General features: G+C 40.4%; 7 protein-coding genes across 8 annotated transcripts; 4 read left to right on the forward strand and 3 right to left on the reverse strand.

Moving 5' to 3' along the window:
• Positions 1-2620: 2620 nt before the first annotated feature.
• On the reverse strand, positions 2621-8308 carry LOC115805042 (solute carrier family 22 member 5-like). The gene is made up of 9 exons (XM_030765526.1): positions 7949-8308; positions 7116-7219; positions 6865-7019; positions 6418-6589; positions 5856-5997; positions 4537-4634; positions 4090-4304; positions 3217-3399; positions 2621-2760 (listed from the first exon to the last, which is right to left on the reverse strand). Exons 1-9 carry the CDS (start codon positions 8306-8308, stop codon positions 2621-2623), a joined length of 1569 nt encoding a protein of 522 aa, XP_030621386.1.
• Positions 8309-10386: 2078 nt separating this feature from the next.
• trappc11 (trafficking protein particle complex subunit 11) lies at positions 10387-22876 on the reverse strand. 2 transcript variants are annotated; one of them, XM_030764744.1, is made up of 30 exons: positions 22841-22876; positions 21620-21853; positions 21280-21449; positions 20927-20997; positions 20611-20725; positions 20251-20350; positions 19879-19952; positions 19674-19770; positions 19381-19514; positions 18629-18776; positions 18331-18421; positions 17916-17995; positions 17179-17257; positions 16976-17030; positions 16540-16685; positions 15996-16057; positions 15519-15651; positions 15101-15231; positions 14671-14826; positions 14356-14543; positions 14029-14177; positions 13775-13896; positions 13554-13673; positions 13332-13397; positions 13025-13181; positions 12750-12861; positions 12356-12447; positions 11938-12071; positions 11407-11574; positions 10387-10832 (listed from the first exon to the last, which is right to left on the reverse strand). In XM_030764744.1, exons 2-30 carry the CDS (start codon positions 21821-21823, stop codon positions 10791-10793), a joined length of 3396 nt encoding a protein of 1131 aa, XP_030620604.1. In that variant the 5' UTR covers positions 21824-21853; positions 22841-22876; the 3' UTR covers positions 10387-10790. The 2 variants fall into 2 exon arrangements, with proteins under 2 accessions (XP_030620604.1, XP_030620605.1); XM_030764745.1 differs by having other exon boundaries at positions 18331-18424.
• A 702-nt stretch (positions 22877-23578) lies between these two features.
• Positions 23579-30070, forward strand: abhd18 (abhydrolase domain containing 18). Its single transcript, XM_030765685.1, has 13 exons — positions 23579-23659; positions 24391-24499; positions 25207-25291; positions 25619-25719; positions 25966-26041; positions 26249-26333; positions 26587-26614; positions 26750-26888; positions 27391-27480; positions 27822-27923; positions 28225-28597; positions 28893-29055; positions 29395-30070. The coding sequence occupies exons 2-13, from the start codon at positions 24408-24410 to the stop codon at positions 29447-29449; spliced, it is 1389 nt and encodes a 462-aa protein (XP_030621545.1). The 5' UTR covers positions 23579-23659; positions 24391-24407; the 3' UTR covers positions 29450-30070.
• A 634-nt stretch (positions 30071-30704) lies between these two features.
• fam193b (family with sequence similarity 193 member B) lies at positions 30705-37592 on the forward strand. The gene is made up of 10 exons (XM_030766063.1): positions 30705-30956; positions 32219-32494; positions 33166-33349; positions 33517-33735; positions 33881-34286; positions 35019-35202; positions 35318-35551; positions 35765-36788; positions 37088-37163; positions 37303-37592. Exons 1-10 carry the CDS (start codon positions 30804-30806, stop codon positions 37397-37399), a joined length of 2853 nt encoding a protein of 950 aa, XP_030621923.1. The 5' UTR covers positions 30705-30803; the 3' UTR covers positions 37400-37592.
• A 2161-nt stretch (positions 37593-39753) lies between these two features.
• Positions 39754-45850, forward strand: ddx41 (DEAD (Asp-Glu-Ala-Asp) box polypeptide 41). Its single transcript, XM_030764615.1, has 17 exons — positions 39754-39817; positions 40359-40454; positions 40628-40781; positions 40956-41030; positions 41135-41195; positions 41300-41436; positions 41538-41610; positions 42538-42691; positions 43087-43223; positions 43437-43599; positions 43727-43858; positions 44090-44161; positions 44295-44391; positions 44543-44692; positions 44821-44892; positions 45084-45194; positions 45293-45850. Exons 1-17 carry the CDS (start codon positions 39791-39793, stop codon positions 45427-45429), a joined length of 1848 nt encoding a protein of 615 aa, XP_030620475.1. The 5' UTR covers positions 39754-39790; the 3' UTR covers positions 45430-45850.
• A 343-nt stretch (positions 45851-46193) lies between these two features.
• On the forward strand, positions 46194-49254 carry dok3 (docking protein 3). The gene is made up of 5 exons (XM_030765527.1): positions 46194-46247; positions 46876-47169; positions 47466-47556; positions 47968-48137; positions 48463-49254. The coding sequence occupies exons 1-5, from the start codon at positions 46194-46196 to the stop codon at positions 49252-49254; spliced, it is 1401 nt and encodes a 466-aa protein (XP_030621387.1).
• Positions 49255-49979: 725 nt separating this feature from the next.
• atoh1b (atonal bHLH transcription factor 1b) lies at positions 49980-50783 on the reverse strand. The gene is made up of 3 exons (XM_030765529.1): positions 50279-50783; positions 50153-50194; positions 49980-50071 (listed from the first exon to the last, which is right to left on the reverse strand). Exons 1-3 carry the CDS (start codon positions 50781-50783, stop codon positions 49980-49982), a joined length of 639 nt encoding a protein of 212 aa, XP_030621389.1.
• Positions 50784-69115: the final 18332 nt, after the last annotated feature.

Raw genomic sequence — 69115 nt, forward strand, 5'->3', positions numbered from 1 at the left:
CTTGGATGGATTACAATTCAAAAGGGTTCCGGTGAAGTCTGGAAATTCAATCTGTGTACCCCAAACATTTGCAAGACATTTTGTTTTGTGGAGCCCAGACTAAAATAAGACATAATCTCGATGTTCTCAGCCGAGAGGCAGAGAAGTGTACGGACAGACCCCCAGATATCCTGGGCTGTGTTCCTAGTGGAAGCACCACAACCTTATAACTGGTCACAAACCATTTACATGTAAATTATGGTCTGAATCCAGCCCATCAGCTGAAACATTTAAACTGATGGAGACAGAACACATACAACCCCACATTTACTACACAAAATTAGAAGGATTCCTTGCCCAACCTGGATACTTAGTAACTTTGGTGCAGTAGGCATATACATCCATATGCTCTGGGGATGCACATTGATGCACATCTCAGCATTCTGGAACAATATATCAATATGTCTTTATATCTGAAATCAGCGTTAAGAAACCATATTCTCTACCTGCTAAATGATGACTACCCTCTTCATCTTACCTTGAATCCAAGACAGATCTAATATACTCCTCTGTGTCTGCTTAAAAGAAAAAATAGTTTTGAGCCACCTTAATCTATGAAATCCAGCTGACCTCCTGATGTCTGAAATATTGTATTGTTGTTACAGTCCGTGGGAAGAATTAACAAAGCAAAACACAATACCATAAATACCTGGTAAAAAAAAAACCTGGTTTAGAAAACAACAAAATTTAAAAATAAGAAGTAAGGATCTTCTAGAACAGCATTAGTCCTCTCAAATAAGGTGCCATTTTACCTGGTGTGCAATTTAACCACATTTAACCATTGTCCTTAAAATTTAATACCAATGAAATTCGTGTTTTCTATACATATTCATTGTATAAGGAAGCAAAATGAATGAATGAAATATCACAAGATTTGTTTTGCAGCTTAGGTCATGTTGATGTTAAATTATATACATGTGTTAAGGAGGTAGACAAAAAAAAATATCTTTAGTTCAGTTGGCAGTTTTCCATTGGACAGTTTCTAAAGGGGTAGTGGATTTTCTCTTTAGAAAACAGTTTTTTCTTTTTTGGCAGCACACACATTATTCTAGTTCATTGCCTACTACCAATGTCACATAAAATGAACAATAAAGAGCATGAAAATATATTCAGTTTGAAAAACTTTGCTATATAACACTCGATAAATGGCTATAACTCTCATTGCTAACTTTTTTAACAGGAAAAAAAAGAACAAAAATCAAATTCATAGGTTATTTGATCCCTTTAGGACATTAAAAAACAGAGGATGGTTTGATGGGTTACATTTAGGGTGACCATGTGTCTTGCTTTGCGTAGTACTGCACAGCATTTTGACCCTTTGTCCTGCATCCCGCATACTGAGATATTGTCCCGCGCTTTCGTTGGCCATTGCGGCATAGTTTCTACTCTATTTAATAGCGCTACGTCAAAAGCAGCAACCTGTCTCATACAAATGCAACATAGTTAAGCTTTTCTAAAAGCCTGGCTGTCATCCAATGGCTGAGAGGAGAGCAGTGAAGGCAGTCATCAAGAGGCTGTGACGGCTGTCAATCGAACTGTGCAGTTGTGGGGCCGGTGAACTCCTCTGCTACATCGCAAAAACCAAACTTACACAAACGTTGCTGATATGAAGGTAAAAGCTACCAGGCGACATCATGGCCACAAAGAAAAGAAAATGTTCTTTTTTTCCCCCTCTGACCGTGCTGTTCGTCCAATAGATACATTGGTTTGATATAAAGATTTTCATCGAAATTGTTTTATCTTATATAATATTTTATTTTGTGCCTTATTTATGCTGTAGTTGGATTTGGTCAGCAGTACAACTTGAAAGACTTGAGCTGCATGATGCCTGCTGCTTTGCTTAAGGACAGTTGCCTTTGATGGGCCTGTAATGGCCAATGCATGTTGGATGTCTATGAATAAAGACATGTTATGTTGCAAAATTAGCATGCCTTTGGGATGACAAACAGCACTGTGCTCATCGTATCCTTCATATAGCAAAAGCTGCAGACTGCATCTTTTATAGCCTAACCGGTGTGCTGTGGAATCGGCTAGAGGACAAAGTATAGGCGTTTACGAGACGAAAGGCAGAAAATAAATGTTTCTTATTCAGTTAGATGGACATTATATCAAAGTTTTAGGTTACCTCTTAGCGGTGGTAACATGTCCCACATTGTCCCACACAAACTTGTCTACTGACGAACTTGAATAGTAGTCCCACATTTGGTCTGTTTCCAGCCGGTCAACCTTGTTACATTTAGTGACTCAATCCCTGTTAATCCCTTAGAGCCACAGCACTAATAGGTCTCAGCATGAAGTGGAAAGCTGCAGGTATTTGGTAAAACTGATCTGGGAAAAGCAAACTGGTCAGCAAATCAGATCATGCTGGCCTCAGTGTTGCTTTGAATAACAAATGAACAAGTTAATTTTGTGTCTCAACGTCTTCACTCTCAACTGGTGAGCATCCAGTCGGACTACAATCAACGGCTTCTTCCTTTTGGTTCCTGCAAATCCTATGAGGAAAAAATGAAATGCATGTATGTGAGAGCATATCTGTGACTCTGAGATAAAATATTAGAAATATACCATTGGATTTACTGCCTTACAATTTCAGTGGTTTGACTTGGCTGATCAATTCAGGCAGCTCTTCGTCTTTTGTTTCTGGCAGCAACAAGCTCAGAATTCCAGTAATAATAGTGATACCACCCATAAGGATATAGGGCAGTATCTTATTGTATGTTCCTTCAAATCGTTAAAAAAAAAAAAAGAAAAGAAAAAGAAAATCACATTAAATTTACAAATTTGTTCACAAAATGAGAAAAAGAGGTAAGTTGCATTAGTGCTTCAGATCAATGAAAGCAAATGAAAAAATGTCAGTTACATCATGAAAAAACACGAATATAATAATAATAATAATAATAATAATAATACCTTATTTATATACCAACAACAGCTGCCCTGGAGGGCTCAGTTTAACACTCGGCAGTTTAGATGACAGGCCAAACATTCCACAAAATGGAATACTGAGAGTAAACCATGAGCTAGCTGTTAGGCATGATGGATTTGTCTTGTGTTGTGTGTCTACACTGCTTTTTATACCCCAATAGTTTCCCTTGATTTGTTTGCTGCTTAGTGAAAATAGTGCCCATGGTCAAATAACTGATCCAGTGGATGTTCATGTGTTCAGCGGGTGCTTACCAATGTAGGCTATGTATGGAGAACAAAGGCTGCCAATGCGTGAAGCCATGGAGGTGGCTCCCAGGCCCATGTTCCTGACCACAGTGGGAAAAAGCTCAGTGGCATAAAGATACACAAATGCAAAGGCCCCTGTCACCCCTGATTTTCCTGTCATTATCAGAGTGAGAATCAGCACATTGAGCTCTGTGGGAAAGAAAATAAGAGGGCTGTTAAAGACATAGACACGTGTAGAACATTAATCAACAGCAGCCAGAACAAGTCCAACCTCAAGTAGACTTCATTGTCTTGTGAGGGAAGATTTTTTTTGTGGTTGTTGGTATTGTTTCTATGTCCACCTGTGCCATTTGTCCCCCCTGGCCCTGGCTTTGTTCTCTCATGCACTTTTCTATGGGCCTGCCATACCAGTTTCACCTGTATCTCCCCAAAATCCTCAGAGTCATCTCGTCTGACTGTGAGCCTACTAAACGATGCTTCTACTCCTATAGACATCCCAAGTCAGAGTGGGAATTCATTTCTTTCCCCTGTTATTTATATTGTTGTATGCATTTGTGTGACACATGAAATAAAATGGAGTCGGTTTTAGCTGTAGTGTGAATGTAGCCTATTCCATCCATAGCACCTGTGTGTCAGATGGTCACTTTTGCAAGTGATACAGAGTCCTGTTTTTTTAATACCCCATTTAGCATTATTTCAACTAAGGTACAACTGAAGTCACATTATCCTATGAGAATTCAGCATAGCTTATGAATTATTAGTATTTTTCTTTGGACTGTGTAGCTGTTCCGCTAGAGACAAAGAACACACAGTGTCTGTAGGGGAGGATATGTATAACTAATAAAAAGAGCATATAAATACATTCAGTTTGAGAAATACCTTCAGGAATAAATCTGATGAGGAGCAGCAGTGCCCCGCACAACAGAAGACTAAAGGACAATGTGAATCGGCGAGTCGTGTAGCGAACAAAGAACCACGTTAAGCTGTAGCCCACAACCTCTGACGCTGCAGCTATGAGACAGTTAAGGTAGGGATCACCATCCATGTTTGGAGTGTTGAGAGAGAGTCCGTAATAAGTCATGGAGATGACTATCCTGTTCAAGATAAAAGGGGGAGTGATCATGAGGTCTGTGCAAGGCAGTGAAGTCTAAATTTCACATTGTGGAGTTGTGTATTTCCTGAAGAACATCAGTGATAAGTGTAGGCTTCATGCCACAAAGCATATAATCCAGATATAAAACAAAACCGTGGATCCTGTGTAACTAAAATCAGGATAATAATAAAGGTTGCACCAAAACAAAATGACAATTCATTGTGACAATTTACCAAATGATGATGTTCAGGATGGTAATGTTTCTTATATTGGTTGTTTTGAGAAGATCGGTCCAAGAGTAGTGTACTTTCCTTGCCTGATCATTTTTTTCCTGGGAAAAGAAAAATAAAATTACAGTAACTGTAATGACATAACTTACACGTGTCCCAGTTCTCGGAGACCTGTGGCGTGGCAGTTGGAGGAGAGACTTTTTACTTTGTGATATGTGGGTTAATTAATGTTTCTCTAATAAGAGACAAAAATTGCAAAGACTCTCCCCTCCTAATATCCACCTTTTCTGTCAGGCTACAGACCCAGTCAAATTACTCCAGGGAGTAATTTTACTCCAGGGAGTAATTTACATCTGTCAAAAATCCCCCATCCTCATGCATAACAAAGATCATGTAAGACGAGTGATCACAGAAATTAAATCACACATCATTATAAAATTATTTCACACATTCACCTAGAACATGGCCTGTAACCATTAATGTGGGGGACAAGCAGTTACATAACGTTTTTTGAAGTTGTAAATTAATTCATAGCACAACAGTAACAGTATTTGGTATCTTCTAAAAGCAAAGAATGATATGGAAACAATGAGGCTCAGGTTATTAGTTGATTTCACAGTTAGAGAAAGCTACTTTGAACCTCACTTAGGCAGCCTCTCTTGGTTAAATGTGCCTATGTGGAAGTAATAGTTCATATATGTAGATGTTACATTCAGGTACACTGAAGGTAGCAAGAATATTGTCACTGTTCATCATGAGTTTATTGGTCCTCCTGCATGTATTCTAGAAGTTGTTCTGTGTGTGTGTGTGTGTGTGGGTGTGTGTTTGTGTGTGTGTAGCGAATGTGCCTTAGTTCCCTCTAAAGGACAATTTATTCAACAGTTCATTCTGTACTGTTTGAATTTGAGTGTTGTAATAAACAGTGACATTCAAGTTTCTGTTCTTGAGTACTTGACAAATAATTTCCTAGTTTACTGAATGTGGTGATCCAGGAACATACTCGTTTATGAGAATTAAATTAGAAGAGAATTAGTGTTCTAGCTACATTGATGCTATTATTTAATACATGTTTAGGCAGATGAAGAGTTTTGAATCATTTCTAGGTTCAGTGTTCATAAGAGATTTTCAGAATAACTGTAACTTAACTGAGTTCAGATTTTCAAATAAGGTTATGGTTATAGCAGTATGATATAACCATTCAGCCTAATCTATACTTTTGGCATGACAGACCTTATCAAAAGCCTGAACCTACTGCCAGATTTATTGATTAAACCTGAGGTGGATTGTCAATATTATAATTCAACACATTGAAACATAATTACCAGTAACTGGTCACAGTCACTTTGTTTGAATATGACTTCTGGAGGAATGACCCCATTCATCTTAGCTGCAGCTCGAATGATGGCTTCCGCCTCCTCCACCCTCCCCTGGGACAGGAGCCAGCGGGGTGATTCTGGGATGTACCTGACATATTCATACAACAGCACTTACAGGTCATCAGTGAGGCTTTCATTCTCAATCATTCAATTCATGTCTTACAGTTCACAGATCACTAAGCCTCTGTAATCACCATGCCAGATTTGTTTTTTTTGTTTGTATGAGTTCAATTACAGTCAGTAGGCGATTTGTAGGGGGGGAGGAGTTGGGATGCCATCCCCCTTGTAAGCAAAATGACAAAATTGCATCCCCCCTGTTAACCTGCCATCCTCCTGTATACTATATAGAGTAGTTTCAGTGACCATTGGGCCATCCCCCCCGTTAAAAAATAACACATCACCTTCTGATTACAGTTGCTGTAAAATGAATTTGACAGGATCATGACAGTACTGACAGTATGATGTGAAAATTAGTTACAAGTTGTCCGATCCTGTCAAATCCACTCACCACCACATGGGAATATAAAGGAATCCTGGGATGGCTAGGGCTATCAGAAGAATCCTCCAGTTCCGAATGTAGTAGGCAAAAAGTGGGAGAAAAATATAACCAATGGCATAGCATATGCACACACCAACAGTGGCAAAGGTGATTCGTGATGACTTGCTGAGAATTTCACAGCCTGACAGAGACGATAACAAAATTCATGATTAATTTTCAGTTTTGGCAAAAAAGTTACAGAAAAGAAACATAGCTATGAATATGTTTATTCAAGGGAATTAGGAGTTTCACAAACGAGTCATATTTCAAAGAGCATGAACACATCATTAAGTGACTTTCAAATCAGTTCCATACCAACCAATAAAAAACTTTTTTGATGGTAATTTCATGGTAGTTGATTAGACCTGCCCACTTAGAGCAGCAGTAAAAATTTATGAACCTAGATAGTTGACTCACCCAGGATGAAGGCACTACAATAGTTAGAAATCTGTCCCATTCCAACAATGAAGTAAAGCACACAGAATATTTCCCAGCTGTTGGAAGCAGCCTGAACCAGACTAAAAATGGTCTGGACTGCCATTGTGGTAAAGAAAATGACCTTTCTCCCATACCTGTGTGAGAGAAACATGTGATGAATTCTCAGGCCGATAAGAGTTTTAGGGAGATACACCAAAAGGAGAGGAGTAGAGGAAACACACAGTACTTGCCTGTCAGAAATGACTCCAGATATGAAAGATCCAGTCAGTACTCCAAAAAAGAACACTGTTACACTAAAAGGTGCTTTCCAAGCATCATCACACACCAGATTCCACTGAAGGTACATGAGGACAGAAAAATAGGTAACTCGTTACCTGCTGTGTTAAATGAAAATTTCTAAGAGGTATTGGTGGTTTAGATTTTGTGAACACACCTCTGAATGGTTGAGACAGAGTATTGCTGAGAACCTGCCCTGAATTTGAAGAACTGATCAAAAACTGAAGCACTACTCATGACACATGGCATATTCCTTTACTTTAGATGCATATGGGGCACAAGGGTGAGGTATCTACTATCTGTATATATACAGCATGATTTGTGACACTGTGTTATCATCTGGATGTTTCTTGGCATCTGCAAGTGTTACTCTTTAGTCAGCCTCTGGTAAAACTGTAACTTCATAATTGGAAGGGAAAGTTGGAGCAATATATTTTTGGGGAAAATATACAACTCCAGGTGTGGTTATTCTGTACAAAGTTACATAGAAATGTGACATACTTGGCATCTCATACTATTTACTGATCTTCAAAAGTGAAACGACAACATCCATAAAACTGGAACAAGTGAAGAAACTTATCGAACTATTGTAGCCATTGTGCATAACTCCAAGAGTTACACAAAGTAAAATAACAAAATAATCTACTGAGAATGTCTTAAAAAGAGGATCCTCCAATAACTATAAAGGTTCACTTTACCTCTACCTTATCTGGGGACACATTAAAAGAGAAAGTGCCAAAAGTAAGCTTCAGAAGAAAAGAAGCACACAACTTGATGTGGCCATCACCTCTGTAACAATTGTAGATATATATCTCTCCTTGCTGAAGTCCCATCCATCCAGGCAGCTCTCCGTCTCATTCCCAAATCCTCCATTAGAGACATTAACTTCCTTGTACCGATGACACCTACTCAAAATGATTTTTCCTTTCACCTCCTCAGGAGGAATAGACAGATTGAGGTTCAGACTACCATAGCTGGAATTCAGATGAGGTATCTTACAGTGGTGAGGTGGGATATCAGCAACAAAGACCATAGCCATGCCCACATAACCATTGGGCACACTGCTGAGGCTCAGTAGGATGAAAATTAGTAGTTGAAATGGTCCCCATTCACCTAGGAACGCTGTCAAGTCCTCATAGTCCCTCATGCTACGATTTAAATGAATTGAAATCAGCTCAAATATCAAAAAAAAGAAAAAAAAAATCAGTCAGTTGAAGTGACCAGAAACGTGTCTTTTTATCTATGTCGTGCTAAAATGATGACTTTTGGCTCTTTGCTGCTAGCAATACTTGTGAGATCACTGGTCCATATAATCTGGTAGGTAAACTGTGACTAGTAGTAAGACAGAAGCATGTGTTTTGGAAAAAGGTCATAGTCAAGTGTTCAGAAAAAGTCTACCAGATCATTTTATACAAACACCAGATGGGGATGTGGTCAGAGCACACCAGTTCAACCACTTCTACAACAGGTTTGATAGCCCTGCTCCTGCTTGTAGATCCAGCTCTCACCCCCTCATCTCCCCTATCAGCTACCCCTCCCCCAGGCTGCCATTACGGACGATGTAAACTTGACGTCACATATAATGAAGACCTTGGAACGGCTGCTGCTCCATCTCCTTAGATTCCAGGTCCACCATGCACTCGACCCACTGCAGTTTGCTTACCAGGAGAAGGTGGGTGTGGAAGATGCGATCCTCTGTTTGCTACTCTTTATCGGCTTACTCTCACCTGGACAAGGGGAACGGTGCTGTGAGGATCATGTTCTTTGATTTATCCAGTGCTTTCAATACCATCCAACCCCCCCTACTAAGAGACAAGCCAACAGAGATGAGGGTAGACTCACACCTGGTGACCTGGAACATGGACTACCTCACGGGGAGACCACGGTATGTCACGCTGAGGGACTGCTCCTCTGAGGCTGCGGTCAGCAGACTGTGCTTTCCCCTGTCTTCTTCACCCTTTACACTTCTGATTTCCAAGTACAACTCTGAGTCATGCCAAATGCAGAAGTTCTCAGATGACACTGCGATTGTGGGGTGTATTAGAGGTGGACAGAGGGGGAAGTCAGAAGCCTGGTGGAGGACCCTGTGACATGGTGCAGGTTGAACCATCTGCAGCTGACCACCTTCAAAACCAAAGAGATGGTAACGAACTTCTGGAGGCCCAGGCCCATCTGCAACCGGTCTCCATTGGGGGGGGGGGGGGGGGGGGGGTCGATGTGGAGGTGGTCAGGGCATACAAGTACCTGAGGCTGCAGCTGGTTGATAGACTGGACCAGTCAGCAAACACTGACACTCTTTACAGGCAGGGGCAGAGCCGGCTCTATTTCTTGAGGAGGCTGGGGTCCTTCAATATCTGTGGGAAACTCTTGCTGGTGTTTTACCAGTCGGTTGTCACCAGCATTCTCTTCAACGTTGTGGTATGCTGGGGAGGCACACGATGTGGCTAGACAGGCTGGTGAGGAAAGCTGGCTCAGAGGTTGACACAGAGCTGTACTTCCTTATGTCAGTGGGAGAGAGACCCTAAATAAACTGTTGTCCATCATGGACAATGCCCGCCACCCTCTACACAGCATAATCACCAGGCAGGGGAGTATGTTCAGTGGCAGACTGCTGTCTCAGTCCTGCTCAACAGACAGACTGAGGAAGTCTTTTGTCCCCTAGACCATTCAGCGATGGTGGGGCGAAATTGACTATTAGGCATGATGATGCCTCTCTGTTGTTACCCATGCTCACCTGAATTCTGTCATTAGGCTGCTGGACTGTCGGTTAGTGGGTACGTTAGCCTCACGCACAATTTTTTATTGCATTTGTTCATATATTTATCTCCAATTTGTATTTCATATTATTTACAGTAATGTCATTCTTGCACTGTTATCACCTTGCATTTGCACTACCTCTATTGGCACATAATCTATCATAGTGACAGCTCTCTGTAGTGGTTCTGGTGGCTAGACTATCACTTCACTGCTGTGTTTGTGTCATTCTTGCGTGTACTGGTGTTCTCTATGAGTCGTATAAGCCACTGGATACCTGAATTTCCCTCAGGATCAGTAAAGCATATCCATCCATCTATCCATCTGTCTATGTATCATCAACAAGCTGTGTTTATGTTCTGAGCAAGCATTTTCACATGAATGTGTCTGTGTGTAACTGACCAAATCAAACCAGGATGAAAAAAGAAAAAACTCTTATGCATCTTTCACAAGTTTAATCATTTTATATTCTTTGGTGATACAATAATTTAGTGATTATTTGATGTTGATATTTTAGGCTTAATAAATTTGACCATGTTAAAAAGTTTTAGTTTCAAGATGGATGAAAATAATGCTAGTTATGCAACTAAAGGCATCGGCTGAATGGTTAAAAAAAAAAAAGAAAAAAAAAAAATCAGATATCAGATTTGGAAACAATGGCTACACTTGGGGCAGTCACTCAAAACCATTAAATTTGAACAGGATGTATCAACTCCATATTACATCATTCTAAGTATGTGACATAACATCAATACATTGTAAACCTTTTTCACCTAGATTTCCAGTATACATAAAAAGACAACAGGAATGTTAGACTCCTTTCTTCAGGTGCAACAGACACAGCGTACTTGAGGTAAGCCAAAGCGTTTTTTTTTTTATGCTGCTGCGATTGAGGCGTCAGCTTGTCTTCCCTGGGGCTAAAAAGAACATGAAAGGCAAAATGAGTCTCCAGCACAAAAAAAACCTCCCACAATAACGAGCACTTCAAGATGAACCCACAGTGACTGGTTTAGTGAGAATTTATCAGGAAAAAAAAGGGGTTGTAGCTTCCTTACTCATTTTGCTGCATTCAGCAGCAATGGAAAAGAACAGAAATTACACTGAACAGATATTTCTTGCTCCAGCTATGCAAATCACGTGGCAATATTCTCCGCCACTCAGTAATCCCTTTTTCTCTGGGTGGCTGCGCTGTCATATGATGCGATACTGAAGGAACTCTGGGCAAACATCCAGGTACATCTGTGCAAGCTTTTTAGATATCACTGGCAAAGAATTTAAATTGAACATCTTGTTTTTTTTGCCATTTGGTTAAGTGAGTGGAAATGGCAACTCTTCACTGGAATGTTCGTCGCACACCGCACTTCAGATTCTAGCCCAAACTTTGTTGCACAAACAAGCTCAAAGAAAAACGTTAATTTTCGTAAATCGTAGTTTTTCCCTTGTGCGCCCGGTGCACGTGAGCCTATGTGAAACCCCGTGGAAAATGGTTACCTTGACGAAAATGCGTGCGGGTAGAAAACGCCTCAGCAGCTGACTGGAGACATTCGGGAAGCGTAGCAGGTTGATGTTCAGCTGTGGCAGCGTCTGATAGCCAGCCATGAGCGGGTAAAAGTTGTACAGCATCTCCTGTTCCGTCCCCGGTAATATCCTCAGCCTTACCTACACAGAAAATTGCCAGAGAGGTACACAAGAGCACGTTCAGTCACTGAATGTTTGTTTTGATTTTTTTTTTTCATGTCCTGTAGAAACACAGTGCCATTCTGAAAAGTTCTGAAGAAAGAAGTGGCAGGTTTATGAGCTAGCATCAACACGTCTGGTAATGAGCTAGCATCAACACGTCTGGTAATAAACTGAAACATGACATGCGCTCGGCTAAAGAACTTCCTCGAGAGTTGAGTCGTAACAAATACTGTATGTCTTAGCTCTTGAGGAAATTCAGTGCAAGATGTTGGCTAATATGCATAACTGAGTCGTAAGACGTGCTTTTATAATTCTGCCCGACTGAGACAGGTCTTGGCTCACCTGTTTAAGACCAGAGAACATGAAGGCATCGCTGGGTTCCACAGACATCTCAACTTCTTGAACGAGCCCTGTGCGGTTCTCTATGTGGTACCGCACAGGCAGTGACTCACGAACACGGCCATATGAGGGCAACTCTGGAAGAACACATGAAGAGACAACGTCACTGGAGGCATTCAGTCACACACAGTACACACAGACACTGATACACAATGTTTTTGCAGTTGCATACAGTTTTTCAATTATGAAATATTTTTAAATAAACCTAATTGGTCTCAGGCGGAGAGCATTTTACGATTTCTGTCCCTTTTTAAAAATTAATAACAAAAACGTGTTAAATATCACTGATTTATCGTTAAGAAGTTCTGAAAGGTTCAGAGTGAATGTTCAAAGTAGCGGACATTCTGAATGGTGGACTCACCAGCGTGAACATACAGAGGAATGGCCTCAACAACAACATGAGGCAGAATGATGACCGAGTTAACCACTGGTGTTTCAGCATGTGCAGATTTCCTGCCAAAAAGCCCCAAAGAAACAGAGAGGATCACTTCACAAAGCAGATAACAATCCTAATTTAAAATTCACGTCCAACTTTATCATCCCTGGCCTACGTTAAATGAGAACTTGATGGACCCATAGGTTATTGACTTATGCGCCCATTTTAACAATTACACCCATGTAATTAAACGGTTGATGGAATTTTTTCCTATATTATTTTTTTTTGCAATGCTTTTGTTGTTCATATTTTCACATTTGCAGACATGAGTAAAAATGCTGTAAAAAAGGAAAAAAAGCAGAGCGGTGTGTTCTCTGACCTCTTCCAGGAGATGATGTACTGTCCAGAGGCTACTGTGCTGGTCCCATTGAGGACAGGAGGACATTTGAGACAGAAGCATTCACTAGCACATTCACTAGTCTGAAGGACCACTGTAAAACAAAACAAAACAAAACAAAACAAAAACAAACACAAACACAAACAAACAAAAAAAAGAGCAGCATCATTACCACTGCGCTCATACCGATACACTTTTCAATGAAATTTTAAATCTTCTCAAAACAAAACAAAACAAAACAAAAAAAGCCTCCTAACCTCCTTCCACCTGGGACTGCGGCCGGTCAATGGCAGTCATTGTAGGAGCCAGTTGCAGTTGACTGGACACCAGGTGCAGTGGCCATGGAGACATACTCAGGATGTCCATCATCAACAGGAAAGGGATGTCTACATACACTCTGTCCAGATTCTCAAACTAAAAAAAAATATACACATATACTCTCAACGGTTTTCATTTGTGCTGTCGTTTGTACAACGCAATGTACAACTTTTATATAGTGCCAAACACACCGCACAGATTTACCATCTATGGCAACACTGTGAATCAGGAGGGGACATATCTCACCTTTATGGAGACAAACTTGAAAGCAACTTCAAATGGAGTAACTGTTTCTATGGTAACTGTCTCATCCTGGGGAAAAAAAAAAAAAATCATGTCAATTTGCATTGCGCAACGACAAAGTTTGCAAATAGTTTACTCGCTTACAGTGTAAACCAGAGTCTATTACAGGTGGAAAAAATTTAACCCACATAGTAACTTTAACCACAGACCGGGAGTGAGGCTTACTTTATGACACTTGCAGGTAATTTCTTTTCCTTCGACTGTGGTGCTCATGGCGTAAGAGACATGGAAGAGGAATATTCGTGACCCAGTGCTGACACATCGAACATAAAACGACCTCTCGATCTGTCAAAGAGAAGAACACACAGAAAAACATTGTATGAGAAAGAGAGTGAGAGGCTGGCAGACCATTACACAGGAGAGGGCAACAGTGACATGGCTCGTACCTTCTCTCTAGGCTGCAAATCCCCTATGGGAATATCTGTAAGCAGGGCGGGATGGGTGTCGTCACACACCTCCGTGCTGCTCAGGGTGACGTGGGTCGTCTGTGTGAGGTTTGCATCTTGACCTGTGATGCGAAGGAGACACAACCACATGATAGAGTGTAAAATCCCTTTGGTTACCATATGACCAGGAGCAAGATCATCGCAGCGTATGAGAATCGCAACCCCAGTGGGGTGGTCCGAACGCTGGCCCGTACCCGGTTTGAGTCCGGCTGTCACCTTCACGTCTCTGGCGACTGTGTCCTCTTCTGATTGGATGGTGACGGTAATGCAGTACATTTCGTTAGTGAGCGCCGGAGGATCGTGATGCAGCTGCACAGAGATTCTGGGAACTCGAGAGATTATCCTACAGATCAATGGAAAATTTCAGTAAAAGTGTCCCGTGACTGAACTCAATGACTTCTCCTTGATATATCCCACGCAGTCGGCCCCTCTATGCTGTTTATAAGCGGTAACATATGGAAAACATGGTAGTGGCAACATATGGAATGCCCAGGTATGCTGTGCATGTGGGCTGGACTCACATAGTGCTGGTTTGAATAGACACTGTGTCCCAGTCCACTTGTTGCTCTGGGAGACGGGTTCTCCTCTTAAAGGAGCGCGCCGCCTGCACAGCCTCATGGGCGGAGGCTGCATCTCCTCCACCTCCTCGCCAGTTGAGGTAGACACAGCGTCCACTCTCGCTGCCCAGCATCAGGTCGACAGCCGTGATCTGAGACGAATGCAGACGTACGAGAGGCAGCGACATACTACAACTCAGATCAACTTCTAAAGCGGTGACTTTTTCATTTGTCAAATGAATAATGATTTGTTGTGCGTGTTGTGCTACGCAATGATACCTCTATCTTTTTTCCAACGTCTTCTGTCTTGGCCACAAACGTGAAGCAGTATTTACGCGTCTTTCCTGGGATTAAGCACATGTTTGCCTGACTGGAGGGCTCAAGGATGTCTTTTGCCTTGCATGGTTCCTCCACATGGCAGTACTGATTATATTCCTATAAACAGAGCGTTAGTTAGACTCCTCTAAAACTCACAGCTGTGAGTACACTCCTACCACACAGCTCATCAGACTCCCCTGATTAAGTCAATGCTTGTAAACCTGTGTAAATCCTGCGATTACAGGTCTCTTGTTTGAGTGTTACACAATGTTTAAACTACTAGTCTGGTAGTGTGGTAGAGGGTGGATCTATCAGTGTACTGGGAGAGGTAGGCTTTACTTGTCCTAAAGCAGAGATGGTGCATGTAAACATGTCTGTGTATTAGGTATACCTGGTTACTGAGGCTGACACACAGCTTAGAGAAGCGAACGGGATGGGGACAGTCAGCCTTTAGATAGACATGCAGCTGAACAGGGTCGTCCACATGAAAACTGGGTGACAGAAACTTAGCCTTGCACTGAACTGTTACACAGAGAAAAAAACAAACAAACGTTAGAGAAAACACAAAGCGATTCATTAAAGGCACTCAAGATGCTCTCACTTATGACACGAACCGCTGACATAATCACACAGACCACTAACACATGTGAGACAATAAAGAACCGAAAAAAAAAAACCCACGAGGATAATCAATTCACAAGGAATCGAAAAAGAATTGTTCTCTTTCTCTTTAGCCCGTTGATGTAGCCCATCAGCGATGGACGGTTTCATCTCGTAAGTGTTTCTCGTCTCTCTTCTGCTGTGCTCACCAAAGGGAATGTAGTCCTGAACCTCGATGGTGAACAGGTTGTCTTTATCCAGAGAGCCACGGTCGATCCAATGGGCCTGTGCAGCTTTGACTGAGGCTGGGTCACAGTCCGGCTCCGGCTCCGGCGCTTCGTTCTGCACAGGGACAGAGACATCCGCCGTTTCAATAAATGCGTGCAGTTCATATCTATCCAGGGAGGTACTCTTATTGCTGGTGGTAGTTTAGAGCAGTTCAGGCTTGTCAATTACTTTGATAATTACGTGTCTATGCATTTTTAGGATTATGTTTTGGTGGATTCAGAACACTGGTCGGCACACATAAATATGTTTGCCTCTGTACCAGGTGTGAAAAACGTAACGCATAGTAGGATTCTTAGTTGGAGTTCCTTTGGAAAGCCAGAAGGCTGGAGGGCTGAAAAGCCTCTTCAGCATTTTTTCAGCACCTGATTTTTTCAGTGTCTTGGTCTCAGCTGACTCACCATAAGCACTTTAATTAAATTCTTCTCAATCCTGGACTTCTGTTCCTCACGAAGTGTAGATGCTGGTGGTAGAAAAACAAATCGGGTCAGGTCAGGATGTCAGTAATTATATAGCAATCGTATATGACTAACAAATTCTAAAAAATGATATTATCACCTCATAATCTGATCCTAAAATTCTTTTTGAGTAATGGACCTTTATCTTATTAACTGGAGAGGAATGTCACTCTAGGGACAGAGGAGAACATACTTTGCTTTGTAAACTAAGCTGAACTAAGCTTTTGAATTTTATTTGGTCATCCTAAAAGATTTTTAACTCTTATACGATGACTTGTTGTACAATTATTATGATTATCATAAAAAAATCTGACATGAAATACTATGACTTACATGAACGCTATAGCCTACCATCATGACAAGAAAAGAGCATAAACAATTCTGTGGATCAATGTGTCGCACAGAGGAGTCAGAGTTTGTGCCCTACAGGAAGAGAAAGTGGAGGAATAGTTAAACACGAGGAACAGAGGGAGGAATAGAGTACTACCTCTGCCCACCAGCTCCATGGAGTAGGTGATGTAGTCTTTGATGTAGCCCATCAGGTAGGAGCACTTCAGAGCAGTGCTCAGAATAGAGGTGAGCAGGGTCCACCAGCGTTCTGTGCGGTACTCACACATCACATAGTCTAGCAATCTGCAGTCAAACACAAACACACACACACACACACACACACACACACACACACGACCTGGGTTAGGTTGATTTAAAAACAGCAACTAACAGCAAATGTATCTTTTAATTGTGACAATTACACTGTTGTTTCTAAAAAAAAAAAAAAAGGGCAACCACACACTGGCCCCTTTCAAATCTCCTTAAACTAATCTGTGATTGGTTGGAGAGACACAAAGGACTGAAGCAGGTCTCTTCAATGAACACTGTCACAACACAATCTCTCTCTTTCTTTAGGTGTGTGAGAGACTCACTTCAAAGCTTTATTGTAGTCCTTGGCATGGTAGTACTCCTCTCCCATCTGAACCACTGTATAAAGAGCATATCAGAAGATTTGGAAGATTGGGTAAAAGAAATAAAGCACTTCCAGAATAAGTTTTTGTACGGAGCTGTTTACTGTAATTCATTCATCACTTTATCTGTCATGGTGAGATGAGACATGCAGGCCAACACTTACTCAGATGGCTTTTCATGCGAGGACACTTGTACTTCTTAAACTGGGCCACAGCGTTGCTAAGCAAGGCAATGATTAGCTCCTGAAGAAACATAAAGGTCAGCTGAACAAAGTATGCATATTCCCTTCTCAACATCAGTTAAAAACATATTGTTCTACATTTTCTTTCCCTCAAAGGTGAGGCCTCTTTCTTTAAAAGGGTTAAAACTGTAGGATAGAGCAGAGTAACGTCAGTACAGTCTGGACTTTAAAAAGAAAAAGGCCTCTTCTAAGAGGTTAACTGTGTTTTGCTCACAATATTTGTTCATAAACATTAAATGTTTGTAGTTCATGGTCCGGGTCCATGACTTGCAACTTGGCTATAACTGTATTAGCTTTTCCAGGTTTAAAAAGGTGACAGTACAGCATTATTGTTAATGATTGTTTCGGTACTTAATGTCTTTGAGTAAAAGGACGGTATCCATAGTTAAAGTTCTGGATGTTGCTGATGATCATGATCCATCTCCCCTTACATATCTTAACTATATTCTGGGTGCACATTAACAATTTTCTTTACAAATTGACAACACAGCACATTGTACCGGTTCACTCTGGAATATAGTCTGCAGTGTAATTGTAAGTAGCTGAGGTCAAAACACTCTGTTTACAATTCACAGTGAATTGTTCACTTTACAATGTCTCAGAGGATCATAGGTGGAAATATCGACGTGAAAACAGATTTAGAATAGAGGAAACCTAACCGAATGCAACACGCCTTTCTCCTTCACTTGGAGAGCGAGAATGCCTGCTTTCTCCCTCTCTGGGTCAGGGGGGTCAATACCTGCAAGGCAAGAGTCCATCAAGTGAATCAGATTAGAACTTAGGCTAACTCTATTGATGACATACACATGTACATAAGAATACATTTGTCCCTCGGCTTACTCAAAACACACTGCTCCACGCAACTGCACTAACTTCAGCAGTATGGTGTCAAAAAAAATTCAGGAGCTTTTAAAGTTCGGTGGTATTCCTTATACATATATGTGGCGTTTTTTTATGAATGTACACTTCAGCATATATTAAAACATATATTGCTTCATTAATAAACATGAGACACAAATCTGCAGCTGTGTAGTCTTCGGACACTGTAATGCACATGGGAGTGAAGACACTCACTCTGATGTCCCTGCCTCCACGCTCTCTGACCATAGAAGTCTAGAGCTCCAGACGGGGTCTCCAGAGGATCAGGGGAGGGGTAGCTCGTACTCTGCTCAAAAAAAAGTGCATCAAAGTCCACAAAAAATTAGCATAATGCTGAAAAATTAACACTGTAAAACTAAAACATAACGCTTCAAAATAAGCCAGTTAAAAGTCAGTTAGTTATTACTAGTAAATCTCTTTACACGGTTGTGTCGACTGACCTATCACAAATAAGGTCCCTGTGTACAAAGTATTTGTAACACGGTGTGATTACCTCGTGGTTGCACAGGTGGGCTGCCTGTTGCTTTCGTTCCTGGGCGTAGTACGCCGCCTGCTGGTAGTAGAAGCCAGGGTTCTGTGTCTGAATGGCAGTGAGACCCAGTTTAATGGCTTCATCAAACAGATCACCGAACGACTGGAACCTGGTGGAGGTGCAATCAGCAACAGTTACATTGACAGCATTATGCTGGATATACTTAACTAATGTCAATTCGAGTCAGACAACCAATCAAATTATGTTAATATCCTAAGTAATTGCATACGTAAGTGATTAGAATAAGTAAGTATTTCACAAGTACTGTGTTAAAAAAAAAAAGCATACATGCTGAAAATTGGCTTAATATTATTTCCATAATCTTGTAATAATCTTCTTTTATCAACACTAACTGGTTATAATTTTAGTTTCTAAGAACTGGTCATATTTTTTTACTTAAGTGTATTTTACATATTTTTAGCAAAATGTACACGAAAAACAGTTTATAGTAACAACAAAAACACAGTCAGTTCAGTCAATCATGCACAAAACTTCACTCAAGTAATCAAACAAAAGAATCCAATTTGAGCTCTTATGACCATATTTCATTTAGAGATCGGTCATCATACACTTCCTTTAAAGTTGAAACTGGTCCGTTTCATCTTCAACTGGTGCTATTTTTCTGATCTCACGCAATCATACAACACACCCAAAACAGCAAGCCAAAGTCAGCCGCACAACAAGACAGCAGGGCACGGTAAGCTGTCTCTTACTGCTTAGACATCCAGGCTGTGTGTTCGAAAGCCAGCTCAGCACTGCCGATCTTCTTCTTACACAGGTCGATGTGTTTCCTAAACTGGGCAATGGCGTCCAGTGGAGTGTTGTGCTGGAAGCAAAGCCTGCAGACCTGTAACAGGTTGATCAAATGATAACGTTTTTTTTTCACTGCCCAATGACATGCAACACGCGGTGACTTTGCACTTTGGTAAGTGAGAACAGGAAACGTCATTATTATAGTTCCTGTGTTTCAACATGATGTCTACACGCTGACAAAAAACAGACAGACCTTGTAGTTGATGAATCCTGCCATGGTCTTGATCTCTAACATATTGGTCTCATGGGCTCTGAGCTCGTGTACCAGACTGTAGGCTGTTCTGTAATGTCTGTGTGTCACAAAAAAAGAGCAACAGAACATCAGTCATTCTGCATTTTTTTCATATTAAAAGTGTTTCTACCACATTAGAAGTGCAAAAAATCTTAAAGAAACTTACTTCAGTGCATTCTGCGTGTCCTGCTTTAACTCACTGAAGAAGGCAATCTTAAACTGGTGTCTTACAAACAGCAACTGTGAAAGATATGAATATGTGCAACAGATAGACATGTAATTCCAAAAGAAACAGACATACTTAAGACAAACATACTTCTGGAATATTTGCTTAAATACTCCTCATTAAAGTTGGTCACTAATAATCAATCCCCCTTAAATCAAACTTCTAACCAAGAGATGAATATGGATAAAAATGAGTAATGTGGGGAATCTGAAAACAAATTTGACACGTCAGTTTTCACTCTGAGAATGCACCAAAGATTAATGCAGTGAATGGCGACATAGCCATCACAATTAAACGGCAGTGATAACACACCTGGTGAGTGGTTTTGTTGAGAAACTCTTTGTGAGATTTTACTCTCCGTATCTCATTGTAGTAATATGTCTGGGCATGCTCATAAAATGCATTCTCCAGCCTGTACAGAGATAAAAAAAAAAAATTATACTGAATATGGATTTTAACAGCTCAACTAAAGAAACTAAAATATAACAAATAGCAGAATATCAATTACAACGTGTCACATAATTGTTCTAATTCAAACAACACAGTTATTGTTAAAGTATTGCAGACTCTGCAACACAAAAAACATTCACAGCTCTATTGGCATCTACCACAAACTAGCCAGCTCGGTGCTTGTCACGGGAACATTACAGACAAGTGCTCAGTAGAGCTGACCTGATGATGTAGCCCACTAAGTGATCAGTGTGTGGGAGGACAAACAGAGACTTTCCAGAGAGGTCACAGGCATTACACAGGGCTGAAGCTCTCTCTGAGGCTACAAGATCCTCACCTGAATGTACAAACAAACACATTTGTGACATGGTTATCAATTCAAGTTTCAAGTTTCAAGTTTAAGTTTATTTAAAGCCCAATATCACTGTTTACAGTCTCAAAGGGCTACAACGGTCTCCTAAACAGTCTCAAAAAACTACCAATATAAACAGTAATATGAGAGTCTTAACAGAATCAGAGACTTAACAGAATCAGTCACCTGGAGGAAGAGGTGTTTTCTTCTGAATTAAGACAACAGCGACCTTAGTGTTTCTTCCTTGCAAACTGGTCCTGTTCACAAATCAAACATATTATCTTACCTCATGGATTCTTCTAAAACACACAGTTACAGTTTAGAGCAAATAGGAGAAAAATGTCTTGTGATCTTAGACAAGTGCTCAGAGACCCCTCTGAAATTTGATTTAGATGTTTCAACTTAAACATTTCCTCCCATAGGTATATGTTATACGTCCTACTTAAACTGAGACACACCTGAATCAGGTGGAACACTGTCCAAACAATCCTTGGGGAAACACTGCAAAATGTATTACAAAAGACAGAAAATGTAGATACCTGACTATCTCCACTTTAGTGGCACATTCAGATTGCTTCTCCTTCCACTGGGGATCATCCCAGTCAAGTTCATAGAACAACACGACTAGAGCTGGCACCAGGTTGAGATGTTTATTCATCCAGCCAGTCTTCAGAATGCCTTTAGGAATGTACCACTCATAGGATGTTCTCTGAAAAAAAACAAGGAAAGATTTAGAGTAAATATTGAAAGGTTATGTGTAGTCAAACATTTCACTTTAGCTTGTGACATCTTCAAGTATTTTATGCCAGCAACAGCTGCACTAAGAACAGTTTAATATATATATTTATTTTTATCAATTTGAGCTCTGCAATTACTTACCTTTGTTCTGCATTTTGGATATTCATGGTCTCCAGGTAAAACCTTGAAGGAGATGGGGACTCTGTCTGCCCGCCGGTTGGCACAGAAGGCATCCCAAATTGCCCTATGGATGGCATTATAGACCACATCCAGGCCTGTCAGTGCCACGAAAGCCATTGGTCGGCAACACAGCTCTGGGGGCAGGTCCCACTGTGTTGGACTCATCTTTGCAGGAAATAGGCCAACAGAGGCTACCTGAAACAATGTGCCATTTATTGTCAGTCAGCTAATAAGGGTCCTGGCTAAGGTCAAAAACACTGAATTATGCGCGAGATTCTATCCGTATCGTCTATGAACAAAAGCGAGAAGACAAGGAGGGCTGCCTGCTCTGACGAAGCAAAGACAAACACCGCTATCACCTAGGGTTAGCCCTTCCCCAGCCAAAATACGACAGCTCAATTAGCAGGACCAGAAAACGAAAACACGAAACACTTTTTGGACAGTTACTGTCAATAACAATCCACGAACGTAGAAACGCAGCGACATTAAAAGTGTAAAATTAACGTAAGTAGGGAACATTATAACGCATTTCTGGATTGGCTCGTTTGGGCTATTTATTTGCATGGCATTTGTATTCTTTTACAAGTCGCTATGTGGGCCGCCATGTATGCTAAGCTGTCAAGTCTGCTTACAGTGCCCGACAAATCTGTCCCAGTGAAGATACACTGACTTGTGAAGCCAATTGTAACCAACCAGCTAGCAGCTAGTCCCCGCTCTGCAGTTCAGATCAATGTAACTGTTCTGTCATCGTTGTCCCTATTTACATCTTCAACACGCTCAATCAAACAATGCTGAAACTAAAAGTGTTTCAGAAGGTGATAATTAGCCAATCTTATGGGATGACTGACAGAGTAGGACGGATACAAAGCTAACAAATAAACAAACTAACATTAGCGATCTGAACAAAAATCTAGCAAAAATAAGCAAATATCTAATAATCTTGGAATCATTTAACAACGTTAGTGATGTGGGTTACAGTTTTGATATCTGCAGCTTGGTAGGTAACTCAGAAAAGGCAGCATCATTGGGCTAACTATAAAGCAGCCTCGCTAAGGTTTGCAAAGATTGCTAGTTGGAAGCATATATGTGCCTTGTAGGTTATAACGACGTGAAACTTTCCACGCTATCAGTGTAAAGTTCCAATATATTCCACATGCGTTTGTAGGGTAAACTGATATTCACCTCGTGGTTTGGGTTGTGTTGAAAATAAATCCTCTGTTCTTTTCAGCTTTCGGACTACTAGCTAGCCATATACATTTAGCTGAAGGGGTTCCTAAACCAGCTGATCTCTTCTTCGGTTTTTTTTCACGTTTCGCCTTTCGAACTGATAACGAAATGTTGACATCTGCTGGTCAGACCTGAAAAAGCGCGTCTTCTCTGTCTCAAACAGTCAGTAAAGTCCACCCCTGATAGACACACACAACGCATGTACTGAACTACATCTATTATTTCCAATAGTCTGATATTATCATATCATTCAGTAACAATAACTTTTAACAAAAAAAAAAGAAAAATGTTTATATGTATGTAACATACACTCTCTTTCAATGTAGAAATTTTATCTGTAGAGCCATTGAAAACTCACTAAAGTTTTTAGTTTACTTTAATGTCAGTTTCCACCTCCGACAAAACACTGGTCAAGTAACACTTCCAGTTGACCAGTACTAAGCATTTGTAGATCATTGTCAAAATACGTCGAATGTGAGCTTATGGCTATCCATAAAATACTGAACGTTCTCTCTCTCTCTCTCTCTCTCTCTCTCTCTCTCACACACACATACACACACAAAATGTACGTCTTTTGTCCTGTTTTGTGTGATTTCTGATTTAAAATCGTTTGCACGTCCTTTATTTTGAAAAATCGGGAGCCATCTTGGGCCTCTCGTCACTCTTGCTCACTGGAGTAGGGGTGAACTGGCGACAGTTCGAAATTTGTCCTTTACGATGAATGGTGAACTATTTCGAACTCAGTAGGACGGCAGATCTCCTCTTTGGTTTAAGGTAGAGATATTGTAGACTTGGTATTCTCTCCTGTGTTACTGCCTTTTTGTTTGGTCGCAGAAACATGCTGCTGACATAACGTTACACAACAATACACTGAAAGTATGTGCAATGTTCCCATCCCTTACAGATGTCAATGACTTGAAGTCAGTTAACTCGATTGTGACAGTTCGGCTACAGTTATCCTTATGTCCATGTTTGGAAACAACATAGGAGACAGGGAATCAAACATTACTATGAACATATGACCATGAAAGTTGTAAAACATCCACTTATATACCGTAACAGTATGGCAGTGTGCTGCATTAATGCAGCTGAGGGTATTAAACTGGTTGAATTGCTGATTATCGTATTTCTTTTCGGGAAACCCGGTCAACCCCTGAAATGGAAAAGAGTATAAATGTGAGGTCAAAGCTCCAGAAGAATGAATGGACTGAATCGTGGTCAAGTTGTCAAAGTCAAAGGTGCCCTCTGGATAGTTCTAGTAATGTTAATTGTGCAAGAGACGGAAGGTGTACCGTCAGTGCACGTTCTGTCGTAAGTGGTGGATTTACACGAGTAAGTTCTTGTTTATGTAGTTTAACGGAACGTAACTGGCAATCGAATAGAGCACAAAAGTTTGGGGTTAAAACATTGTTCGTAGTCTAGGCTAAATGAGACATGCAGGTGCTGACTGTTTTGTCGGTTTGCCACTCGCTCTAGAGTTTGACAAAGAGATTGTTCCTTTCTAGATAATGGGTCCTCTCTAATGGGGGTGAGTCGACTCGATGTTCTCTACAGAAGGCTTCTCCTCACCAAAATGTTCATCCAAGGATGGGGAAAGCCCGAGGATCTGAAAAGGTATGACACAAACTCACAAACCATGGCCCATTCTCACAGATGTGAAATGAGGAAGATTTCTGATTTGGACACCAAGAGAGGTACCTGTAGCAGCCACTCAAAACAGTTATGACTTCCTTTGTCTAATGGCAGTTTGAAAAACAGTAACAAAGAAAAAGCTAACAATTTCTGCCCCCGACATACCCCTAGATACCACACTACACCGGGGACATAACAAACTTGAACAAAAATACAAAAAGAGACTTGTACTGTTGTTAAATATTGCTTCAGTGAGCTGATGTAGGCACGGTCAGAGAGTGCTTGATGTGAGACATGACATTAATTTGGAATCTCAAACTTCAAATAAGAAAATATGTATGATATGATATACTACTCTTTTACAATATGGAGTTTTTCCATTAAGCTTGAAAGAGTCTGCAGATATGTATGTCTTATTCTTTCCTCTTTTTGTGTGTAATAGGTTGTGTGTGTATGTTACAAGCATAATATGTTGGTTCAAAGCTTATGTGCTATGTTGGGAATGTGGTCAAAGCTTAGTTGATGACTCTTGCTCAGTACTGAATCCCCAGCTGCAAACCCTTTTTATATGACTAACATTTTACTTTCTCTAAGCATTTTTTGTTTGTGTAAATGGCCTCTGTAGACTCTGTAACTATTTATTTGCTTGTCTGAACTTTTAAGTCACCTATGTCTCTATATTTCTACAGGATATTTGAGTTCAGGAAGATCATTGGTGACAGGGAAAAGTGCAAGAATTTGGTGCCAAGGGACTATCCAGTTTTTATTGACAAGGCAACGTACACCATTTATAATATTATCCAAACAGAAAAAAAATTCAATTTTGAATGTACTGCATGATATCCAATATCGACTACAGTTATTTATAATGAGTTTCAGAATGCAGATTCGTTCTTTACCTGAAAAAGGAAAGTAGAGAAAAAAACTTGAGTTCTCGTTTTTGGGTTTGGTTATGTGGAAGGCTCTAGTTCTAGTGTACGAAAAAAATTACAACTGGGTCCACACACCTCAATACATTTAACTGACCCTTTGAAAGAATATGATGATATAGGTGTGGGAAAGTTATATTTATTGGATTTTTTATTCTCTTATTGTTCCCAGGTAGAGGAACAAACAGACTGCAAAGTTCTCAATGGATATTTCATATCACCCCTGGAGCACCTTGTCCCTGGTGTCTTGCCCACTGAGTCCATCAAGGCCAGGTACGTTTTTGTAACCATATAAACATACCAGCTGGAGCAGTCCCATGATGACTGGGGAAATCATGTGTGTAAAAGGCAGAGGAATTGTGGGAATGCAAAACATAAAAAATGATTGTAGAATACGGTCAGCCAGAAGCCCTTTTTTAATTTTAATTTTTTTTGTGTGTGTGTGTGTGTGTGTGTGAATTCATTTTGCAAATTCAGAACACAGCAAACAAATCAAGTTTTTGTTGTCCTTCCCCTTAGATTCCAGTTTTTAGTGCCCAAGAAATGGAGAAAACATAGGCCAGTTTGCATTCATTTGGCTGGGACAGGAGACCATGTAAGTCACTCCCTTTCTCAAATTCCCTTAAATATATTTTCATCAAGTATTTGGTCAGCTTCATTTGTTATTTTAGTGCTTCCTCCGTCCTGCCACGTACTGGTTGTCTACTCTGCATTTAGCAGACCATCTACTTTGATTTCATACCACTTACACATACAACTGCATAAGTTTTTTTTTTTTTTTTTTCATCATTATTTTTTGCAGTTTTTCTGGAGGAGGCGGACCCTTATGGCCAGGCCTATGATAAAAGAATCAGCAATGGCATCACTTTTGCTGGAAAACCCTTACTATATCCTTTAGTATGCATTAGCCTCTCATCAGGCTGATGTACTGGTACAGCATGTGATCACTCACTGATTTGTTTTGACTATTTACCACAACTGCTCAACTAATCAAAGGCCAAGCGCAATGCAGTTACAACACTTACTTGTGATACAAGCTTCACACCATTAAACATACATTTAAATTAATCATAAAGATGGATGTTTATGAGGAATTACATTGTAATGCATTTGTGACATTTCCTTAACAATCAGCTGTACATGGATACCGAAAACCAAAGGACCAACTGTGAGTACTTTCAAAGTCTGCTAGAATTCAATTAAAAATCATTACATCTGCTATCTTTACCCTGGCTGACTTTATTCATGGATGGATAAAATGGGTCGAAAGAGAAGTTTATGGTGCGTTCTTTGTTTTCTGAAGTCGATCTAGTTTGAAGAATGTGTCGGACCTGTTTGTGATGGGGGGTGCACTAATTCTGGAGTCTGCTGTGCTGTTACATTGGTTGGAGAGGGAAGGCTATTGGCCCTTGGGCATGACTGGCATCTCTATGGGTGGGCATGTAGGTTTCCATTACTCTACTGCTGTACAGAAAAGCTTCTGCTGCCTTAATCTATAAGATGCGTTGGGGTGAATCAAATGAAAACAGAAAAAGCTATCAGTACTTATTTATACAACTGGCAAAATACTGAAATATTTTCCAATTGAGTCCTCTTCACTCTCTGTTAATGTTTATCATTATACAACTTTGAATTTCGGTCTTGCCCATTCTTGCATTAAAAATCTGGCCTTCAACTTCACCAACTGACATTTCACTTGAAGAGCAAATAAATAGTAGAATCAAACAACAGCCACCCATGGTGACAACATTCCAAGGACACGATGATTCCCCATTTAAAAAAAATAGGAAAATTTCACACCACTTTTTTTTGGTATTATTTGAATCACCCTTGTATGTCCACATAAGATGCATATTTTGTCAAGGATGATAACTCACTCTGTTGATCCTCTCTTCAGGAAGAAACAGCAATGGGTTTACTATCTCTCTGATTCTGTCATTACAGATGGCATCTCTGGCGGTGACAAACTGGCCAAAGCCTATTCCTCTGATCCCTTGTCTTTCCTGGACTACGGCGTCGAGCGTTTTCACCACTGTAAGATTTTCACTATAAATCACGATCAACTGTAAACAGTATGTGTCTTGCCAGTCTTCTAGATTTGTATTAGTTTGTGACAATATTCAAAGCCATAGTTGTGGTGTTGTTTTCATGAGGTGCATTTGATCTTTTGTCAGTTCCTCAAAACTTAGTTGATTTACACTCGAAGCTGTCAGTGCATTTTGATGGGATTGCCACTAGATGTAGCTGCTTTCCATGAGTACCAGTTAATAATTATCTCAAATTTAGTGCCTTATATTGTTTGTGATATGCAGGCAATCATTCAGTAGAAGAACAGGGTGTTCTACATTTTCTTCTCTCTTTTTTTTCCATCTCAGGGTGTTTTAAGTAAAGCTGTAAATTGGAGGGAACTTGAAAAGCAGTATGCTGCTTCAACGGTGTATGAAGAGGAAATCATCCAGATGTTGGAGTACTGTGGGGTATGTACAACACTGATACTTACCATGTAAAGATCTTATACACTCTTCTAACAGCAAGAACAGTACTTACATATGCTTTTCTTTACTGGTAATAAAACAAAATGAAGAATTGATACTCAACATAAGCATAGCATACTCAAAAGTCAGATCAGTTTTCAAAATACTTTTGGTCTGCTTTGCAGCCCGTGTCTTATGGTGAAGGCTAAGTGGATATATCAGTAGGTACTGTATCAGTATGTGCTTTAATCAATATGTACACCCCACATATGAACTTTGATTTTATTGTGATTCTTAATTTCAGACTGATTCTTTCCGCATGGGACAGGAGTTTGTGAAAAACGCACCATATAGCCTTGACAGTCTCTCTAGATTGGACCTTCATCCAGGCCTTCTGAATCTGAACACCCGTCAAAAGCACAGTGCGGGACCTGGCTCCTCGAAGACGCCTTGCTCACAACCCGGGGGTGCTACAGACTCCCGCTTGCTGCTGAGGCGAGAGAGAGATGGGCTAGACCAGATGCTGTCGGCTGTTAGCAGCAGCAGGCCACACATGGACATGCTTCATGCGAAGAACATCACACAGGGCAGAGGGCAACGGCAGTCCCTGCAGCGTGAGTCTCTGTGCTTCATGAAGGGAGTGATGGACGAGTGCACGCATATTGCCAACTTCTCAGGTGAGATTTACGGCGTTTGTAATGTGTCTGACATTGTCTGATCTCGTGATTTGCCAATTATGGAAAATGTTTTTCAAACAGAAAGTAGAGCACTTGCTTAAAATATGTGCTCAAGTATTTCTGTGAAGGTGTCTTTCAGAGTCCTCTTTTCTTTTATAGGCAGCTTAATGGGCTGAGTTACGAGAACTAATCTGTGCTGTTATGTTACTTGTGACGGATCGTTACCTCTGACTTTCACGTGTTCTGATGGGCAGTGTTAAGCTTTTGACTTGTGCCTATTTTCTTGACTCTCCAGTGCCTGTGGACCCAAGTCTCATAATAGTGGTACAAGCAAAGGAAGATGCATATATTCCCCGCACAGGGGTACGTAGCTTAAAGGAGATCTGGCCTGGATGTGAGGTACGTTACCTCAATGGGGGCCACATCAGCGCCTATCTCTTCAAACAAGGACTATTTAGGTGAGTGCTTTTTGCAGAAACGATTCCTTTTCATGTATTGCTACAATAGCTGTTTCCTATAGATTTGTTTGAAAAGCACAAGTAAGTTGTTATAAGACTCAAATGGAATCAATAATTACTCTGTTACTATACATAAATTCTTAACAGGAGTACATTATAATCGTGAAACATTTCTACATTATTTAAAATAATAATTATTATTTTTGTATTATTTATGTTTCAACTAAATGTTAATTATATTTTAATTAATTATATTTTTAATTGTCGCAATGCTAACTGTTGCACTTAGAAGATCTGTCCACCAGTTGTTAACTTTGTTTTATGGTGGTTGTCTTGCAGGCAAGCTATTTATGATGCCTTTGATCGATTTCTACAGAAGTATTCCTCATTTTAGCCATGGATGCACTACAACTCAACAAAATGGAAAATGTGCCATTTGCTGAAATGAGCAGATGTATATAATATTAAGTGGAGATGGAACACACTGAATGACATTGGTCTGATATCTAGGGATTCTATTGGATGGATGAAACTAACCTTGTGGAGTTATTAGAGAGAGACACTGAGTCCAGAACTTGTGAAAAGGAGAATCTATTGTTTGTAGTAATGAAAGAACCGTGTCTACATCAACTTACATATTCGTAAAGCCTACTCACATTGTTCTAACCTCACTCCACACTAAGTCTCCTCACTCAGATGCCTTTTATCATATACTGTGATTAATTCAAGATTACTGAGCAAACCTGTCAAATAGTGCCTCCAAATGACATTTGCTTCTCTCACCTAAAAGTATTCTGTATTCCCTCTGTTCCCTTTCATCTTGTCCTCACCAAAATACGATGCCCTTGGAGTAACTAATCACTGCCAAACCTTGAAATATCTACTGTAAATCATACTGGTAGTAATATTTTCCAAATGAAATATAAATAAATATGCATTAGTAATAAAGCAATTCCCTTTTTTTAAAATGAAAATAACTGAGTCCAAAATAAATATACTCTTCCTTAGATTGCATGTGTCATTTACATCATGTCATTGAACTGATTCTCCACTCTAAAATAAAAAGAAAATCTTAAAGATTTGACAGCTGGAGTGTTTATTCTTACAACAGTATCAAGCATGCTTTTCCATTAGCTATTCTATACGTACTGTTTATGGATATCAATCAGTGCATCTATGGTCTGAACAAATGCAGTGTTTTGGATTTTATCAAAATGCACAATGGAAGTTTTCCTCTTTGGTATTCTTATAATTGTCATTTTTCCAGAGGCATTTTCATATGCTTATAGGTTTTTAATTTATTTATTTATTTGAATTTTCATAGAAATGTATTTTTTGCCCCCCCAAAAAGTTCTTGCTCCACTTGAAACTGCAGTCTATGGGATACCAAAGTGATTCATTTGCAGGACACTTCTTATTTTCCACTGGTCTCCGTTCTTTTGCACAACCTTGTTGCCTCGCCTCCGCTTGCACGTAAGTGTATTTACATGTGAATCGGTGCCCTTCTTTAATATGGTGGTAGTTTGCTTCACAGAGCTTCGTCGCCTTCACACACACTGTAGCCATTTTGCCAGCAGTATCTTTGACCCCTGAACTCGAGAGTGTGCCAGCCCTCCGCCATATTGACTGTTGTCTTGCCTTGAGAAGGTAGAGGGAACATTTGTGGTGCTAGAAGAATCGAAAGTGTGTTTTGCTGAACCTGTAAACTGGTGCAAACTGGGCCAAGGGGTTTTACTCAGTACTGCGTGATGGCAAGGAAAAAAAGCAAACAACAAGGAGTCGGACATAAGGATGGGGTAGCTGGTCAGCAAAGCATATCGAAGAGCCCCGTCTCTCCCGGCGATGCAGCTGGCGGTGGTGGCGGAGATGCTGGGTTGGATAGACTGGCTAGGGCGAATCAGGTAACTAGCGTTAGCTCAAATATTTAATACAGAGCTCCCTCGCACAGTAATGTACTAAACTAATACAAGGATTGGAAGTTTACGTCTGTCCATTTAATGGTGTTTTTTCACACGGTTAGAGAGACAACAGAGTGTTAAGTTCTATCATTTTCGATTTGATCAGTTTACACTATGCACGGGTGGAGCGCATAGCTTTCCAGTTAGCCTCAATAAATAAATAAATTAATGAAATATTAACGTGCAGTGTCGGCTTTTGAGGCTTATCCTCGCTGTGCAATATCTAAACATTTGTGTAATTGACAAAGAAACCAGCATATTAGGTTCTCTTGCAAGGTGGTGCATTCAGTACGTGTCTTACTCAAATTCTCCTTCTGTAATGCCTAGCTAACTTATGCTAATGTAGCTAGCCAGTCTGGCTAAGCTTAAACGGTCAAGTATACAGCTAAACTGTGCTAGCTAGCTGAGTTAATGCGTCTACCTAGCCAACTTTAGCAAGGGTATCCAATTTCCACCCATCTGTTTACAGTCGAGCACTTACCAATTAGTGTTACAGTCCAAGTAATGTAAAGATGACGGGCATGATGTAGTTGAGTAGTTGTAGCTGAACGAAATAAGTGAAACTGAATTAATCGGCAACCCTTCTTCAGTTCAGGCACTTTTTTGTCTGACGGTAACGAAGCCCGACTAAGAGAGATTGTCAAGGCTGAAACGAACGCTTATGCTGTGAATGGAAGCATCAATGGGACTGTAAATGTGATGTCTGGTTGTTATGAACGCATGTATGGTGCACGTGCAAGTCGGAACGTTGTGCGCTTGCAAAGTTCACCTGCACTGCAATGCTTTGCTGAACTGTTGTCTGGTGTTCTGTTGGTGCTCAAGTTTATTGACGTTGCCTTTGGCTTTAAATAACAGGCTGTCAGTGGGCAATCTTAAACTAGCTACTGCAGAGTAATCTTCAAATTGTACAGTACTAATTAAGTAACATAATAGTTTGCGGTTTTAAGAATGCCGTCTTGTGAAGTGGTCAATGATCACCTTATATTTATGCACACGATTAAGTGAAAGAATCTCTTGATAATAATTTTGGTAATGTTGTGCTTATGCAGACCACTTATAATCAACACTTAGCTACATTAATAAATATGGGTTGGAAAGTACTGCCTGTAAAAAGTTTGCAGGTTATAGTAACATCTTTTACAGTCTCTATTAAGTCAGTCATTTATTATCTGTCCTTATTTGTGCATGCTTTCCCCAATATCTAGTCCATGCATACCTGCTGTTTGCTGTGTCATCGGGAGTTTAAGGACTGGGGAGCAGGTCAGGTCAATGGGCTTCCCAGCCACGGGTCCAAACTGGTGGATGCAGTGCCTGCCCTGTCCCAGGCTCTGCTGAGAGAGGTGCCAGGTCGTAAGCTAGCAGACGCCGTGCCCTCGCTCTCACAGTCACTGCTGGGCGAGGTGCCGCTGTGGATCTGTCAGAGCTGTAAGAAAAGTATGGAGGAGGAGGACAGGAGGACAGCGCAGGAGCAGAACACACAGGTGAGGAGGACTGGGCACGCCTCAGACGGCACGCACCGATAGGTCAGAGCGTAGTATCATCCTGAAACCAGTTATTTGTTGTCTCAAAAATAACATGTCGTCTGCTCCGACCTCATTGCAGCACAACAGAGTTTGCTATAAATAGATAATTATTACACTTAGTTATATAAATACTCATACTGTGAAGTGTATCTACATAATGGGACAAACAGGACCTTCTGAGCTGCTTCCTTTGCATGCTGTATGGTGAATAATCTGATGGGAAATATTGTTTAAGGTGATTTTACTGTTTATGCGTGCTTATGTGTTGATATACATTCCTTTTGCAAAACTGGTTTGGAAACGCTGTCCTTCCTTTATATTGCAGTTCACTGTGTCATTTAAGGGAAAAAAGCTTACCCATTTCCTTGTATTGTTCATCTAAAGTTAAAGGATAAATACCTGACTTGCTACCCACTTGTATGCTGAGAATGCAAGACAATGCTTTTGTTTTTCAAAAGGACATTTGCTAAGAATGTCTTAAATTGCTTGAACACTGAACTCTGTAACCTCAGATCTCAGTACAATGGAGATGGTACATGTAAGTTACTTTTCCATTAATTTTTTTTTGTTGGTGTTAAGTTTGAATTATTTCTTGTCTGAATGTAGGTGTATTTTTTTTTTTTTGGCAGGTACCCTTGTCACACTCCTCATGTAAATCACAGAACTGTGGGAATGGTTACCCTGAACAGAGTTCGGTGGACTGGGACCCCAGCTCTTTCTTGTCCGCACGCAAGCTTTCCGGCTTGTGGAACTCGGCCCACACCAATGGGAGTGCACATTGTGCTCACAGTGCTGCCTCCCACTCACAACAAGGTCTTTAACTCTTTGCTTTCATCCCTAGAACCATCTCCATAAACTGTCCCTGTCAATGGTTATTCATTAAAAATGCATGTATTTGTGTTATTGTATGTTTCGTGTTGATGATAATGCTTTAAAAACAACAGCGCCAGAAATTGACAGAAGGTCATTTACTGTAGCAGGTGGAACAGTGGGACCAATGTGTCATGAGAAGAGACCCTCTCATGAGGCACCTGGGAAGGCTGCTAAGACATCTGCAAGCAAGGTCTGTCCCTACAGTCATCCAGCATCCCAGAATTCCAGCGCGACATCTCCAGGGACTCCACTGTCTACCTCCTCAGATCATTGTAAGACCACCCCAAAGCACTTCAAGACAATGTGCAGGCGACCAACACCGCCAGGTAAATATTTAAAAGTTTGTATGATAGAGCGCTTGATTTAAGTCTTCGCTCACACACACATGTATACCTTATGTTATGACTATGTAGTGTAATATTGGAATGCATCAGTAAATCTTTGTGTGTTTTTTTTTTTTTTCCTCTCCAGGTGAAGCTTTCCACCCAAATGACCACCACCAACACTCAGATCTATCAGTGCCACCAAACAGTCCCACTGGTCTGTCCTCCCAGCATTCCTCTCTGCTGCCACCTAAACAAACCTCCAGTCAGCACGTTCATGGCAACTCACCTAACTCTGGGCTGGCAACGCATACCCCTTTTTCCCCACTGGTACCAAACCTCCATGTTCCTGGGTCCAAACACCAGAGTGGACCAGACAGTCCTGCTGCTCTTCACAAACCCAGCGCGTGCAAGAACAACCACATTCCTGCTGTCAATACACAACACAGTAAACTGAGTGCATCGCTCATGGCCTGTAACCACCCCTGCAATGGACACAATAGTGGGACTGTTACCTCCTCTAATTCTGGGCACTTAACATCTGGTGCATGCAGGTTTGTGTGACTTCAGATATTCTGTAGGGTTGTATGTTTATGAGATAAAAAAAAAAGCAAAAACATTTGCAGTTGTCCTCACTGACATTGCCATTGTCAAATTTTTCTGGTTCTGTATACCTCAAAGAAAAAGAGAGCAGAGAAATTTATTCCAAAATTATGTTGTTGTGCTGTTGCGCTTAAATCACCAAAATCTTTCTCCTTTGAAAGCAAAATGGCTCTAATTCACAGAGGACACCCCTTTTTGGTTTTAACTATTTTTGGAAGTCAGGAAAGCTCATTATTTTCTATTTTAGTTTTTTTATTTAACACAGGCCATAAAACAACTGCACTATATTTGGAAAGAGACACTGAACATTGATTCACGAGCCGGCTGCTCACAGTACGCTCGCGGCAGACTGTGTGAACTTGTGATTGATCAGACGACTCAAGGATCACTCAGCGTAAACAGCGGTGATTGGTCAGTGCGCTTACAGTGCACTAAGTGTAGATTTATGTGATTCGACTTTGTGCACATGTGCTGAGAAGCTATGAAGGGGGCTGAATTACTGGTGATAATTGCGAAACCAAAACTGCGATTACAATGAATTGAGCAGCCATAATTTTAAATTTTACGTTGTCTATCTATTTGCAAATAGTGTGGGGAAACATGAAGGTACATGTATGATACTTCAGATGTTCATTGAGTATGACATTTTTTGCTTTGGTTGAGACTTGTTTGTTTTTATTTAGGGACCAGGCTTGTAAAGGGCACAAACTAGCCAATGGGACGTTGTGTCACGCTTCAAGTGAGCTGGAGGAGGGGGAAGATGAGGACAGCAGCTCAGAACGCAGTTCTTGCGCTTCCTCATCCACCAATCAGAAAGATGGAAAATACTGCGATTGCTGCTACTGCGAGTTCTTCGGCCATAATGCGGTAATTTGAGCAAAAAAAAAAAGCGGTCGCTGTACACTTTTTGAGTATATGTGAAATATTTCCACGTTGGCTTTTAGTTTTATTAAGACTTAAGTCTTCATGTGGTTCTCTCTAGCCCCCAGCAGCCCCCACCAGTCGGAATTACGCTGAGATCCGAGAGAAGCTGCGTTCCAGGCTGACCCGGCGTAAAGAGGAGCTCCCACAGCGTCAGGACTTGGACCCAGCCATGCCCAGCACCATCGACCACAGGGATGTGGATGAGCTTCTGGACTTCATCAATAGCACAGAACCCAAACCCGTTAACAGTGCCAAGGCTGCTAAACGTGCACGCCACAAGCAGAAGAAAAAGGTATTACAGTCATACTAAAAACTCTCAGAACTGTAGTAATATGTACTGGTAATTCTGCTAAAGCAAAAGTTCAATATGAATCATCACTTCAGTTGAAATCATGACGGTCAGTTAACAGAGCACAATATTTACTTTCATCCACTCAGTCGAGACGTCTCAGTATAGTACCCCAGTTTAGAGGTTATCGTAATTCTGGATGTTTGCGCTCCTTAGGAGAAGGAGAGGGCCCAGCAGAACAATGTAGAACCTGCCACCAGTGATCCCAGAGCTTCACCTCCAGAGCCCATGGAGGAGTCGACTACAGAGGGAGAGGCCAGTCGACTTCTGGAGTGGCCACAGCTGGAGCTGGAGCGGGTCAACAGCTTCCTCACCAGTCGACTGGAAGAGATAAAGAACACCATCAAAGACTCCATCCGTGCCTCTTTCAGCATGTACGACCTCAACCTGGATGTAAATGACTTCCCCAAAAAGGCTGCCACCCTCGAGGGGAACCACCTACTGTCACACCTCAATGGCTCCTCAGACTTTCAGCAAATCGACCTGGACCTAGCTCCTCTGTCCTTGAGGAACTTCAAGAGAGACCTGGAACTGGTCAACGGTTGGGAGGATTCCACAGCTGCAGCTAAGGATATCCAACGTCTCCATTCCACGCCCAGCCTCTCTAAACTCATTCGCGTGCGTTCGCCTGAAAGGTGCCCTGCTCCTTGCACTGAGACCACCCAGCCAACCACAACCCCAGCAGCAAAATCCAAGGATGAGGCTCCTGATGCTAAGAACGCCACTGGAGCTGGTGCCAAGACAAAGAAAGGCAAGAAGCAACAACGGCAGCAGGACCAACAGATCCAGGAGCAGACGTCAGCAAAGTCTGGCAAAACTGTACCTGGAAATGAAACACAGAAATCCCTGGAAACCAGGGTAGCTGATTCAGACAAAGGCCTCAAAGGAGGATCTAAACAGCCTCCGCAGGGACAGCATCCGACAGAACCTCAAAGGACGGGGAATAAGAAAACTGACGAGTCCAAGGCACCCAAACAGGCCAACGGAGCAACAGGCAATGCCTCTAATTCTGGGACTGCTACACAGAAAGGTAAAACTGACGCTGACACACGGGGGAACAGGCCTGAGCATGAGGTGGAGTCTAAGGCCATTTCCAGCACTCCAGCAAACTCACAGCAACAGCCTAAGGGGAAGAATAAGAAGAACAAAAATAAAGCGGATAAATCTAGCAATACAATAGGTAATTTATCGTCTTGCTCTTATCAGTAAGATTATTTCGCTTGCACGTGTTTGATGCAGATTTTACTATGAAGGGAAACGCGTATTGAACAAATATTATGTAAAGTAACAGGAGAAAGTCGGCATTGATCGTTTGAGACCTTTTTTTTTCTGAACTGTCACTCGATGTTCGAAAAGGTACTCCAGTTTCCCTCCTCTCTTTCCTCTAATTTTGAACAATTGCGGAGTCTCTCTTTATTTGAAGACTGTTTCCCACTTTAAATCTTCGCCAATAGTTATTTGTTTTCCTTAACCCAACAGATGACGTGTTCCTCCCCAAAGACTTGGACCCTACGGAAATGGATGAGATCGATCGTGAGGTTGAGTATTTCAAGAGGTAATGATCCATTACTTCTGTTTGCTTGTAGCTGTCTCTAGTCTGGGTTGTGTTTTGAGTTCATTTATAACAGCGCCTTTTCATTTCTTCTTGTTCCATTTTTGTGATTGATGATTTCGTTTTTTCCCCCTTTTCCTAGGTTCTGCCTTGATTCTGCAAAACAAACCCGTCAGAAAGTGGCTGTTAACTGGTCTAATTTCAGCCTCAAAAAGATGCCCTCAAATGCCGCTCAGTAACAGATGGACGGATCGATGATTTTAAACTGACTCCCCAATTTCCCAACATGACTGTACTAAAGACACCAGATTGGCCTGAGCTCTGTTTCCGTTCCCTCTTTTTCCGTGTCTAAACCGAGGACCACACAGATCTGATGTATCTTCTATCGACAAAATTGTAATTGTTGCAAAGGACCTTACACAAGCCCAACTCTGTCCCACTGCTCTCTGTCTTCATTCTTTGTTTGTTCTGACAATTCTTGTACACGTTTTACTGGTCCCATGCATCTCTTTGCTTTATGTGTACTGTCTTAAAACAGTTATTTTACAATAAAATGTTTTTACTCTAAAGATGGCACAATTAAAACTGTTAACCCGTGGGTTTTTACCAGTTCACTTGTGTGATTCAAAGGTACTGCTGCGTTTTAAATATCCAATCACAGTTACATGTTCATCCTGCCGTCAATTTGTTTCCTTGACAGCATTTGCTCCAATTAGATACTGTAGACTGGGGTGCTTAGGTTTGGTCCTTAAGGGCTGAAGTCCCGCTGCTTTTCAACCTCGCCCCGTAATCGGACACTGATTTCCACTTGGCAAACTGGTGTGAGCAGTTCACAGCCAATTAGAGATATGTGGTGGTTCATTTACACCATAATTAGCATAAACGTCTGGACCAGAGGGACTGAGTTGTGCACTCCTATTGTAGATGATCAAGTCTTTGGCAAAATATCACTGATCTGAGCACAATCACCATATGGCAGTTATTTGCGTCGTTGTCAAATAAAGAGTAATGGATAGGTTTGTGCCATACATGTCATTTCTTTTTATCGCATCTGTTGTGAGGCAGAACGCTGTGCATCAGCAAAACTTGTGATTTTCTTTTAATATGAAAGAGAGACATGACACAAGCAAAAAAAAAAAAAAAATTAATGAAATGATTGTTAAACTCTTATGAAATACTGACATTAGGCTGATGACATTACGAGAGGATCTGTGCCCTTGCTTCATGCATTTTTTTTTTTTAATGTGAAATGTCATGAAATGGTTTTGAGTTTTAAGAAAAACTTTTTAATGGAGAAAAAAAAATACTACACTAATATAAACTGATTTGAAAAAAAAAAAAAAGGCGGTGCAATCCTGTGACTGTGTTTAGCACTTATTTGTATGTCTTCAGTGATGCAAGAAATTGGATCTCCCCTTGCATGATACATGAAACTAACAAGCATATTACAAAGTTCCTAGTCCCTAGTTTCTCACTGTCATTCTGAATGGAGTTCAGTAGTGACTGTTATAATTCTTTCACTATTGGTCCAAATCTTCTGTTGGTAGCTCCTACACATGGTGGTTTGGGTCAAACTCCTGTACTGTGATCGTATTATCAGTGCTGTTTTGAATTCCTGTTTTGGATATTCTCCAGTCGGGGACCTGTGTGTCATTAGTCAGACAGTATCATGTTTTTTTTTTTTTTTTTTAATCAATTCTGTGACAGTTGAGTGGCCATTTTAAATTTTGTTTTGCTCGCTCCATGATCTGACTTTTTATTTGGTTTTGTTCTTTCACCTGTCTTACAGTGTTGGTATGTTAATTTGAGTTTTCAAGGACTTGCTTTGCGTCAGTTGAACCAGGGGGAGAACATTGTTTTACAGCATTGGTACAGCACTTACAACTCTTTGACCTGGGTCTCGCCCTTTTTGTCCTTGTTGTCACATTACACATGCAGGTTTGAAGACAAGCCCATGCTCTAATAATCAAAAGAAGTATTTCACATTGTGTTGGGAATTGGGGTCCAACATTAAGATACACAGCTTTTTTTTTTTTTTTTTTTTTTTTTTTTTTGAAGGATTGACATGAATAAGATGGTTTTTAGATCGGTTTGAACTCTTGCTTTCATATTCTACAACATCTCTGATGCTATCCAGGTTATATTAAACTAGAAGATATGTTAAGCGTTTGGAATGTAGATTTATACTATACCATTAATGGCCAAGTGTATGTTGGCTTTCTGGTTGTTTTTTTTTATTGTTATTATTATTATTATTATTATTATTATTATTCACTTTTGATACTGTGAAAAATCTTTCGGTCAGAAAGATTAAAAAATTACAGTTTTGAAAAAAAAAAAACGTCTCGTGTGTTCTCTATCATAATACTCCTATTTTGTTGAATGAATTTTTAGGCGAAGTAACGTTGTTTCACTTAGATTTAATGCGGTATTAAATATAGCTCCAAGCTGAAGTGCTCGTCCCCTACCTCGGCCCTTTGCGGCCACCGTAACATACGTTTCATGACGTCATGTAAGCGACAGTCAGTTTACTGAAAACAGTAGGACTAGCGCATTTGCAACGCAGTTGATTGATAAACTACGTTCAAAGGACATTACTAAGTATATTCTCTGTGTATCAGTTACACATAATGGAAGCAGAAACACGACCGCGAAAGGTATGTTTTCAGGGATGTCAAAAACGTCTAATCAAGCTCGACAAAGCATCGTCTAGAGTAATAGCGTAGCATTTTATCTCGTATGCTTATATGACGTTGTTGTGGTCACATTATGAAGGTAGTTACATGTGGAAATCACACCTCAACAAAAACATCTTCTGATGCGTTGTTAGCTTAGTTTAGGTCGTTTTGTTAGCGTAGTTCTTGCCTGATGTTTTGCTAACTTGTTAACTTGACTTTGTTTGTAGTTGCTGAATATTACATAAATAACGAAGTGATTGTCGTAGTTCGCGTAGTCGCAAGCAGACCTTCTTTGCTAGTGAGTTAGATGTGTTCACAGTAAAAATTACGGTACCTAGAACACTGCATTGATTGTTAAAATTCACCGACCGTTTGTGGACCGCGGCTCAGACTTCAGGAATCGTGAATTCATCTCTATAGCAGTCGTGAATGTCCATTGCCTTCATGAACGTCCATTGCTAATGCAGGAAATAAGTTTCCTTGATCTTAGTAAGTAACAGACATTATTCTTATTCTTCAGAGGTATTACGCGGAGGAGGAGAAGTCAATGTCAGAAGGCTCAGATGATGACGACTATGTCCCGTATGTCCCCGTGAAAATGAGGAAAAAGCAAATGGTAAGTATTAAGATTTGGGGAAATTATCCTTCATAAAAATCCTTATCAAAAAATGTCAGTTATTTGCTTCACCATCTATGAGCTTTAATTCACCAAGTAAAAGAATCCTACTCCCTTATGGATGTGTGTGTGTGTGTGTGTGTGTGTGTGTGTGTGTGTGTGTGTGTGTTCAGCTACAGAAAATTCAGCGTGTGCGAGGGAAAGGCTTGACGGAGGAAGAACAAAAAGACAGTGGAGGAGAACAGAGGGATGATGATGAAGGACTGGGCCCACGATCTAATATCAGTCTTTTGGACCAACACCAGCATCTCAAAGAGAAAGCTGAAGGTACTTTTGCGTGTTTTTAAGACAATTCATCCTTTACCATTTGTTGCTCTTTGCTTTTCACTTTTCAACATAAATGATTAATGCTAAAGGTTAATTTCTTTGTTCTTTGAATAGATTATTTTAAGATAATAAAGATAGAAACTAATTAATTCATTGTCTAATTTATATTTGAAGCTCGTAAGGAATCGGCAAAAGAGAAACAACTGAAAGAAGAGGAGAAAATTTTGGAGAGTGTGGCTGAAGGAAGAGGTAAGAAGAAGGGTGTAGCATTCAACAGGAGCCCTCACCTTCAAATGCTGAAAGTCCCCGTTACTGTATATTGAGGATCATAATCAGTGTATCTGTGTTTTCAGCTCTAATGTCTGTGAAAGAAATGGCCAAAGGCATCACATATGACGATCCAATAAAGACAAGGTTAGTACATTGTCCCAAACCATCAAATATGTGAGGTTCATGCATGTCTGAATGAGACACATTTACATTTCTGCACACTTAAAAACTGTATGCATCTTCTTAAGTTGGAAGGCTCCTAGGTACATACTGAACATGCCAGCAGCACGACATGAGCGGGTACGAAAGAAGTACCACATCTTGGTGGAAGGGGAAGGTATTCCTCCGCCTATCAAGAGCTTCAGAGAGATGAAGTTCCCTCAAGGTACCATATCCGTAGAGCATTTTCTCCTGTGAACTGTTAATGCTTTTTATTTTTTTCATTTGAGGATTCCTCATTGGCTTTTTTTTTGTCTGTTATTGCAGCAATACTCAAAGGACTGAAAAAGAAAGGTATTGTTCATCCAACACCAATTCAGATCCAGGGAATCCCAACTATGTGAGTACATATATACGAATATGGCTTTTAACAAAAATGCTTGAGACTTGGCCCTGAATTAGATCGCAACTGGCATCTTTACATTGTTGAGGTGTAATGGCTTTGTACCAGAGCTGGGAACTGTGATTCTGTAGTCCCCGGTTCAGTTCACAGTACATGTGTAGGGAATTTTAAATAGCATGAAAACACATGGGGTCTTTACTCAGGCCATGAATATTATAGTTATGTTGAAATGTATTAATCCACATAAATAAGTGCAGTAGATCTAATCTGTAGGCTTCTCTAAGCAGGAACTTGTTTTTCTCATGTCAAGATATCTGTGCATTGATCTGAAAAAGGTCAGAGCAGTCAGCCATTGTTTAGTGGTTTACGTGTGTTTTCAGTCATTTTCTTGATAACATAAAAGATACCAGTGTTTAGATTTCTTCCAGTCATTGCCATGAAGATGAGCCATAAATGAACTGTTGCTCAGGTTTAGTGTCTCACTCATTCTCCAAAAGAAGAACATTGAAATAACAGGTACTGAAGATTAGTTTTCTTTGAAGAGCGGTTTGTATATTTGTAGTTTGGCAGGAGTAGTAGTAGTTTGCAGTTTGTTTGTTTCCCTGAAAGAAGGACAATAAAGAATTTGTCTATCTATAAAATTTGTTCTTTTTGTCTTAAATTCCAAATATGTGTAAATTAAAAGGAAAGAAAAACTTCAGTTCTGAGTTGGTTCAATTTTCTTGCAAGCCAAACCGTCATACAAACCAAACTGTGGTCAAAAACTGAGGTACAAACTGAACTGTGAATGGGGTGAAACATAACACATCTGTTACATTGTCATATTCTAATTGGTATATTACAATTTTAGTGTATTCATTAAATATGTTATGCCATCATGTAATGACATGACATTTTTTCTTAACCTTGTGGCACATGTTCTAGTCTTTCAGGGAGAGACATGATCGGCATTGCCTTCACTGGCTCTGGCAAGACCCTGGTGTTCACTCTGCCCATCATCATGTTCTGTCTGGAGCAAGAGAAACGGCTGCCTTTTGCCAAGAGAGAGGGACCATATGGCTTGATCATCTGCCCATCTGTAAGTCTGTCAGTGAACACTTTTAAAAACTTGAGCTATCCTTCCTGAAAAAGGGCCCACGCAAGCTCTCAGGCACTTACTGGAGTGCTCATAATTCATCCAGTATCTGTCAATCCAAGACTGACTCAGTGTAAATTACACTATTTGTCATGTCGCTTTATTTAGTATCTTAGATGCTTATCCGCGGTCATGTTTTTGTCATGTAGAAGTCTTTTGAATGCATTGAATATACCTAAAGCTCTGTTTTGAATTTACCATTTATCAGTTGTCCATCGTTTGGTCATTTTATTTAGTTCTGTACAGCAAATCTCATGTACTTGATATGCTCATTGATGAAAAAGAGGATTTAGATTTTATGGTGTTGAATTACATAAATGTCCTTATTCTCTTCACAGAGGGAGTTAGCGAGGCAGACCCATGGTATCATTGAGTACTACTGTAAACTGCTGGAGGATGAAGGAGCTCCACAGTTGCGCACTGCCTTGTGCATAGGTGGTATGTCTGTCAAAGAGCAGCTGGAAGTGGTCAAACAGTAAGTCACTCACATTTACAGGACAGAAATTCTTTAGCTTACGCAAGTAGGTAACGGACAACATCGAGAGAATATTTTAATATTCAAGAAATGTTTCGATAACACTAATTAACAGATGGATGGATTATACTTCAAGATACTACACTGTAAAGTACAGTCTTTGCATTTCAAGTCTGTTCTCCACTTTTACACTCTGCTATGCTGTGATTTTAGTGGAGTGCACATGATGGTAGCTACTCCGGGCAGACTCATGGATCTCCTCCAGAAGAAGATGGTAAGTCTGGACATTTGCCGCTACCTGGCTCTGGACGAGGCTGACAGGATGATTGACATGGGCTTTGAGGAGGACATCAGGACCATCTTCTCCTACTTCAAAGTAAGCTTTTTGTTTATTCGAAATATGTGTGTTTGTTTTGAAACATTTTGAAGGATTTGTTTTGTTCGAAATACTTGAATTTTTTTGCCCTTTCATCGGTCACTGGAGGATGTTTATTCTCATGTAGGGCCAGCGACAAACACTGCTGTTCAGTGCTACCATGCCTAAGAAGATTCAGAACTTCGCTAAAAGTGCTCTGGTCAAGCCTATCACCATTAATGTTGGTCGTGCAGGCGCTGCAAGTTTGGATGTAATCCAGGTAAAGCGTTCTGGTGCAGAGAAAGCGCTATGCGCTCCATGTTTGTATGCAATGCTAGTGGGGTCACCTCACTTCTTTTTGGGAAAGGTCACAAAATTCTAAATCATGAGCGTTGATGAGGGAAAAACAAACAATGGTGTATATCGCGTTCGTTCGTTGTCAATAAAAGCCACACGGTGCTGTGATCTGGCTACTTGATATTCATGTTCTTATTTTGTGTATCTGTTTTAGGAAGTGGAATATGTCAAAGAAGAGGCAAAAATGGTGTACCTTCTGGAGTGTTTACAGAAGACCCCACCTCCAGTATGTCATTTTCCCCCTCTGATGAACTTATTTGCTAGCTAAAATGCATTAACACATATCGTAATGACCTTTGAAGGAGTGAACTGTGAGGCCTCTCATTGTTTACGTGTTTTGAAACATTTTCCCCCCCTAGGTACTAATATTCGCTGAGAAGAAAGCAGATGTGGATGCCATTCATGAATATCTTCTGCTTAAGGGAGTAGAGGCTGTGGCTATTCATGGAGGGAAAGGTGCGTCATTTTTAACCCGCTAAGTGGAACTTTTAAAGTTCGCACCTTGGCCGCCCTCTGCAGTTACCTGGAGTTTCCATCTGATATCATTTTCTGCCAGCGCGTTATATCTCATGACGGGTAACGCGACAACATCTTGTATTGTTTTCAGACCAAGAGGAGAGAACAAAAGCCATCGAGGCTTTTAAGGAAGGGAAGAAGGATGTTTTGGTTGCCACAGATGTGGCCTCAAAGGGTCTGGATTTCCCGGCCATCCAGCATGTAGTAAACTATGATATGCCGGAGGAGATTGAGAATTACGGTATGAACTGTAATCACAGCATTATAAACAGTTAAATAGATGTCTACATCTTGCATTTTATGGGTTCACACTACTTCTCTCTCAAGGTTGATGATCTGTGTGTAAACGTCTGTATTTATGCCCATCAGTCCACAGAATCGGAAGAACAGGCCGATCAGGGAAGACAGGCATAGCCACGACTTTCATTAATAAAGGATGTGGTAAGACTGATTTGACATTTGATATTAGAGAGCAAAAACACAAGCACAGCTCTCACCACAGCTAGAGAATGTTTAACAGCTTTCTTGCATCAAATGACATGTTCACATAAGCAGAACTTTAGTGTCTTGGCTTTAGTAGTCTGTGCAATACGGCAGAATTCCAAGTGACTAAATCCTTGATTTGTCCACAGACGAATCGGTGTTGATGGATTTGAAAGCTCTTCTGATTGAAGCCAAGCAGAAAGTTCCTCCCGTTCTTCAGGTCCTCCAGACAGGAGACGAGACTATGTTGGACATTGGAGGTCAGAGTCATACACCTCAAGATTTCTGTTTATTCGCAACATGTATAAATGACTTATCTTGTAACAATATCTCCTCTTTTGGTCTCCTGCCTTTACAGGAGAAAGGGGCTGTACGTTCTGTGGAGGCTTGGGTCATCGTATCACCGACTGTCCCAAACTGGAGGCAATGCAGACCAAACAGGTCACCAACATTGGGCGCAAGGATTACCTGGCCAACAGCTCCATGGACTTCTGAGGCTGTTTTTATGCAAGCTGTCTGCGCTTGCTAAGTGACAGAGAGAGGGATGATGTTGCTGACTTTTACTTCCATGTACAGAACATTAGAATTATGCTCACAGTGTATGGAGGCTGGGAGGTTTGCTTTTGTGTAATGGGTGAATCTTGTATTCTTTTGTTAAAAAAGAAAGCTGGCTTGTAAAATGGTAAAAAAAAAAAACTGTGTTCTTGTAAAATTCTGGTCTTGAACTTGTTTGTTTAGATTATGTATGCTTGGTTTAATTACTCGATTTAGTTACTGTGTCATGTACTTTCCTTTATCACAGTGGTGAATTAGGAATATTTTATTTGTATCTTGAATTTTTGGAGTATTTTTGATATTTTATAAATGTTTCAGAGGCTTACTTACTTGCGTCACAAGAGCTTTGTCAATAAATTGAAATGATGTACCAATACAACAAACTGAATTCACACTTTGTTTTAGTTTGGAACTGTACATGTAATGGAATCTTTTGCTATCAGTCTTTCTTGCACGCCTGTAGATTGCACGAGATACCAGTTCATTTGGTTGTGAGGTGGTAAATTGAGCAACATTCTGCAGTAAAGTCTCGAAAGTTCGTCGGAAATTTCTGAGAACATTTTTGACCACTTGGTGGTGAATGACGTGCGCGTGCTGCTGCGTCCTTCTCATGAGTGCAGAGTAGAACAATCTTCACCCACAAAGGACACCTTTGCCAAGTACCAAGCAAGTGAACATAATATTAACTCCCACCTTCAAATATTATGGATGTTGTGAAGGAGGGCTTGCTGTTTCTTCAGTGTGTTAAATTTGGAAAGGTAAGCATCTAAACTGAATTTTTGTAGGCTTATATGAAGCTACTCAGAATTTTAAATAATGAGTCTCTCCTGCGGCATAACTGTTTTTTTTTTTTTTTTGCTAAAGAGTAAAATGTATCATCGGGTTTAGGTTTTGAGGATCCACACAACTATTTTTTTGTGGGATTCAAAAAAGATGTCATATTGAAAATGGTCAGTCAGCCTTTGCCTTATAAGTGAACAAACTTCCTCATGTCATTAAAATTCACCAACTTAAAGTGGTCATTAATGTTTTATATAGAATCTTGAGATTTTAATGTGTAAGAATTATATTATCACATTCCATTATTAATGACTGTGGAAAAAAAACTCTGGTCTTTTAATCACCTGAGGTGATTCCATTTGCGTGGTACCATTTAATAAGCATGAATCATGTATGTGATATGAAAGTACTGGATGCTGCATAATCAGTCCACCGTTTGGCTGGCTAATTCAGCAGTTTACCAGTCCCAACGGAGGACTACTGCGCACAAAAAATTTCAATATGAAAAAAAAAAAAACGTTGCCATTTATACCTCACGGCCGTTTCCTCTCGCTCTCTTCTCGCTGTGTCTCAATGACTCCTGCTGGAATACTCTAATATGTACAGAGGATATGGAGGAAAGCCTGGATGATACTGTTTGAATCCAGTTCTGCTGGAATTGGCCGAATAGAGCTGTACGACGTACGTGGCGGAGGGCCCACGTTGAAGTCCATCGGCTTAAAGAGGGCTGAAAGGCGAGTAATCCGTCTGTCTGACTGTCTGAGCATTACTCCTGCCCCAGAAGAGAACTGTCCCTCCGACTGCAGTGGATTTTACCTGAACACCTCTGAACGCACTCTCACCTTCGCAGCTCCAGCCTCTGAGGACTGGGTATCAATTCTCTGTCAGGTCACATTTCAGGTATGGAGCCCTGTGTTTGGATTCTTTGGAAAAAAGAGGGTGTGGCTGCAGTAACAGGGTACAAAGCGATAACGCATAATAAATTTTGTTTGATTTTGGAGTTCTGTTTGTTTGTACTTAGTGAAATGACCTGCACAATGAGGAAGTTATGATAGTCACCTTGTCATTACTGTACTTCTCTCTCTGCTTGCCCAAGATTTGCACTGGCTGCCCTTCAAAAATGCTGGCATTATAAAGATAGAAAGTAGACATGTTCTTGTAAAATGCCTATAACAAATAACCGCTTGTGTTCACAGAGAAGTAATGAAAATCCAGACACACGGAGATGTCTGACAGACAATGACCAGCCCATGGCAGATAATGAACTCTACTCCTCTTGGGGTTCAGGTAAAACACCATGTACTTTTCATTGCAATGGACAAGTGTTCAGAAAATGAGATTATAATCACTTATATTCTGAGGATATTGCATCAAGAGGAAATGTCCTAATAACTTAACAGATCTGAGTACAACTATTGCATCTACTCTTCTCTCATGACCAAAAAAACACCCATTTTTTTTCTGTGTGTGTTCTTTAGTCTTAGTCTAACTTATCAGAAAGAACATCACTGCCCGCTGTCCCTTCAAACACAGTAAACAGGAAGAATTCAACTTCTCCTTTTTTTTTTCTAGATACACTGTAAAAGTAAATGCTTAGGTCAAATCTAATTGACTGAAAACACGTATTTTTTTGTATGGAGTCTTGTATGGAGTCTTATTTGATGAACATCATCTCTCTGCTGCTTATTGTTCTCTCAGGTCAGCACCGAGTAATAGTACAGCAAACAGAGGCTTCTGTGAAGTGTGGCATGTCTGGTTCCTTCTTGCTGTCTCCAGAGAAGGAGGCTTTGTGTCTTTTGGACCTAAAAACTGGACAAGCTATGTACCGTTGGCCCTACAGATTTCTAAGGAGATTTGGTCAAATTAAGGTATTGTCTTTCGGTAGCATACAGAAATGTGTGATAATTTAGCCTGTATTATCATGAGTTTTTTTAACCAATTCATTGAAACTAAGACCAGCATATTTATTTTACTGATTGCCAACCCTAAATTTAGTCCTTTTTTTATTACACTTTTAGTCCTCTTTGTTCATGACACCATTGCACCAAATTAGACATGAGATTAGTGATGTAATTTGTGAATGCATTTATCAATTGTTATTAGTTAAATCACTCTCATTCCTTGCACCCTTAGTTTAAACCCCCTCCCCACCCCCCTCAGTTTACAGACTCATTGCTGTTTATATTATTTCAGGAGGGAATAACTATTGAGGCTGGTCGTCGCTGTCAGACAGGAGAGGGTCAGTTTGTTTTCCTGTCTAAAAATGGACCACAAATCTACAGGGCCATTGAGGAGGCTATCATGCATCAGAGTGTTCAGGAATTGTTAGCAAACACTGCCCCTTTGCCCAATCATTCTTCAGCCCCACAAGCTGCACCTAAAGCTCCAGCTGATGTTGGGCAGCAACAGCTACCGATTCCACCAGCAAGAAAACCTGAGAGGCCCTGTCCGGCGATACCACGGAGGAACGTCTCCTTACCAGATCCCCCTGTTAAAATCCCTTTGACTGAACCTGACACTCTTTTGTATGCTACCATTAAGCCTACACCTAAAAAGCGTGAGAAAGCCACGTCCCCAAAGAATCCTAACAGCCAGCAAACCTTATCTCCACCTGTCCTTTATAAGGGAGAGGAGAAACAGGAGTCCCTTAAAATGATTGCTGAGGTTGATGAAGACATGGATTCTTCGGATTATACTAACTTGGGTCCTGATTTTAAGCCTAGACAGGACAGTCCAAGCTCAGAAAGCGTCTATAGCTTTGTGATGACGCCATCACGTCCAGAAAGGACACAGTTAGAGAAGGCCAAGGAAAACAATGTACAGACAGACCAGTTCTCCTCCATCTTCACTTCCGTTGTCCCTGTCAACTTCAAACAAAAACTTGCTGAAGTTCTCTCTAAAGAACTGGAAAAGATCCCACCACCTCTTCCTCCCAGGCCAGATGGACTGCTGGATGATTTGGAATACTCTCAGATACAGAAATGACCAGTGTCTGAAATTTTACATGAAGTCTGGGCCAGTCTATTCTGTTTGTCTATGAACTGATAGAAACATCCAGACATATACAGAAGTATTTCAGAGGAGAACATTGACATCATCAGATTATGATGTAGAAAATGTAACCATTCAGTTATGTTTATACGTTACTTAAACAAGACTAAATGCTGTTTTAAAACATATTAATGTGACTCAGGACGACCTTTCCGTTGTTAATTTTATGTATAGTGAAAAAACATACAAACTGAAATATTAAAATAAACGGTTAAATGGAACTATTAAATGGAGAAGGCTTTATTAATTGATTAAAAAAATAATTAACACATAATACACACATAAAAATACATAAATATCTAAATGCTTTCCCCCTTTTCTATGGCATTCCTGCTCACATCTATGACGATGTAAAAACGATTATAAATTCGGCTATGCTCAATTAATAAAGTGCAACTGAAGGGCCTGCATGAATGGTTTCGATGCCGATATTAAGATTCAGTCTCAGGATTTTACCTTTATCGTTTTCCATTACACGTTACAAGATAATTCATCCGAAGGGTTCTATCTAATATGAGCACACACTAAGCAGTTAGGTGATCTATTTGGTTCCCACAGTTAAATGTCTACTAAAACACAGACGGTCATATTTGTATGGTGACATGATGCATGATGCGGCACCGAAGTTGCAACTTTCAGTTTGTGAAAGCATGAGACAGTCAGTGTCTTTCAGACTGACCATCGTCATTGTCGCTGAAATGAGACGATTCTCCGTCACTACTATTGGACGAGACAACCTCCTGCTGGCCGGCTCCAAACCCTTTTTGAGACGCAGACAGAATTAGTACATGTCCGTCGGTGTCCTTGGTGTCTTTGGTGTCACGCATGAGACGTGGAGGCTGAGAAGACGATTCCATTGCATAGGTGATGCTGGCTCTGACTATCCTTTCCGGCTGAAAGAGCTGGAGGGGGCTCTTCTGTCCATGGTTGCCTGAAGTGCTGCAACCGTCCCTCAAACTTCTGCACTCTGATTGCACAACACCTTCCAGTAACTCGGACAGTTCGGTTATATAGATCTGAGCCATCTGAAGAGTGTCATACTTTGACAGTTTTTTCTCGTTTTCCAAAGAGGGAATGACGCTCCTTAATTTGTCAAATGCGCGATTCAATCCATGCATTCTTCGCCTCTCTCGTGCGTTGGCTGCCACGCGCCTGTGCCTCTGGGCGCCCGTGAGACTTGATTTGATTGTAACTTCTTTCACTCTCTCGATGTCAGACTCAACTGCAAAAGATCTGCTCGGGATCTTATTTCCAGGCGCGCGTTTGTCCAGAGAGACATTCATTGCTGCGTCTTCGTAAGGGCCAGCACCTGCACCTGTTGGTGGGTATGCGTGGCTTGCAGAGGGCATCCAACTACCTAGGTCGCTGCGCGTCAGCCGTGACTGTTCAGAGAGTGTGAAATCCACAGCTTGAACTCGCGTGTTCCCTTCAGACCAGTTCAAATGTTTAATTTTGCCGGTCATTACTGAAATTTAAGAATAACGAAGGTATATTTTAGATACTAAGTTTTTTCAAACTCCGTTTTTAAAACAAAGAAGCCGTTCGTTAAATGAGTAGAGTTAATGTTTAACCACTTAGTGTTCACACCTAAGACAAAAAATGTCTTTCTATAAGCATAAACTGTTTTCCTCTTTTACCTGAGGCCTGGATGCTCGTTGCTCTATTAGTACCACTGACCTCATTTCCCTCCGCCCCTTGAAGGCACTGTAAGTTGCTCACAGCCAATCACAAATGATCACTTCAGTCCACTAGAATAAAGGAGGATGTGTGTTTGTGTGTGTTTGTGTGTGTGTCGCTGTACTTGAACAATATCCTTGGAACATCTTCATTAGTTAAAACCGACACAATAATGGACAGTGTCCTTCATACAGCATATTCATGGATAAACACGACGAGATAACTGGAAAACGTCGTATGGAAGTAATTTAAGAGGCACGTATAAAAATCACTTACACACCCCAAAAAATTGAGCTAACATTGAGAAACATCTAAGATGAAGTTGATGCTATTCACATACCTCTACGACACTTTGAAAGCGTCAGTGAAGACAGATTACAGTGTACAATCCAAAATTACACTTAAGCCCTCCCTTAAATGTGAGTATTGTTGAGATCTAGCCGTAAGAAGTTATGTCCACATTCTTACCCATCAAGGATGGGCAAACGAATTGTGCAACACAGACAGAACCTGGCACAGAGGTAGACATATCCGCATGTTCGTTGTCAAATAAACTGTAAAAGTGAACAATCTCCAAGGGCCTATTTGCTGTAATAAAAAGAGCAGGTGGAAGGCAGATCATGAGACGCACCTGTCGCCAGGAAGGGCCAGGATAACTGATAAGTTTACTTCAGGCAAGTCATGAATCATTTAGAACGAAGCAATATTTGATCAAATCAGAGGCACCACCGTGCCAGTTGTTGAACACCATCTGATAGGAGTCAAACCGAAAATAACAGCGGTGCCAATGACGACGACGATGATGACGATGAGGATTATTATTATTGTTATTATTATTATTATTATTATTATTATTATTATTATTATTATTATTATTATTATCATTATTATTATTATTATTATTATTATTATTACTACGACGACGACTACTACTACTACTACAACAACTACCACTCATCATCATCATCATCATCATGTAGTTTTTGCGAATATATTTGTTGCAATAAGCCGAATACTCAAAAGTTTACAGCCCGTAGTGTTGCACCTTGCTCTGGAACATTTAGTGTGCTTGATGGGGGCTGGAGGGAAAGGATCATAAGTCAAAAGTTGGCCCTCCCTCCAAGGTTGGTCGGTGTCTCAAAAAAGGAAAGAATAGGTGTCTAACCCTAGCCCAGTCAGCTGGTGTCCCTTGGCACTCACCCCGCAGTGAGAGGCAGACACTGGCGTCTCCCATATGTTGCGTCAGGGGGTAGTTTAACTTTCACACTTTTTGTGCCTTGACAAAGAGTTAATCAGTCAGTGCCATAACATAATCTATGGAATTGGAGTAAAACTAGCACTTTACGGAAACGCAAAGTAATTACATAGGAAAACATGCAAATGTATATGCATTTCTTATTTTTCAAATAAAAGTATTTTATTGTAGTTTTTTAAGTTGCTTTCTTACAGGGAGGATGTGAGCCCATGTCACACGAGTTGAGTGTGAATCATTGTGGGTACATTTTAACCAAGTTTAATGGCATTAAAATTGTTCAAGCAAGCGATCCTGTAACAAACCACAATTCCTGTTAGAGCTTGAAGTTTTGAGGAATTTTAATAACAAAGTAACCGTTATACACGGGTGTACATGCCCGCGTGCCTGGTTGTTTGTGAGGGAAACAGGCGGTAGATGTTAATGTTGGTAAGGGAATCAGCGTGACCAGTTATCCCGTCAGCGGGTTAATGATCCCTGCTCAAGTTGAATAAATGGGCACGCTCTCTGTCCAGGGGTGCCCATTCATTTTTTTTACATGAATATTTAATTCTTGCAACCCCACTGACGACGCAACAGCCTGTAGACCTGCCGAATATGGAATGAGGAGACCACAGCACACTCCCCATATGCCGCGGCGAACGAGAGGGGGCTGTTGGGGGTGGACCGCGGAGGGTGTGAGGGTGTATGAAAGGTCAGTCCAAAGAGACCCCATGAAGCTGACTAGTTGTGATGAACTTTGGGTCATGCAGTCCCTGGGGTAAGACAGATATGGAAAAGGAAGCATGAAACAAGGTGCGAAAAGCCATAACCTACAAACCTACAAATTATTTCGGACTAGTAGCTCGTTTGAAAATGTTTGTGTTGACTTAGAAAAATATCACATGACGTGAGACAACGACTGCCTCCATTTCTCATCGAAATACAGTTTGTCTCTAATCTTACAGCATCACGCGGCATGCACGGGCTTCTGACCAGGGAAGCAAGGGACGATAGGCCCTTTCTTCAGAGCTCAGTGAAGCGCAGCTAAATGATTCCTTCCTAACCACGGGTACATGTGCATCAACTCAGTGTTTTCCTTGTTCGAGTTAATTAAAGACCTGCGGAGATCGAATGCTTCCACTTTTCACACAATAGACAATATCAGAGAACCAGGGAAATCGCTTGGCCTGTCTAAAAATATCCCTTGATCTTACCCCATATAATTATTCTAATTTACCCCGAGCTACGGAGGTGGTTCTGGGGCAGGATTGTCACTCTTAGTGTAATATAGGGTTTTAACCACAAATTAAGTAAATTAGTAGCCTCATTAATTTGGGTACAAGGAAGTAATAATCCACACAGAGAAAGGGTTCATTAAATCTATGTTATCTGACTACTAATTGATCAGCTATTACTATAACAATTTGCAATGTGGAATTACCCTGCTATTAAGTGTTTCTGTGTTAAATGGAATGAGAAGACCACATGATGAGCTGAGTCATCATACATCCACACTAGGGCACAATTTGTAGAATTTCAATGACCAGTTCAAATTATGCCAGAGACCCACCAGCAGTAATCAGAAAATTATTAGACATAACTTGTAAAGGCTTTTGGTGCTTAGTTGTTTGGAGCTAGACCTAGTCTATATTTAGATTTTAGCTCATATGTGAATATGAAAACTCCGTCTTGCGAAAACTCTATGCGAAAACATTCAGACAGTACTTTTAACTGCAAACGAACTAATTCACAAGATCATTCCATCTAATGAGAGACAATTCTCATCAAAAAGACAAAACAGGACTTGTAGCAACACATACTGCCATAATGAAATTAAGTGTAATAATCCTACAAAACCGCAGCCAGCAACTCTCCATGTTGAAATGTGACATTTACATTGCAAAGCAATAAATTGGGTATCTGATGAATGGAACAGTAACTCTGTGGGTAAAGACTGAATGAATGTGAGGATGGCATATGGCAGATGAGAGACGTGTGTCTGCCATTGTGACCTTGGATATGCTGTGGAGGAGAGCAAACAATCCAAGAGTGACACCCTCCCAGTAACACAACATTTGAACATCAATAATGTAAAAAAAAACAAACAAAAGAAAACCCTTACTGGAGACATCTAGACTTTGCGTAGAAAGGAGAGAGGGGGAGAAAGAGAGAGAGAGGGAGACAGAGACGGAGAGAGAGAGATCAGAGGCGCGGTATTTATTACTACGTTTTCTCCTCTTTGTTGAACTCCACACATTTTCACATGTATAGGAAAAAATGAACAGAAACGTTTTCCATTTTCCTAAAAATCCTTTGTTTTGGACCTAAAGGTTAATGTAAGTAGTTGGTAAATACAAGTTGTGTATTTTGTGTGGAGTGGAGTGCTGGTCACCGTGTAAAATTTCAGAAACGCAGTTCCACATATTTCGTATTTCCACCTTGGGCCACTAGATGGCAACAATATATCATCATTAGACTGATTCATTTCATTTCCAGTGTGATCAATTGCAGAGTCCAAGAAATTTAGAATTTAGGTAGTGTTTACCATTGCTGTATATGCTTTCATCCCATACTATGCACACTTTGACTTGAATTCTATGAATTAACAACATTCTTTCCTTTGGGCCTTGCTTTGCATTCTGGCAGTTTATTTCTGTCTTGCAACAGGTTTCATTGCAAGGTCTCCCTAGGAAATTAATTAATTTAAATGAAATATAATAACAAAAAAAAAAAGAAAAAAAAAGATATATATATACAGATATATACATACATATACATATACATACATATACGTGTGTGTGTGTGTGTGTGTGTGTGTGTGTGTATATATATATATGTGTGTGTGTGTGTGTGTGTGTATGTATGTATGTGTGTATATATATATATATATGTGTGTGTGTGTGTGTGTATGTATGTATGTGTATATATATATATATACACACACACACACACACACACACACACACACACACACATATATATATATATATGTATATATATGTATATATATGTATATATATATATCCCATGTATATATCCCATCATTACAATTAGTTGTCGTTGAGAGGGCAGTCTTCAATAGCTCTGTCTTAATACCTTTTTTGAACAAAAGAGGGCAGTAGCATTCTGTAGTTTTTTTTGTTTTCCTTTCTTTTCTCCCAACAAGACTAGTGATTGCTTTTTTCTAATGACCTGGCTGACCTTAATAATTAAATGTGCCTTGTAAAAAAATGATTTGATACAGTGGCTATTACAAAATCTGTCTAACAACAACAGTTATCCCCTAGAAAAGTTCTCAAATCTCAAATTTGTTTTGAAAAACAGATAGCGATGTGATATCCTTTGGCACTTTTTGTATGCTGTCATAATTTGTCTCTCTCTCTCTCTCTTTTCTATCTTGTCCTCCTCTTTCATCCGTTATCAGGTGTGTGACACTGTTCTGTGACGATAAAACTGTAACTGCAACAATGTGCTGTAACATTGATGAAATGAACTCCTCATGAAACAAATGTAACATGAAGTCATACGCTACATGTACAGTGCATCCACTAAATATACAGAGGTGCAGTACACCGAGTTAAAATAATGTATTGACACTTACATTTTGCACAATTAAGACGTTATGGGCAAAGGTATAATAACTTAATCAAAGGTGATTCCACAAACATAAGACACCTCAATTATTCTTAATGGTATTTTAATTGGCGGTTGACGATTATGTATCAAGCTAAGCCATCATGCATTCCCTGTGAGAAATTGCTTTAATGAGAGTGAAAGTGACATTCACAGACATCATCAGGACTCCGACCCTGATGCTTCCCAAAAGCTGTGAGGCTGGGAAAGCTGCCTGTGTACCATAAGCCTCTCTGTAGCTTTATATGCCTTACACTTTTTGGTTTATCACTTCGACATCACTAATCAATAGCTTGTTCTTAGAAAAAGTCAACAACAACAACAAAAAAACCCCCCTGATTAAATCAGTGCCAAGCTCTTTTCAAGGTTGGTTCTGAAATGGGCTTAGGATTCCTGTGGCTTCAAACTGTTCCATATTATTGAGTTTAGATAGATGTGTGAGTCATTGCGTAACTCACTAAGCTTGTCTTAGTCACTGGAAAAAAAAAAACAAAAAAAAACCAAACAAACAAAAAAACAGAAAGAGTTCTGAACTATGAGGTACTGTGTCTGTCTGTGGAAAATCTGAGCCATGCGCAAACAGTATCAAGTTCAGAGAGTGCAGGCCTCTGCACCTGTCTGCTAATTATTCCCTAAATGACATCCTCTTTTCTGCATAATCTTCCCTTGTCCCCTCTGTGTCTGAGCATGCAGCTGGAAGGGCAGCGGGGAGAGAAGCACTGCTCTCTTGGGAAAGAGCACTGCTGGAGAAGAGCGCCTCCGATGATATGTTCTGATCATTTAGCCATTTCCTTTGCTTTATTTGGAGGTGTGGGCTGTAGCTAAGTGGATCAAAAGGAATTTGCAAAAGGCTTCCATGTGACTGGCCTAATTCACTTTCACATTTTGGTTTCTCTCTCTCTCTCTCTCTCTCTCTCTCTCTCTCTCTCTCTCTCTCCCCCTCTGTCTCTTTCCCCTACACTCTTTCTGTCTCTCTCCCCCTCTCGGTTGTGTGCATTGCTCCTGATGCTCCTGGCTGAATAAGGAGATCTCAAGGGCAAAAGCAAAGCCCCTTGAGCGATTCTGTGAGCAATATTGCAGTGTGCCAAAGCAGGAAGCGCGCTCCTCCTCCAATTGTCCCTGTCACTCTACTGGACATAATTAATCTCTCCTGATAAGTATGAACATTATAAATCATTGTGTGATTTTATACCTATAGGGAGCCTTCATGCATCAAATAGAATTTGGCTCATGTGCATTAGCCCTGGCATAGCACGCAACCCATCTCCAGTCCTGATCATTTCTCATTCTAAACCACCACTCAACCATCCCAAATTATATTTGCACAATGAGAAAGGAGATCAAACCCAATTAACCCACAAACCATGATCTCTTTCTCATGAGCGCACAGGTTCATTTTGGTTTCTCTCATTCACTTCAAACACACAAGACTGTATGACTACCGGAAATGGATTTCGGTGAGGTCCCAAGTGACTTCTCAAACATATAGGGAACACCGTCGTACCATAATACAGCAGAGAGGTTTATTCTCATTTCCTCAGATTTATTAACTGAGTTCTTGACAGTCTGCAGTCAGGCTGTTGTGTATAAGACCTTAACCTCCTGAGACAGTGCACTAAGGCAAAAAAAATTCATTTATTTTTGTGTTTGTAGTTCTCAGTTGTGGGCATTATGTATCATTTGTGACCTTTTGGCAGCGATAGCAGTCAATAACAATAAGTCTACAGTTACAGGCCTCTGGTGGTATAAACCGCTTCCAACTGAGCTTTAATTACTCCGTAATACTTCTGTGCGCTCAGAAACTGGCGTTCTGTAATAAGTCTAATATCCAAAGCTTCTAAATAGGCCGTCCAACCCTTTTTACAACTTAACACTCATCCTTTTGGGCATCATTTATAGCTGCTGAATCATAATAAGACAGCAAAATTAGGTATTTTGAATTGAAGTCAATTGTTTACTTTTGGCTTGTCAAGTAGATCTGAAATTACTAAAGGCTGGGAGTGGATTCCTCTTTGTGGATGTATACAGTTGTGTGTGTTATTCCATGATCAGAGTGTTGCTGTTGGTTGTCTCAGGGGTGTAGTCAAGGAAGTGTAGTCTCCTGCCTGGGCGATGCTGTATTTTTTTTTTTTTTTTTTTGCAACTTTTCTCAAACAGTTGCCATACTTACTGAAGTCTTAGTCACTGGGGGCTGGGATGCTGGGCCCAGGGTGAGGGATGTAGTGGAAGGACAGGAGCCAGGAGGCAGAGGAGTTCTGAACACCTTCTCTCCACCACCTTTAAAATGCATGAGAGATCCCTGATGGCTGCCATGCCATAGCGCATGACTAATGCTGCCTGCAAGTCACTGTGTCTCCTCACCCGCTTTCCTAGAGCTGAATTAATTGGCTGTCAGTGCAGTTATACATATACACATAGTGTGGATTATATACAGACGTTGTTGGATCGCACACAGACACACACACAGACACACACAGACACACACACACACAAAGCCCCCAAAAGCTGAAAGATTTAAATAGAATAATTAAGCCAAGGGGATGTTAGTTAACCAGTAGTATTTTAGAGAATGGCTGTTTTGGATACAAGTGCCAACCAGCCATTCACTAACGGGGTCCTTTATGTGAAACATGACTCTGTGGATGAATTGGGATGCATTACAGAATCACAGATGTTGTAGCGCCCAGTTACAGTGGTAACACAGTCAGTGCAATAGTACCGTAATAGCACGGGGCCGTGTTATAGAAGAATTGTAGGTCTGAGCAGGCACTTGGAGATGGTCTTGCTAAATTCTTAAAAAGATACTTGCATATTTAAGGCTTTTTTTCAGGAGTTAAGGGGTCTTTGCTATCAATTCAAAGTCCTCCTGGTTTTCCAGAACCCCCCCCCCCCCCCCCCCCCCCCCAAAAAAAATGAGAGGTCAGAATTATGTTGCTGAGGTGTCCTGTTATCCATCTTATGAACCATCTTACAAATGACTTGCGTGAAATATGACTTAAATATGAAATGCAACATTCTGCCTTTTTTACATACACCAAAGTTAACAGAGCCAACTTTGTGTGTACATTAGAACTGTGTATGAGTTCATCTCATGCATTTTTCTGATGCATGAAACTGAACATCATTGGACGTTACCAAAGGCTGAGAGAAAGTGGATTGTGTTCTGCGGTGAGTTCAACAAAAGCATGATCACAAAATTTGCCTTCCCTTTGTGTATTTATTAAAGAGGGACTCTTGTCAGCTTCAGCACAAGCCAGATATTCAAATAATAAATCCTCCGTGAGGAGGGAGACAGTCAGTCCAATTTGCATGGGCTTTGATTCACATGTAAAGCTTACTTGTCAGATAGTTTGTAGGATGAGAGAGTACTCTCAAGTTCCGGTTATTAGTCTTTTACAGCCATCTGCAAAGTTTGTGTTTCATGAGCATTGACTCAATCTAAAGATTGGCATTACTGAAATGCTGAAATACTCGAGTCCTCTTAATACATCCAATAAATGAAAGGCTTTTCTGGAATTTTTCTGGATCCTTCCTTCTGACAGACGGATGTGGTCTAGATACATAAGAGAGAGTAACATGAGGGACATCTGGTCTTTCGCACATTTAACAGGTCTAAAGTGAAACGACAGAACTGCTATTTAGTATAACCTCGCACCTTCAGTCTCTTCAGTGCAGTGCCATACCAGTATGCTACATATGCATAAGCCTCTCATGCTATGTATTTGGTCATAACAACAGTAAAGTGCATTACGACTGAACTTCAGGGGGAAAAAAAAAATCAGATTTAGAACAATTTAGAACAATACCAAAAACATTTCACAAATAATCATTTCAGATATATTTAAGTAAACATAACCTGCTTCACCCAGTCTTTCATGGAATGGCCTGCTCAAACATTTGAAAAAAAAAAGAAAGTGCACCAACTAGCTGCAGAATGTAGTTGCCATAGTTTCACTGCCAGTTATTAGGAACTCCACTTTGTTGCCGCACAGGAGGTAGCAGCAGTGCTGTTCTCTGTTCTTCAGTTGATTACTGTGTTTTCCCCTCAGGAACAGTTCAGAGGGGAAGGCGTACTGCACACAATGAAGTGATTTGTCAAGTGTGAGCCTCAAATTAAAACTGCTTTTAAATAATTAATCTCATATTATTTCTTTATGTTATTTTGGTTGTTTGTATTTCAAAAATCCATTTTATTTCCGTAACACATTTTATTTAAAGATACATTTTTGTGCTCTTTTTTTCCCCAAATGATTTTTCCATTCTCACTTAAATAGGTATGGCTCTGCGTGTTGTCTTACAGTATTAGGCATTAACTATTAATTTCTCAAAATGCGATGGCCTATCTTAAATACAAATCAGAAGAGAGTGATAAGTGTTATCTAGGATAAACACATTCAACCTTCAGGCATAAAGTTAAGGTCCTGCCATATACTATGTATAATGGATATTCTCCAGTGGTATAGACGTTTAATGCATAAGTAGTGCTTCCTACTGTTTTTAACAGTAGACAAAGACAAGTGGTCATGAGAGTATACACTGTGGACTTCAGCGAATATATAAAATTTGCATGACTCCACGTCTCTGCGCTCCACTGATTCATTCAAAGGGGGAATATGTATAGGGTCTCTGCTCAGTGAACTCCACAGGGTAAACTTTGATGTATCACTAAGTTTATAGTTTATTCCATAATCCATGAATAATTTTCCTTCGTCTTTTCACACCATGCTCATGATTTTTTCAAAGGAACAAAAGAGTAATGTGACCAGCCCATTCCATGTCAGTGTTCCCACACATCTTTCTCACACTCCAATCCTCTCTGCTCAGTCGAAGAAAATGAACGCATTTCATAATTATTGGAGAGAATACTGCCAAAAAAACTCTTTTCTAACTTAATGTCACAACCACATACGTGACGACCTCAGTCCACAACTCTGCGAGCCGCTATTTCCTTCCTGCGGAATGTTTTAATTGACAGAGCTGTCCTCTGAACTTATGTCACCATGGGAACATGGCGCAATTAATGGTGTATGAGCTATGGTGTTTGTGGAGACACGGTGCAATGAATTTTTAGAAAACAAGTTCTAGTTTGTTAGAGCAGAATTCTATTGACTGCATTTTGACAGCGCCTCACATTAATGGGCTTTATAATTAACAGCAGCAATTTCCCAGGGCATAAACTCTCTCTGTTTAGAGTACAGTGGGTCGGACTGAGATTGAAGGTTGACATTTCTCAAATTGTGTTTGATTGATCTTCTCCTCCCCACTGAGAGCAGAGGATGTAAAGGGATAAGAAGTTTTTTTTTTTTTTTTCATTAAAACCTCTGCTGTCGTTCATGCCTGCCCATACATTCTATTCAACATGTGACTTTGTGCAGGGTGAATCTTTCGTGGGTTCTTTCTGTCATGTAATGATATCTGACCTGAACTAATTTTATTGCACAGAGGAAATACAGTCACATCTACATTCACTGGTTCAGCAAAACTATTCAGAACATAAACTGGTGCATTTCGTGCAGAAAAAAAAGAGAAGAAAGAAAAACAACCAGTCATGTAGGCTTGATTTCAACTGCTCTGAAAGTTTGCCTAAGCATGAGGTGTCTAAAAAACAAATTGGGACATTAGCCAAAATCCATATCCATTTCTTTGTAGTGTACTTATAGTTTTCCTCTGAAGCTGATATGTTTCAGTGCCTAATTTTCCAGAGGAGAGCTCCACATATTGTCAGAACATTTGACCTTCAGTATATGGTGCTATGAACTACACAAAGTAGTTGTCCCTTATATGAATCATTTTGGGTCATTTACAAGCCAAGTAGATGTTGAAAGGCCAACCCGATCCCTCTACTTTTGTTCATCAAAACGTGTTGTAATAAAAGCCCTAATAAATTAAGGTGATGAAATCTGCGTAGAAATCCTTCTGTTGGAGGACTGAGAACCCTCTGCATGCCTTGACCACAGTGAGTCCTCCAGTCTGTACCACTGAGATTAGACATAAATGGAATGCTTTCTCTTTTTGCACACTAGAAGACAAGGACCTAAGGAATGTGTGGGAATTCAGCGAAAACCATGTCTCTTATTTTGGAACAATGTGTCTTATTTTAGCTTATTTCAGTTTTGCAAAAGCAAATAAAATTAAAGGGGAACTTAATAATTGAAGTATTCTTGTTGCTTGTGTCTTGTTGTTGAAGTACGCTTGTTTTCGAGTACACAATTCTCTTGAAAGGCGGTCACTTAAACAAAAACAAAATCTCCATGCGTGTGGGACAAGTTCATGGATGAGCGAACGCACACAGACACACATGCGTGTGTACACACACACACACACGCGCGCACGCACACACAGACACAGACACAGAAACACACAAATGCACACATGCACACACACACACACACACACACATACACACACAGACGCACACACACAAACTCAGAATCCTTTGTCTATCCAATAAAAGATGCAACAGCTGCTTCTCAGGGAATGAATTCTAGATGAGGCAAAGAGTTGTTGTCTTGTGCCAAACCCTAGAATGACCTGTGCTTTCTTTGTCTCTTCTGTGCTCTGCAGCAGAGAAAACCCTTGGGTCAGCCCTGTTGACAAGACATCCTCACATGGATGCAGCCAAGGGGAAGTCGATGCGCCCAGAGACGTGCCATGCAATGCCAGCACAGAGATCTCCTCTGACTCCTTATGACTCTCTTCTGATCACCTGTCTGCGGCGTGATGCCATTGAAAACCTATGATGATACTGTGATGTACTGTGACAGGATGTCAATTATCTCAGAAATGAAATTTTTATAAGTGATTCAATGAGAATACAGACAAGCTCCATCAGATGTTTTGTGAAATTGGCAGATTTTTCATTTGACTGGAAATATTATTTGAAAGGACAGGATAATCACAGAAAAATGAAATGAAGTTTGTTGGAATATGCCAACTGCATGCTAAGTAAGATATCTGAATGATTACAGAGTAAATGTACATTCAGACAAATATAAACAGTAATACATTTAGAATGAACGGTAGATAGGCAGTCGTCCAGGTTTTGGAGCAGTATTATTTTCTCATGGCCCAAACACAGTAACATGAGATGCACATGACTATTAGAGATACAGTATACCACAGTTAAAGAGAGAGAAAGAGAGAGAGAGAGAGAGAGAGAGAGAGAGAGAAAATCAGGAGGAATAAAGGGAAGAAAACAGAAGCAGTTTCCGTGTTGACAGAAAAAAAGAGCTACGTAGGATGTGAATTGTGCAGACTTTGGTCCAACTGATGCACAACAATATGCAATAATGTCCAGTTGCAACTTCAGATCTACTTCACTGGAATTGCATAAGCCTCTCATGCATAAAGAATAATTATTTGGCACAAGAAACAATCTCATTTCCAATTTTTCTCAGAAGTGCATTTAGGAACTCTTCAGGCTTTACACTAAATACAGCGAAGGAGACAGAAACTTCTACCAAAAATTTTTCAACATTATGAATAATCAGCAATTACACGTGTTCTGAGGCCAAGTGATTAAGCCTGTGGGGAAGAAGTTATTTCAGTTCAAAGATTTACCACCAATGTAATGACTATTCAATATGCTTAGAGCACAGTTGCTTACCACATAGTATTTGGATGTGGTTTTTATTATCTGCTTCTCATTTCAGCTTTGAGCGTTTCAAAACGGTTGCTTCACGCTATAAAAATAAACTTGGCAAAACTGCAAATGTTTCAGGTGTAATGGAAACAACCTGATTTGATCATCTGTAACTTATAGATAGATGTGATAACAAATATGTTCTATAAGATATTTTTTATGTAGTCATGTAGTTTATGTAGTATCTGGCAAATTTGCTGATGGAATTGCACTCCATAGCTCTCATATAATTTTTGCTCAGTCTTGGTAGATTGATTTTCTAAAAATATAATTTCAATCCACAGATTTCTCCATCTTTGTTTCCTTGACAACATGTCCAAACATGGAATGGTTTCCTGGACAACAGGCCAGAAAAACAAGTATTAGACTGAGCCATCAGTGAGTAGACATGCTGTTGCTACAAGACGCAACTGAGAGTGCCTGCTCCACGTCTCTTAATTCATTTAAATTAAAGGAAGATCGAACAGTACACGCTGAAATCATTAGTGAAACAGCAGGAATGCCTGTTAAATTTCAGCCTATGGGTAGTTAAGGCATCCCTTAAGAATCTATAAGCTTTTCATTTGTCCATATTCAATTATTTCCATCGAACAAAAAACAGGTCTTACTCGGTGGTCAGAAGCTGGCTATCGGTTAAATGCAGATCTGACAAATGATATAGACTAATAACTATTCTGAAATAATTTTTAAGTGAATTACTGTAATATTTTGACATTTATTGTTACCAAATTCAGAGGCAAACATGGAAACCTGACATCACCCACTTAGTCTACTTCACATCTATATCCATCTCATTTGTGTTTGCAAACATTGCTCTTAATGATGTACCATCTCATGCAGGTTTGTGAGAGTGTGAAGGAGCAATAGGCTAAATTAGTTTAGTCAGGATTGTGAATGGACCCCATGGCTCTGCTGGAGCCAAGCCTGACTCTAAACCAGATCATATTCAACAATCTCCTGTTGACCGCCTCTCACACAGCAGTGAGCATGTTGACTTGCTGAGGGTTTGTTTTGCTCTGAGCGTCTCCATCAAAGCCTGCTCATTGTACTGTAACAGTAACCATTAGAGTAGGACTGTCACAGTGGTTGACTCACAGGAAATGGCCATTTACTCTTTGATTGTGTCTGTTGTTTGCAATTTAGATGCCACCCCTGAGCTGTAACATTCTGAGGCTTTGCAATCATTCCTGAGTGGAGAGAATGTTGTGCTCAGCGATCACGAGGATTTAGAAGGAGTTTGATTCGCTAGGGCTGCATCTGTCTCAAGAGCAGATGTTATTTCTGGATTGTGACAGTAATACTTCTGGAGGAATGTTTGAAATTATTTTGGTTTTTGAACGGTCCGCAGTGATTTTGCCAAGATGGGTGATTGACAGCGTCACAATAATGAAGTTCTTCAGTTTTTAACATGGCAAATAGCTTGATAATCAGGAACAGAGTGTACCAGATAGGTTTGTTTTAAGATATGTTTTTTTTTTTTTGGTCGGTGGTCTGTTGTGTTTTCGTGTCCATCTGTTGTTATGTTTGTTCTCAAGGACTTCTTGCATGATGCTATGTAGTCTGGTTTTGAGCTTACAAAGGGCTATCGATATTATGCTGCTCATTGGTCCTCAACTGTTTCCGACAGATTAACCGATGTGCTATCCAATATTAATGATTTAAATAATGAATTGACGGCATAAATAAGCAATTCTTCTCCCACAGTCTAATTCAAGGATGCTGGAGTAACTGCGTGACTTTGTTTTTATGGCATCTCACTGCTAACACAGCATCATAATGAATTAAGTGTTGCTTTCTGAGAAGAAAGTTTTTAAACAAAAACACTCCCCCTCCTCCAAACTCAGAGACACAAAGCTGTGTCATGCATATTAAAGCTGACGGGTTGTTTTTAATTTGGATGTTACATATTTAATATCACCTAAGGTGTGTTTGTATTGATATGGACATTTGGAAACACAGACATGCTTATTGTGGTCCACTGTTGACCCTGCAGGAACACTATCACAACAAAAACAGTTTTACAAAAGCATACATATATATCACTTATTTTATGGTTTCCAGGATACCATCTTTTTAACACAACAGTGATTCCACCTCATGAGCATTTGCTATTTAGATCGTAATAAGTGTCCATCAAGGGGAGCCCACAAGGGTATTGATTTACACTGTCCAATAATGCTATATGATGCTAAAGAAAACTGAAGAGCGCTATGTAGAGAATGAAATATTTCTTGTCTGTGGTCCGAGACATGGTGCAACTAAAAATTAAACAGATCTTAAATAAGATTAATAACCCTCTTTTCTTTCCATACATGGACAGATGTGTGTGTGTGTGTGTGTGTGTGCGTGTGTGCGTATGTGTGCATGTACTAATTCCCTAGACAAAAGGAATAGCAGTATTCTCAGGATGCAGGCCAGAGTTGAAGAATTACCTTTGAGGGAACAGCCAGCGCACAAGGGAGCTTGTGACGACTCACTCTATTGATAGCCATGCAGGATACACCTCACTAAGGAATCTCATAGCTGTTGAAGAGAGCATAAAATGAGAATAAATGGTAGGTGTCAATCCCAGAGGGGGGAAGCTGGTCATCTGTAGAAGAAAAGATGTATGACCACATAAGAATGGGTAATTCCATCCCACCACCAGGAGAGGAGGCAGAATGACTGGGCTGACATTGTCTTCTGTGGCCTGTGACAGTACTTGAAAGTTTCTCTCTGTTATATTTTCTGGGCCAAGAGTTCCATGTTCTGCGTTAAGTAGACCAAGCCTCTTTTTTTTTTTTTTGGTAAAATTTTATTTTGTTGTTGCGCAAATCGTGGCGCATCCAGAACCGAAAGGAGTTTGAATTAATACAGGGATAGAGGGTACCCTAAGGATGCAGCATGCTGAAACGGAGGAAAAGAGGCACTGTACCAAATGCACGTAAATTGGTTTAATGAGAATTTGGGTTTTTGGGGTTTGATGCCAAGTGATCTTTTCCCAAGAGCGTAAAGAACTCTGTAGGATTTCCAGTTCAAGAAAAAGAGAGGAGTTCAACTTCCGTACTGGAATGAATTGGTATACAAATCAAACCGAATCAAATTTTTTTTAAAACTGTAATTAGCTTGAATGCATCCTTTAAAAGGGTATTTTTGTAACATTTTGTGGGACAGTAGGGATAACAAGGCCTGCTGATGAATGAAAAATGAAATGATTGATTATTGATGAAAAATATGCAGGAAAAAGCATTTACACAAAGAGCAAAACCATTCTGGGATTCTCACAGAGCACAACTGCACATTAAGAATTGATGTGCAAGGCTTTAGAACATATTGAAATTATGCATGAATTAAGCATAATATATTTTAGAAATGTTTGCAGGCTATCAGTACTGGCAAAGATAAACTGATACTAATTACAGAATAGTGTGGGAAAGGAAACAGGAAATGTGTTCAAACAAACGGGAATACAGGATCTATCTCCAGAGAAATGGCAGTTAAAAATGGCTATTCATTCGTTCAATACATTTTGTGCACGTTATATAATAAATCCTGCACCAGGTTTCCGTGTGATCCAGCCCCAAACAGAGGTAGGAAATGTGTGTCATTATGACTAAAAAATGCACTTGCCCATCTTGCCCCTCCATAATCAGTCATGTACAATAGTCAAGTGTTCCTAAATAGGTTAATGGAATCCCAAACTTTAGCCAGTAAGGAAAGTGCATATTGATTCTAGAGAGCTGCACAAATCCAATATTTCTATGGTGATCAGATTAATCATGCTGTGGTGCACTGTAATATGGAGGCGTATGATAGAGGATATAACACCTTGGCTTTTTTTTTTCTTTTCTTTTTTTTTTAAACCCCCCCCCCCCCCCCCCCCCCCCCCCCCCGATTTTCAATTGCCTCGGTCTTGATAAACAAGGAAATAATGTTTCAATGTCGAAGCAAGTACATGCCACGGAGAGAAATAAAATTTGTGAGGACTGAACCGACCAATGAAGTAAATGTAAAATAAACAAGACGGACGATCGGGGGGAAGGGGGGGGGGTGGTAGGGTTATTAGATAAGATGGCTTCCATTCATGACCTGCCTTACATCCATAACATTGCAGTCAATACAAGCACTCTGTCTTCAGGGATTCTGAGCTTGTGCTAAACATTGGTAATCAATAGAATGTACAGAATGAAATGCTCATTTTAACTTGGGGAGCATATACGCGGTGTGTACTGAAATCCCAATCTACTCTTGGGTGTATAGATACACTCCGCAAACCCAACTAGCTCTTGAACAGCACCATAAGAATAGTGTGCACAGAGCTCTGTTTATCTCTCTAAGAAACGTAAGCATTACGTAAGAATTTATAACAAATGGGGGAGGGGGGGGGCAGACAAAAAAGAACATTTAAAATTCATCAGGATATCTGAATTATCCAAATTGAATCAGCTGAGAGCAGATCAAGGGCAAGAGAACACTTAGTGTTTTTTCTATTTCTTCTTTCTTTCTTTTTTTTTTTTTTTTTTTTTTTTTTTTTTAAGACAAAGACACTGACATTACAGTGTCTGGCAGACAGGTCTCAAGTGGAATTTTGGATTGATAAAAATGAAGATGCCGAGTTAGAACTGATGGGAGCTGATCACTCTCAGCCCAATGCAGCAATCAGACTGAAACCCTCAAGACTGAATCTGTGGCAAATGTGCCCGATAAATCTCTCTGCTTCCAGAGCAGCCTAATGAAAACTAATGGACAGCTTCAGAATGGAGCCATCCATCCTCCTTGTTTCCCTGACCAATACCATGTTAGATGTAACCATTGTACCTTGTACGGCTCTTAGGTCTTTAGATGTGGGCAGCACTTGGATGAGGCACAAGGCTCTTGAATAGATTACACTGATTATTTGGTGTCGTGCCAAAACACGTCCACACACGCACACACACACACAAACACAAACACACTCTCTGAAATGAACATTTCCTTTGCTATGGGAACCTTGCAAACGTGTACATCTTCTGATTGCAGTCTTTAGCGCGAGTGACATGTGTGTATCATTTGTGTCTGTCCAGAGCCTCTGATTCTATAAATTCGATAGGTGATTACATTGGCGAATTGTGTTTCAGTTCTCATTTGCCATGGGTTGGATTAGTCTTGAATTATTTGTGGGTTACTGATTATATGAGTGGGCAAAGCATGTTATTCCACAGAGCTGGTTCCATAGAAGGCCCTACCGGATTGAAGAGAGGCATAGCATATTGGTCGATCTCAGAGCGCAGCTAGCCACCGCAAATTCATTCCAAATAGAATGTGACTTTGATTTCTCACCTCATTTCACTCTCAGCTGTCAAATTCGTTTCCGCTCAAATGACATCTCTTTCATCACACTGTGCAAAAAAGTGGAACCACAAAGAAATGAGGCAGCTGTTGCCTTAGCCAGTGCCACAAAGTGTCTGAAACATCACGTCTCTCTCTCTGTCCCCCCCCCATTCAAATGAGTCAGTGCCTGAAAACAATGGGGCCATGCAAATACAACTCACTGGAGTGTCACTCTTCCTCTCGTTGCACGGAAAGGAAATGTCTGTTCCAAGCCGTAGCCTTGAGGTCACACGTTCTCGCAAAGTACCGCTGTGCTTTGC

Source organism: Chanos chanos, chromosome 2 (assembly GCF_902362185.1).
Source record: "Chanos chanos chromosome 2, fChaCha1.1, whole genome shotgun sequence".
NCBI lineage: Eukaryota > Metazoa > Chordata > Actinopteri > Gonorynchiformes > Chanidae > Chanos > Chanos chanos.

What these genes read in the sequence shown, in the direction of transcription:
- LOC115805042 (XM_030765526.1), bottom strand. Translation starts at nt 8,308, where the DNA reads ATGAGGGACTATGAGGACTTGACAGCGTTCCTAGGTGAATGGGGACCA. An exon ending in CTTTATATTCCCATGTGGTG is followed by an intron (nt 5,998 to 6,417) that starts GTGAGTGGATTT and finishes TGAATATGTCAG; the next exon opens with GTACATCCCAGAATCACCCC. An exon ending in TCCATACATAGCCTACATTG is followed by an intron (nt 2,761 to 3,216) that starts GTAAGCACCCGC and finishes AACGATTTGAAG; the next exon opens with GAACATACAATAAGATACTG.
- trappc11 (XM_030764745.1), bottom strand. Translation starts at nt 21,823, where the DNA reads ATGAGTCCAACACAGTGGGACCTGCCCCCAGAGCTGTGTTGCCGACCA. An exon ending in GACACGCAGAATGCACTGAA is followed by an intron (nt 19,771 to 19,878) that starts GTAAGTTTCTTT and finishes TGTGACACACAG; the next exon opens with ACATTACAGAACAGCCTACA. An exon ending in ACAGCCTGGATGTCTAAGCA is followed by an intron (nt 18,777 to 19,380) that starts GTAAGAGACAGC and finishes CACCTCCACCAG; the next exon opens with GTTCCAGTCGTTCGGTGATC.
- abhd18 (XM_030765685.1), top strand. Translation starts at nt 24,408, where the DNA reads ATGGGGGTGAGTCGACTCGATGTTCTCTACAGAAGGCTTCTCCTCACC. An exon ending in ACTGAGTCCATCAAGGCCAG is followed by an intron (nt 25,720 to 25,965) that starts GTACGTTTTTGT and finishes CCTTCCCCTTAG; the next exon opens with ATTCCAGTTTTTAGTGCCCA. An exon ending in TGGCTGGGACAGGAGACCAT is followed by an intron (nt 26,042 to 26,248) that starts GTAAGTCACTCC and finishes TATTTTTTGCAG; the next exon opens with TTTTTCTGGAGGAGGCGGAC.
- fam193b (XM_030766063.1), top strand. Translation starts at nt 30,804, where the DNA reads ATGGCAAGGAAAAAAAGCAAACAACAAGGAGTCGGACATAAGGATGGG. An exon ending in AGTTCTTCGGCCATAATGCG is followed by an intron (nt 35,203 to 35,317) that starts GTAATTTGAGCA and finishes GGTTCTCTCTAG; the next exon opens with CCCCCAGCAGCCCCCACCAG. An exon ending in TAAATCTAGCAATACAATAG is followed by an intron (nt 36,789 to 37,087) that starts GTAATTTATCGT and finishes TTAACCCAACAG; the next exon opens with ATGACGTGTTCCTCCCCAAA.
- ddx41 (XM_030764615.1), top strand. Translation starts at nt 39,791, where the DNA reads ATGGAAGCAGAAACACGACCGCGAAAG. An exon ending in GGCTATTCATGGAGGGAAAG is followed by an intron (nt 44,392 to 44,542) that starts GTGCGTCATTTT and finishes TATTGTTTTCAG; the next exon opens with ACCAAGAGGAGAGAACAAAA. An exon ending in TTTCATTAATAAAGGATGTG is followed by an intron (nt 44,893 to 45,083) that starts GTAAGACTGATT and finishes ATTTGTCCACAG; the next exon opens with ACGAATCGGTGTTGATGGAT.
- dok3 (XM_030765527.1), top strand. Translation starts at nt 46,194, where the DNA reads ATGGATGTTGTGAAGGAGGGCTTGCTGTTTCTTCAGTGTGTTAAATTT. An exon ending in CTACTCCTCTTGGGGTTCAG is followed by an intron (nt 47,557 to 47,967) that starts GTAAAACACCAT and finishes TTGTTCTCTCAG; the next exon opens with GTCAGCACCGAGTAATAGTA. An exon ending in GGAGATTTGGTCAAATTAAG is followed by an intron (nt 48,138 to 48,462) that starts GTATTGTCTTTC and finishes ATATTATTTCAG; the next exon opens with GAGGGAATAACTATTGAGGC.
- atoh1b (XM_030765529.1), bottom strand. Translation starts at nt 50,783, where the DNA reads ATGACCGGCAAAATTAAACATTTGAACTGGTCTGAAGGGAACACGCGA. An exon ending in TGTGCAATCAGAGTGCAGAA is followed by an intron (nt 50,195 to 50,278) that starts GTTTGAGGGACG and finishes GGATAGTCAGAG; the next exon opens with CCAGCATCACCTATGCAATG. An exon ending in ATCGTCTTCTCAGCCTCCAC is followed by an intron (nt 50,072 to 50,152) that starts GTCTCATGCGTG and finishes AAGGGTTTGGAG; the next exon opens with CCGGCCAGCAGGAGGTTGTC.